Raw genomic sequence first — 72,089 nt, 5'->3', positions numbered from 1 at the left:
ATCGCCTTATGGTGCTTGTGAAGGTTTTCACCAAGAAGACTCTCTCATTTCATATCCCTCATCTTACATCGCCTCTCGGTGCCTGCGAAGGTTTTCACCGATGAGGCTCTCTCATTTTATTTCTTTCGAGGAATCGGGGCGTTGTAGATACGACCCTCTCTTCTGGAGATTCCTTTGACTATCAATTCATTCCTAGTCTTATGATCCTCTTCTTTGCTGGGGGTCAGTGTATTATTCTCGGTCTTATTCGCCGGACTTGACATCTCTCGAACATTGATCGGGAGGTCTTTTGGATGCTGATGTTGGTTTTGGTGTGGGTTTGAAGAAAGGCTATAAAAATGAAAACAATTTGAGTGGTGATGTGCTACAACTTTTGGAATCAAACCTTTGTTGGAACTTAAAACATAACCTCTGCCCCAGTTTTCTTGCTTGGGGCATTTATTTTGCTTATGTTGAGCTACGTGTGTTACGCACATTGTGCTATATTGTGCACACTATGTACATTATGCATCCTATATTCACTATGATGCATACTATGACCGAGCCGTGAGGCGCCTACGTATCCTCTTTGAGGAATTAGGTCAAACGTAGTTCCCACGGTTTTGTATTTGTGATTTTATCTTCTTCCTTTTTCTTTCTTTCTTTTCATTTTTTTCATGTCTTTTTCTTTTCTTTTCTTTTTCTTTTCTTTTCTTTTTTCATATCTTTCCCATTAGTGATTCCAAAAGAGGGGTATTGAAAAAATTGCTTAAGGCTCAAAGGGGGAAGCGAGGGTTAAAAGTGTTTGGATAGAAGAAAGAATTGTCTCCGTCATCTCATTATTCAACAAATGCCAAATACAAACAAATAAACCAAAAATTGCCATAATTGAAGAAGTTACGCATAATATCTCTTGACTGCATCTGAATTGATAGCCATGTCGACGCATCTACCTTCGACATCTGTCAAACACAAAGCACTGTTGGACAATATTCTGGTCACGATATAAGGCCCTTGCCAATTTGGGGCGAATTTGCCTTTTGCCTCGACCTGATGTGGGAGGATCTTCTTTAATACCTGCTGCCCTACTTCAAATTTCCTAGGGCGCACCTTCTTATTATACGCTCTTGCCATTCTCTTCTGGTACAGCTGACCATGGCACACTGCTGCCAATCTTTTCTCATCTATCAGGCTCAACTGTTCCAAGCGAGCTTTGATCCATTCATCATCATCAATTCCGGCTTCAGCGACAATTCGGAGGGACGGAATTTCGACCTCCGCTGGTATCACGGCCTCAGTTCCATACACCAACAAATAAGGAGTTGTGCCTATGGAAGTCCGGACGGTAGTGCGGTAACCCAACAAGGCAAAGGGTAATTTCTCGTGCCATTGTCTGGACCCTTCCACCATTTTTCGCAGTATCTTCTTGATATTCTTATTGGCTGCTTCGACTGCTCCATTTGCCTTAGGACGATATGGGGTGGAATTGCGGTGTGTAATCTTGAATTGTTGGCATACCTCTCTCATCAAGCTGCTATTAAGATTCGCACCGTTATCCGTGATGATCACTTTTGGGATCCCAAATCTGCAGATGATATGGGAGTGAACAAAGTCCACCACTGCCTTCTTGGTTACTGATTTGAAGGTTTTAGCCTCAACCCATTTGGTGAAGTAATCAATGGTCACTAGAATGAACCTATGACCGTTGGACGCTGCTGGCTCGATGGGCCCAATGACATCCATGCCCCATGCTACAAACGGCCAGGGTGCTGACATCGTATGTAACTCTGTTGGCGGAGAATGAATCAAATCTCCATGTATCTGGCACTGATGGCATTTCCTTACGAAAGTGATACAGTCGTGTTCCATGGTTAGCCAATAACACCCTGTTCGAAGGATCTTTCTTGCCAATACATATCCGCTCATGTGCGGCCCACAAACTCCGGCATGTACTTCCGCCATAACCGTCGTTGCCTGCCCGGCATCTATGCATCTCAACAATCCCAAATCCGGGGTTCTTTTGTACAATACTCCTCCACTGAGGAAGAAACCATTCGACAAACGCCGAAGGGCTCTTTTTTGGTCTCCAGAGGCATGTTCTGGATATATCCCCATCCTGAGGTATTCCTTGATATCATGAAACCAGGGTTCGCCATCTGCTTCTTCTTCTATGGCATTGCAGTAGGCGTGCTGATCACGGACCTGGATGTGTAGAGGATCAACATACATTTTGTCAGGGTGGTGCAGCATTGATGCCAAGGTGGCCAAGGCATCCGCAACCTCATTGTGAACTCTCGGGATGTGTTTGAACTTTACCGATCGAAATTGCTTGCTCAGATCATGCAAGCATTGTCGGTATGGTATGAGCTTTAGATCTCGTGTTTCCCATTCACCCTGAATTTGATGTACCAAGAGGTCCGAGTCTCCCAAGACCAAGACGTCTTGGACATCCATGTCAGCAGCCAAGCGCAGACCCAGAATGCAAGCCTCATACTCGGCCATATTGTTGGTGCAATAGAAGCGTAGTTGAGCCGTAACAGGATAATGCCGTCCTGTTTCAGAAATGAGTACTGCTCCTATTCCAACCCCTTTTGCGTTTGCAGCTCCATCGAAGAAAAGCTTCCAACCTGGTTCCTCAGGTAATTCCAACTCATTCGTATGCATCACCTCTTCGTCAGGAAAATACGTTCTTAAGGGCTCGTATTTTTCATCAACGGGATTCTCTGCCAAATGGTCTGCCAGTGCCTGGGCTTTCATGGCCGTCCTCGTTACGTAGATGATATCAAACTCTGTGAGCAGAATTTGCCACTTTGCCAACCTTCCCGTGGGCATAGGTTTCTGAAAGATATACTTCAATGGGTCCAAGCGGGATATGAGATAAGTAGTATATGAAGACAGGTAGTGCTTCAACTTCTGAGCTACCCAAGTTAGGGCGCAGCACGTTTTCTCGAGTTGAGTGTACTTGACCTCATGCACTGTGAATTTCTTGCTAAGATAGTAGATGGCTTGCTCCTTCCTTCCCTGTGTCGTCATGTTGCCCCAACACACAACCAAATGAATTTTCCAAGACCGTCAGGTAAAGGATTAGGGGTTTCCCGGGCTTAGGTGGGACCAATACGGGTGGATTAGACAGATACCCTTTGATTTGGTCGAAAGCTTCCTGACACTCTGTTGTCCAACCTACTGCAGCGTCCTTTCTCAGCAGCCAAAATATGGGCTCACAAGTTGCTGTGAGTTGAGCGATGAACCTGCTGATATAATTGAGTCTACACAGCAAACTCATTACCTCTGTTTTGTTCCTTGGCGGTGGAAATCTCGGATGGATCCAATTTTGGATGGGTCTAACTCAATCCCCCGTCGACTGACGATGAATCCTAGCAACTTTCCTGATGGAACCCCGAATGCGCATTTGGCCGGATTAATCTTGATATCATACCTTCGGAGTCTTTGGAAAAATCTCCTTAGGTCTGCTACATGGTCCTCCTGATGCCAAGATTTGATGATCACATCATCGACGTACACCTCAATTTCCTTGTGTATCATGTCATGAAACACGGCAGTCATTGCCCGCATGTACGTTGCCCTGGCGTTCTTTAATCCGAATGGCATTACCCGATAGCAGTAGGTTCCCCATGGCATGATAAACGCTGTCTTCTCAGCATCCTCCTCGTCCATTAGGATCTGATGATAACCCGCATAGCAATCCACAAAGGATCCGATCTCGCGCCCTGCGCAATTGTCGATCAAGATATGAATGTTGGGTAGAGGAAAATTGTCCTTGGGACTTGCTTTGTTGAGGTTGCGGTAGTCAACGCACACCCTGATTTTTCCATCCTTCTTTGGGACTGGTACCACATTGGCCAACCACTCGGGATATCGAGTGACCCGAATGACCTTCGCTTGTAACTGCTTAATCACTTCTTCCTTGATCTTTACACTCATTTCTGTTTTAAATTTCCTTAGTTTTTGCTTGACCGGAGGGTATGCCGGGTCAGTGGGTAATTTGTGAACCACTAAATTGGTGCTTAATCCAGGCATATCATCATATGACCAGGCAAAAACGTCTTTGAATTCCCTGAGAGTTTTGATCAATTCTGCTCTGACATTCGGCTCAATGTGGATGCTAATTTTGGTCTCTTGGACGTTATCAGCGTCTCCTAGATTCACAGCCTCGGTGTCATTTAAGTTAGGCTTGGGTTTCTCTTCAAATTGGCACAGTTCTCTGTTTATTTCTTCGAAGGCTTCACCTTCGTCACATTCAGATTCATCGTCACAAACGACCTTTTGCATCATTGAGTCGGTTTCAGATTGATTTATTAGACTAGGTCGCAGATCCGCTGTGCATGCCATGTCATTAGAACCAGTAAAAAGAGAACTGTTCAGAAAGAAAAAGAACAAGACAAAAATTAAAATGAGACAAAAGAGGAGAACTTTATTAAATTTGCGGGATAAAAAGGGTTCACACTTTTACAAAAACGAAAGTAAAATTTGGATTACACCCTTGAATAATCCGATCAAACAAACAAACAAACAAAACATTAATCAAAGCCTACTACCAAGACTCCCCTCGGACAGGAAGAGGAGTAACCGTCCAATTGTTGGTCTTGGCCTCAGGCCCCACAAATTGTATCTCTGCTCTGCTGGAACCTTCTCCAGCTTCCACCATACTGACATCCGTGAATAGCCTCTCAAAACTCTGATTCAGGTCTTCATTTATACCGATCAAAGGTCCTCGAATCTTTGGGATCGCTGACCCCTTGGCACTTGCTTTAACAAAAGACCTTGAGAGGCGTGGCACTGGTTTAGGCAGAAACCAGACCCTCTTCTTCATTCTTCGCGCCTCCTTCCTGTCTGCTGCGGTTGGTTTGAACCCCAACCCGAAGGTTTCCAGATTCTTAGGAAGGGAAACAGGTTGGACTATCCCTTGAAGTTCAACTCCCAGGCCTTTTCCCGGCACAAATCCATTACCCAGCATTTCTGATACCATCATGACTGTTGCGGCAGCTACCCTAGGGTGCGGGATGATTTCTCCTTCAGAAATTTTGTTGGCCGACCCTGTATCGAGAATCTGGTAGACCCAGGGACCCTTGTCATCAGTGGTCTCTATGAAAGGCACAATGGTTCCGCTCATGGTGCATGTTGTATCCTCGCCGTGCAACACGACCTCTTGTCTTTCCCACTCGAACTTCACTGTCTGATGTAGGGTGGAAGGCACCGCTTTAGCTGCATGAATCCAGGGTCGTCCTAACAGCAAGTTGTAAGATACCGTGGCGTCCAATACCTGGAATTCCATGGTAAACAGGACCGGACCAATGGTCAGTTCAAGTACAACATCCCCCACAGTGGCTGTTCCGTTTCCGTCAAACCCCCGGACACAGATGCTATTCTCCCGGATTCTTCCACGGTCAATCTTTAACTGGTCCAGGGTGGATAATGGACAAATATTGGCGCTTGAGCCGTTATCCACCAATACTCGGGTTACCACCGAGTCTTCACATTTGACAGCTAGGTATAGAGCTTTATTGTGCTCCGTTCCTTCCACCGGCAGGTCATCATCTGAGAATGTCACTCTGTTCACCTCGAAAATCTTGCTGGCAATGGTTTCCAGGTGGTTTACAGAAATCTCACTGGGTACATGGGCCTCGTTCAATATCTTTAACAGGGCCCGACGATGTTCCTCGGAATGGAGGAGTAATGACAATAGTGAGATCTGGGCAGGTGTTTTTCTCAGCTGCTCAACCACAGAATAGTCTTGTACTTTCATCTTCCTCAGGAATTCTTCAGCCTCTTCTTCTGACACTGGCTTCTTGGTTGCCACTGGGTTGGTTTTTCTTAACTCCACCGGAGCAAAACATCGACCTGATCGAGTCAGCCCTTGCGCTTCACAACTGACTTCTTCCACCTGTTTTCCTTGGTACGTCACCACTGCCTTTTCATATTTCCAGGGCACAGCCCTGCTGTCAATCATCGGCAGTTGGACCACCGGCTTTATGGTCACCCGTTCTCTACATACCCCTTTCAACCTGACTGCCGGTGTGGGCAGGATCCCTGGTATTACCGACTTGCTTGGCTCGGGTTTGCTTGCTATGACGGACGGGCTCTTCCCCAATATTACTACCGGCTTGACGCCTTCACCCTGCGGCTGTATACTCGTTCCTCCACTGGTTAAGACTTCTCTCGGGGCGGCTTGGATCATCATCACTGTTTGTGAGGGTTTTCTTAATTCTCCTCCCTCACACACCAACTCAATCATGTGAGTTTCGTGGTGCGCTGGCAGTGGGTTTTGGTTGATGTTAGGAGCCTCCGGTGTCTGGACCTCGATCTTATTGGTGTCAATAAGATCCTGTATGGCATGCCTTAACTTCCAGCACTTCTCGGTATCGTGCCCGAGCATCCCTGAACAGTATTCACAACTGATTGAACGATCCAAATTCTGAGGCGGGGGATTTGGTTCCCGAGTATGGACAGGACTAACCAAACCCAATTGCCGCAGCTTGTGGAACACAGCGGTGTAGGTTTCTCCCAGTTCGGTGAAGGTTCTTTGCTTCCGCAACCTGTCATTCCTAGCATCTGGATTTCCCCGGAAACCTGCCCCTGAAGGGTTTCTATATGCCCTTGGTGGAGGGTAGGTGTTTTGTGGTGGTGCATATATGTTCTGGGGAGCCGGTGCGCGCCATTGTGGGCGAACCGGAGGCTGAGTGTATACCTGGGCTTGGTGTACGGAACAATGTGGTTCTCGAGGTGGATAGAAATTTTGTGGTGGGTTGTATGGGTAGTTTGACCTGTGAGGCCTGGGTTGGTTGTAGTGCGGCCTGCCAGCCCTGGACCAACTGCCTGCCTCGATCGTGGCAACCTCTTCTTTCTTTCTTCTTAGCGCACCTCCCGTGCCGCTTTGAATAGCCTGGGTTGTGGCCTTAAGTGCCGAATAGTTTAAGATCTTGTCCGACCTCAAACCTTCTTCTATCATGACCCCTATTTTGACCACCTCGTTGAAAGATTTTCCAACCGTTGTCACCAAGTGACCAAAGTAGGTTGGATCCAATGTCTGCAAAAAATAGTCTACCATCTCTCCCTCTCTCATGGGAGGATCGACCCTAGCTGCTTGTTCTCTCCAGCGGAACCCGAACTCGCGAAAACTTTCCCCGGGTTTCTTCCCAGTTCTCAATAACGTGAGACGGTCAGGGACTATCTCTAGATTGTACTGGAAATGACCTGCAAAAGCCTGTGCCAGATCATCCCACGTGTACCACCTGCTGAAATCCTGCCTGGTATACCATTCCAGTGCAGATCCGCTCAGACTTTGGCCGAAATAAGCTATCAAAAGCTCATCCTTGCCTCCTGCCCCTCTCATTTTGCTACAGAATCCCCGCAAATGTGCCATGGGATCACCGTGCCCTTCATATAAATCAAACTTGGGCATCTTGAACCCAGCCGGGAGTTGGACATCTGGGAAAGGGCACAGATCTTTGTATGCCACGCTGACTTGATTGCCCAGCCCGTGCAAGTTCCTGAAGGATTGCTCCAGGCTTTTGAACTTTCTCAACACTTCATCCTGTTCAGGGGCCTTAACCGGCTTCTCAACCTCTGCCGGTACTTCCAAATGGGGATTGTAAGCCTGTGGTTCGGGTGCATGGAATGTAGGCTCAGGGGGATAGTATTGGGTATCGTGAGCCTGAAACAATGGCTCACTAGTCGTTCGCTGCAAAGGGGCTGATGTAGGTCCCACAAAAATGGGAATGTTGGGTGTTGGGAGAGGTTGATGGGGTGGTGGAGCTTGGGAATCGTGAGGGCTTCTTTCTTGATGATAGAGGGGATTTGGGCGGCTTGTGGAAGGGCCAGAGTGAGGGTATTCCGGCATGTGTCCCAGTGTCTCAGGGCTCTTTTGTGTTTTGGCCAGGGCTAGCTGCATTGCATGCATCTCTAGTCCCATCCTTTCAATCTTTTCCATTGCCTCTTTTAGCAACTGGCTCATCGGCCTTTCTTCCTCATTACTATTCTCTGAAGTAGTCATGCTTGTTGCTACCGGTCCTTTGGATCTGGTTTGGTATGAATGTGTTGCCAGAATTCTTTAACAACTAACTGTCTGGTATCAGACAACAACAAACTTTGTTAGTGTTAGAGCTTAACAGATTTGATCATAACACATAGAGGATGCAATGCACCTAGGCAGTTAACCGTTTCTACATGCTTTGCTTCAAACCACATGCGTCATCCCGGCTTGTTCATTCGTCTCTTTTAAAGTATTTTGCGAAACCCTACGTTTTATTTTATTTACATTTTCTTTTCTTTATTTATTAAAAGCGGTCGAATCTTATGGGGATTGCCTACGTATCACGTCCCCGCGTGAATCAGACCAGGCGTAGTTCTGCCTTAAAGTAAAGAAACACACAATTCTTGTGAAATCATTAAATTCATTCTCAAAATTTTGCTATTACAAATTACTTCAAGCAAGGAATAGCAATAGTACAGACTCCACAGTTCTTAACCCGTTTTGAAGAAAGGAAAACAACATATGGAAAAGCGACAAAGCCAAATAAACAGGACTCAACCAAAGATTAATTTTCCAACTTATGGACCCGCGAGGCATCATTCGGCCTTTCCGCGGCCCTTGGTGTGAGGTCCCTCTGCAGGTTTTTCAGCTCATTCATGATTCGGTGGACGCAACCCATGATGGAAACAAGGAGGGTCTTTCGAGGCTTTTGCTCGCATGCCAGGCATCTCATGTAGATGTAATGCCCAATCTCGTCGATCTTTCCCCGAATGTTGTCCCTTTCCGCGAACAACTGCCTTATCTGTCGGTTCTTCAATCCTAGTGTTTGTGCATTGCTGGCAAGCTGGTCCTGGAACATCTCCATCTGCCTTTCCATTCTGGTCATTGCCTCGTAACATCGCCTTCTGTCGGCTTGGGCATCTCGTGTTTGCTTGAAGATCCTCTCTTGAAGAGAGGCATTCGTTTCCCTTAATGTCCCGATGCTCAGTTCATAATCCCTTATGACTCGTTGCAGGCGCTGCCTCCGAGCTATCGTACCCTTTGCCCACTTGGTCCGCAATCTTGCTGTGCTGGCCTTGGCTCTTTCCAAATTTTCCTGGCATTCCGCAACCTGATCCTTTAACCCTGCTATCAATCTTTTATCTGCCCGGCTTCTCAGCTGGCTATTGGCCTCCTTTTTCATTCTCCGGATCGGAGCTTTGAGGATTTCGCCTTCTCTGATTAATCTGTTCTTTTCTCCCTTGTGGGCGGCAGACTGTAATTGGCACTCAAACCTCATATGCTGAAGTTGTTGCTTCAGTTTGCCTGCTTCGGCAAGGTATTCCCGCTCTTTGGCTAGCCAGCCCCATTGCTCTTGTGAAGATTTGGCAAATTCTTGCAGGTGAGGTCTTTTGGTCGGTCTTCCAGATGATGTCTCTCCTTTGTACCAGGCCTGATACCCGGGCGAAACTTCCCCCTTTGCCCGATTCATTACACAAGTATTTGCTTCTAAGTATTAACATTGGCTCCAAATTTGACGCACCCTTGCTTCGGGAAACTGGCCGTCGGGACTGATCTCGATCACCTGGGTGCTTAGATCCTCATCCTTCGGCACTATCTGATACCTTCCCAGTTGCCTTAAAACCCGATGCGGCGCGTATGGTTGAATGCTCTTGAGTCCCATTAAGAGAAAATGGGGTCTGGCTGCTGGCATGTATATGACTTCGTCGATCGGTAACCATCCTAGCGCCCACTGTATTTGACTGGAGTTGAGGGTACGGAAATATGAGGTCCATGCTACGACTCCTTCTGGTAGGTATGTCTTATTAACTCTGGTATAGAATTCCTCTATGCAGGTTTTTCCAGCGGATCCATGGCTCAGAAACTGGGCTCGGTGACATAGGTGCTCGGTCATCCACATTTGCAACAACAAATTGCAACCCTCAAAAAAGCTTCCTCCGGCTTTGCAAGATGTGAGAGCCCGGAACATATCAGACACTATCATAGGCACCAACATACTATCACTCTGTGTGAGAAATGTACTGACGACCCCTGCTATCTTTATGTCAATATTCTCGTCTTTTCTTGGGAATACTAGTAGTCCTAAAAAAAGTCATCATGAAAGCAATCCGTCTATGTTCTTCCCACTTTTGGCGATTACCTTTGCTGCACAACTGGTTTTCTGGCTTGTCGAATCCTCCTATGTGACCATATCTTTGATATATGAAACTCATGCTGCAAAAACCTTTTGCCAAGTCAGGGTTATGAATTGTTCTGACTATCTTTAAGGAGTCCAGAAACCGGTGTATTGCTACAGCTCTTGGAGCAATCAGATATTTGTGCCTCAAAGGAGTCTCAGCGCTGCCGATATACCCTGCTATTTCTTCTAAAGTTGGGGTAAGTTCAAAATCTGAGAAACGGAAGACATTGTGCGCAGGATCCCAGTGGGGAACTAGTGCCCTTATGATATCTCCTCGTGGCCTGATATCCAACAAACTCGTGAGGCCTTTCAGATACTTCTTGATTTCGTCATGCCCTTCTTTGCCTAAATCATTCCACCAGAGCCGCAATTGGAGGGGGATTTTACTCATGATTGAAAAGGGTTCATTCGGAGTCATGCTCATTCTGCACATTTATTAATAAGATTTTAACAAACGACACTTATTCTGATAAAACAAAAGTATATGCGATTTTTTGAATTTTGAATTCTCGTATATATAAAAAAAACTTTCTAAAGAAGTCAATAACGGAAAATATTTTTGATTTTTGTTTCGAAAACTGGGAGCCTAAAAGAACTCTCTAGACCCTTGGCAAGACAAATACTTTTGCAACAAATAAAGATATATACACATTTTTTGAAGTAAAGAAAGACTTTTTTTTTTGAATTTTTCATATATATATACATATATTTGCAACAAATAATAGAAGTAAAGGCAAAATAAGACTCTCCTTTTTTCTCTTTTTTTTTATTTATTATTATTTTCGAATTTTCATAAAAACCATTTTAATTTTTTAAATTTTTATGGCAAGACAAACTATATATTTCTATTTATATTTTAAAAAAAAACAAAACAGAATAATGGCTTTTCGAAATTTCGGCAGGGTTTTGACAAACTATAAATTCCGTGCATTTATTTTTTTCAAAAATAATCAATCAATTCCCTAACCGTTATTTCTTTTTTTCCACAATTTTCCCAAATATTCAAACACCGGTCAGCATGCGGGCATGAGACAAATAAATGCACGGAAAACAATAGGATGCATCAGAATGGTCTTTTCATATCAGGTTGCTAGTCCTAGACGGACCCAACCCCTGTGTTGAGTCCCCTAAGTCATATGCAACATGATGCAAATAAGCGTTCCTACTAGGGATCCGGCATGAAGTCACGTTATTCTATGTTCAAAACCTGGGTCGGTGTTCTAGACAGTGTACCCGAGCGGACAACTCGAGTTGAGGAAGGAGCTCCTTTCCGGGAACCAAAAGGCCAACCGGCTTAGAAACTTTCCGAGCCTCTTTTATTTAGGGTATGACACTAACAGAATAAGGAGTCTCAACCAGTGAGCACATCCCCGGAGGTAAGAAGAGAAAGGTTTCGGCACAGTTTATATACAGTTCAAATAATATCAAAACGGTAAAAGCAGCATTTAGCACATTAGGCTCAGAACATAATAATCGGATAACAAATAAAGCCAAATAATAACAATTATTCTAAGCTCGAACTCTTAACCCTGAACCAGTGGTTCTGGGTTAGCCGTCCCCAGCAGAGTCGCCAAAGCTGTCACACCTCCTTTTTACGCGCCCGAGGGGCGCAGGGGGAGTTTTTCCCAATTAAAGGACAATCGAAATGGGATTGGTTTAATTATTTCAGAGTCGCCACTTGGGAGATTTAGGGTGTCCCAAGTCACCAATTTTAATCCCGAATCGAGGGAATGAATGACTCTATATTACAGTCTGCGTACCAGAAATCCGGATAAGGAATTCTGTTAACCCGGGAGAAGGTGTTAGGCATTCTCGAGTCCCGTTGTTCTAGCACGGTCGCTCAATTGTTATACTTGGCTTGATTATCTGATTTTATACAAACGTGCACTTTTATCTTTTAACCGCTTTTATCATTCACTGTTATTTTATAGGACTTGCAACGTCGTGAAAACATGTCTCGAACCCCGTTACATCAATGCACCCGTGGTTATTGACATATCTCGACTCGGTTGAGATTTGGATTTGGGTCATATAAATGTGCACCCGAATTAAGAAAAATAAATTATTAAGACGCGCCTAAAGAGACTATCGTGTTATTATTTTGGGAAGGCCGCGAAATTCGCTAAACGGCCCTCCTGAAGTCTAAGTAATTTTAAACAAATATTTACTGAGGGCCCCGCAATTTGTATTTTTATTCGGCGAGGCTCATCTCATCCTTATTTTAAAATGAATTTGCAACGTCATGGACACGCATCTCGAACCACGTCACAATCAATGTACCCGTGATTAGAAACACATTTCGATTCCGTTGAGATTTGGATTTGGGTCACATCAATGTGCACCCGAGTTTACGAAGGTAAGATTTATTAAGGCGCGTCCTAAGAGTCTAACGTATTGTTATTTTAGGGAGGTTGTGAGATTGGCTAAACAACCCGTCCTGGAAACTAAATGCTTCACTAATATGCATTTAACAAGGGCCCCGTATCTGCGTTTTGTTTATTTTTATCGAGGCTCATCTCGTTGTTATTTTTAAGGGATATCCTATAGCAACTATGTTTCTCGTCGTGTTTGTCTCTATCAATTGAAAGCAGTAAATAGCCTTAGTTGATTATAAAACCGGATTTAAAGTGCTACTACAGAATAATAAAACGTGACTGCATTTATGGACAACTAGTCGCAAATTATGGGCCCAAACCCAGCTCATGCGAGATGGCCCGACTTGGGCCCTGTTTTTCCGATACAGGCCTAGCTGATTTTCGATTTGGGCTCGGCCTTCCTGGGGTGGAGGCCTAGAACTGATTCTTTGTTCTTTATCAATTTATATGTGACAAACTAGCAAAAGGGGAAAGAACTATACTAGTAGTGGATAGTTTACATGCCTGGCCTACATTAAAGAGTATGTTACACAATTTAAACCTAAGTCTGGGATACAACCTACTGCATTAGGAATATTCATCTAACAGCCTACATATACAACTAACATTCAATCCCCATACATTGATATTTACTAGGCGTGCAAGTTGCCTTCAGTATCCAAACAAAATGTAAACTATCATGCATTACATGATATTCAATACAACAGCCTATGCTTAAAGTAAACAATCTTCAATTCTTCTCTTTTTGCATTCATACTCAACTTCAAGTTACATTGACAGTATTAGTCGTGTACCTGGATGTTTGCACAATAAGAAGAGGAAGAGAAAGAGTATCAGCAGTAAGTAATCAACAGCAACAACAGATAGCAACAACACAGCAACACAACCAGCAGCAACTATGTAGCCCACAGGTGCTTGAGCATCAGACAGACAAATCCCAGAAAAAGAGCAATGAACCAACCGAAAACCCAAGATACCAAATGTAACAGCAACAGAAGACCCAATAACCACAAAACTCAGCAAATACCCAGTACAGTTCCAACAATCAAGAAGGCTAAAACTCAATCCACAGCACACAGAAAAACTCAGTATAGTAACAATCACAGCAGAAAACACACAGCCTTCTCTTAACGGAACAGTAATGACCCTAGTTAGAATAACTGACTTGGCCAGAACAGCTCAACCAACTTAGTTCCTTGTGCAGTTTTGGGCAGTGTTTAGTTAAAGTATTCTGAAAATTTTCACTTTGTTTTCTCTTTTCTGAAGACTAAAATGTCCAGCCCTATTTAAGTTCTCAAATGGCCTCTTTATAGGCCAAATGCACTAGTGCAGCTGAGCTGCCTGCCCTGCCAATTGGCAGAATACCCATACCCTTTAAGCCCATGCCTAAGCATCTTTGGTGCCAGCCCCTTTGTTCCCCACGCCTGGTCTTTTGTTTAATCAAGAGTTATGGGCATCATTTTATTATTCATTTCAAGCCTCATACTTTTATGTCTTGCTCCCCATTGGTATTAGTTTAATCCTAAATTAGTACCCTACTTGTCAGCTCATTTAAACTAATCTTCTGCCCCTTTTAACACCCCAGAATGCCCTTGTTAACCCTGGACTATTACTGCCCTGCCTATTGCAGCATCAGGGCATTTTTGAACTGATGAAAGTTCAAATTCAAGACTGCCTGGACTGAACCTTTTCAGTCAGTTTCACAATGCAAACAAACCATTTCAAACAATGCTGGGGCATTCAGTCAGTGGCAAGGTTCAATTAGTCATGCGACATTATTAGCTCATTCGATTCATTAGTTATAGAAAACTGATCGACGACATTTATCGAGTCGACTATACTAATTATAACAGGTAATAATCAGTCGTTCAAATAAACAACACATACAGGGACCTAAAGGGCTTCGGACAACTTGGTCAGTCACTAGGAACCTATATAAGTTTATTCATGCGACGACTATACTAATCGGACATGCTTATCATAGGATACATTTAAATCATACACAGAAACCAATCGACCAAATAAAAGGTCTTTACAGAGATGAAAGAAATTAAGAAGCTATCAGAAAACAACAAACAATTAACACGAAGCATGCTAATGACTTAATCAGCAGTTGATATAAACGAAAAAGGGAAAGAAAAACTTACCGACAAAGTTTGAAATCAAAAATGGACCCCAAATCAGACTCAACTTCGAACTCTTGAGGCCGAACAAATTTTAATCAGGGTGTTCTCACATGAGAACACCTTGATTAAGGTCTATTAGACCTCAAACCCTTGTCAAGGCCGGCCGGATTCCCCAGGTGCATGTGTTCTAAGGTCTGGATTTCCAGATCCGATATTTAGGGAGTTGTGGGTAGATTCAGACCAAACCAAGCTTGGTTTGGTCACGAGGAAGGTCAGGGGAGTGGCTGATACAAAGATGGTGAGGTTTGGTGTAGATCGAGTTTTGTCTCGAATCTTCAAATCCAGATTCGAGACGATAGGAGATGATTCGAGGTTCGTGGTTAGTGGATTCGTGTTCAGGGGAGTGAGGGGGTCTTAGGGTGTTCGGGAGGTGGCCACCGGCGTTCATGCCGCCGGGTTTTGGTGGAAGGGAAGCTAGGGCGGCTTGCTAGGGTTTGGGGTTTCAGCTCGGGGAAGGAGACGAGTGAGGGGTGGGGTTCGGATAGGGGGCGTGGGGTGAAGGGTTGAGTTTATATATGGGGAGGCTGATTGGATCTGAGCCGTTAGATCAGATGATCTCAACGGCTTAGATCTGAAGCTGAGAAATGAGACGGGGTCGTTTGGTAGTTAAACAGGGTCGTTTGGTTTAAGTGAGGGGGTCGGTTAAAATGGTTATTTGGGTCGGGTTTTGAAACGGGTTACTGATAGAGGTCCTGAGCCGTTGGATTGGCCTGGACGGATGGCTCAGATCGAACGCCCTCATACGGCGTCGTTTGAATTGCTGCTTAGGCAGCCGATTTTGGACTGGATCAGTGCTGGTTGGGCCAGTTTTTGTTTCATTTCTTTTGGGCCCAACCGATTTCCTTCCCTCTTTGTTTTCTAATTTCATTTTTCTTTTAAAACAAAAAAAATAACGAAATTAAAACTAAACAATAATGCAACATTTTAACACAATTATCACAAAATATTTAAGTAAGTGAACTAAAAGCCTAGAACGAACGATGCACATATACATATGTATTTTTTGAATTTTCTTTTAACGACAGGCATTTTTGTATTTTTGTTTGATAATGTCTAGATGCAAAATGGACAGACCCACAAATGACCAACAACACATGTTACGGAAAGATCGAAAAATTGTATAGCGAATCCATTTGCCACTATTTTTATTTTCTTTTGGAGCGATTGTCCGTGAAGCAAAAATCACGTGCTTACAACTGCCAACAGACCTGACATAGTTTTTAGTGTAGGGATTTGTGCTCGCTTTCAGGCTAATCCAAAGAAATATCACTTGACTGCTGTCAAGAGGATACTGAGATATTTGAAAGGCACTGCTGATTTGTGTATTTGGTACCCTAAAAGTAGTAATTTCAATCTAGTAGGGTATGTTGATGCTGATTATGCAGGTTTCCTTGTGGATAGGAAAAGTACCTCAGGTATGGCTCATTTTCTTGGTTCATGTCTTGTATCATGGGCCACTAAAAAGCAAAATTCATTGGCCTTATCCACTGCTGAGGCTGAATATGTTACTGCTGCCTCTTGTTGTGCTCAATTGTTGTGGATCAAACAGCAGTTGGTAGATTTTGGCATTGAAGTTGGTTGCATTCCTATCCTCTGTGATAACACTAGTGCTATAAGTATGACAAATAACCCTGTTCATCATAACAGGACTAAGCACATAGATGTTAGACACCACTTCTTAAGAGATAACTATGAGAAAGGATTAATCTCCATAGAATTCTGTGCTACTGATAAACAAATTGCTGACATCTTCACTAAAGCACTGAGTAGAGAAAACTTTGAGAGGAACGGATTGGAATTAGGGATGATTAAGATCACCTAATAGGACCAGCTCAGAATGCAAAATGAAAAATAAATGAAAAAAATTGAAAAAAAAATAATTTTTTGGCTAGGAAATCTGAACTTGTGTAAATATCTAGATTAATTTTTACTCAGGCTTCATACTGTAATTAGTATACTCCTATGACATATGTTAATATGACTCACTGATATCTTACAAAATTTTATCTATTATGGCAAATTGAGCCATGTTCAAGAGAATTCTAAATGAAGAACCTGGTTCATCAGTATGAGTTCATCTGAAAGCTAAGGTATGTTTTCTATACTCTGCACAATTAGAAATATAAATATTTAAATCATGAGCAGAAGTCCTACAAATGATTCAATTCCTTATAAAATACTATCTGTTAGCTTTGAACCAGTTCCGACTGCCTTAGAACTTTAAACCACAAAAATTGCCTAAAATCTAGGGAAGCTTAACCGATCATTCAAGCCTGCAATTTCAGGTTGATTCGACCTCTAATTGACCACTGCTAAAGCTGTCATTATACATTAAATGTTTATTTCTCTTTAAATACATATTATTACCTTCTGCCATCTCCATAATTCTAAACCGTCAAAAATCCCTCTTCAATTTCATTTGCCTTCTTCTCCAAAATTCTAACTCGTCAATTCTCTCAAGAAAACAGCGATCATGACAAACCCACAACACAATCCTGGAACTCCACCATAACCCACACCCTCTGATTCATCTACCCCTCCTCCACCCAGTACATCTCCCAAATCTAAGCTGAGAAGGGTGAAAATGCTTGCTCGAAAAATAGTAGCGTCTAGGGCTCTCAAAAAGAAATTAAATGAGAAATTAAAGGAAATCCAGGTCCAAGACTCTAACTCCAACTCTAATTATGAGTCATACAAATCCTCCAGTGAGGGGGAAGGACCTGGGTCTTCTGACTCTGAAAAGGATCAAGAATCCCTTCTAAGGTAAGTTCTTCTTTGTCTAAAAATCTAGAAACTAGGTTTGTTCTGGTTGGCCTGTTAAGGATGTAGAATTACCTAAGTTACGAAGGAGTGGAGGTAAAAAAAATCAGAAAAAGAAAAAAAAAGGATGCATATGGTGAAGAGAGAGAAAATGGGAAAAGAGTGGTTGATCATTCACCCACTGCTGATTTGCCTATGCCTGCTATCTATGGGGTTGAACAAGAAAAGGTAGAAGAGAGTGGCCAGAAGTCAGGGGGGAAGTGGTTCTGGTGAAGTTGCTGAAGAGTTATTTCATCTAAGCACACAAAGAGATGAACCTGGTTTATCTACTGAAGAGACCCTATTTGACCTGTTGAAAAAGGTTAGGGCGAGTTATGATCCTAAGAAACGAAGAACTCTCACACCAAATTCCTCTATTGCTCCTAAACCCTCCAAGAAAAGAAAGGCTTCATCCCCAACAACTACTGAAATTTCATTGCCAAAGGGAAGAGCTACAAGAAGCAGGGTGAAGCAGAGTGAGAGTGATCTTCAAAAGGCTCTAGCTGAGAGTAAAAAGAAAAAGCTGGCTAAAGGAAAAGGGAAGGTTGCAGAGTCCTCATAGTCTGTGGAGGTTGAGGAGATGTATCAGGTCCATCAGGAGGAAGTTCAAACAGTGGAGGTTCAGACCCCTAAGCCCAAAAAGCCCAAGACTTCTTCCAAGAAGTCTTCCTGTGTCTGAGGCTACTGAACCTTCATTACCCTAGAGGACAAGGTCTGCAGTGAAAAGTAAACAAGTAAGAATTTCCGAAGATGAGGTATGAAGTGGAGAAGAAGTAGAAGATGATTCTGATGGTGAACAAGACAAGCTTGCCATGTTTGGTAAAAGAAATATTTTGAAGGGTATACTGCTGAAAGACCTGGTGGAACCGGGAATGATGAGAATGGTGGATGCCTTAGCTGCTCAGGGGTGGAAGGACATGGTCCTTCAGATGGATGGTAGGCTAGCCAGGAATGAGATCATTGAGTTTATGACAAATGTAGAGGTTAAGGATGGCAAGGTTAGCAGCCTGGTAAAAGGAGTTCAAGTGTCCTTTGATGCAGAAAAACTGGGAGAGATCCTTGATATACCCTCTGAAGGGTTTGATGACTATACAAGGCAAAGGTGGCCTTGTCTGGACTCCCTTCCTACTGCACTTGACATTACCAGGAGGTTCTGTGATGCTGAAGATGTGAATGAGGCTAGGGCTGTTCAGAAAATTGGAATGAGGCATTAGCACAAGGTCTTGTTTGAATTTGTCAATAAGTGCCTATTGTCCAGACAAGAGAGAAGGCATATTGTAAATTATATGGACCTAGTTCTTATGGAGTGCCTAGAAAGTGGAAGGCAAATTAATTGGACTGCCTTTATCATCAAGCTATTGGACAGGGTCATCAATGGATCAAAGGCTCATGCTACCCCCTATGGCTTTATTCTGACTACAATTTTGGATAGGTGCAATGTGCCTTTGAAGAAATGGGAAATGGCTTCAAGCAAGGATCACTTTGGCATTACACTCTGATTGCTTGTGACTATTTGGTCAATGCCATCCCAAATGAACCTGGTTCATCCAAGAAGACTCCTATTAACAGTAAAGTCAGGGCTCTTGTTCAGGAATGTGAAGCCAAGGATGCTGAGATAGCTAGGCTCAAGACTCGTGTGGCAGAGGTGGAATCTGAGAGGGACACTCTCAGAACTGAGCTTGCCAAGGAAAATGAGACGAATGATGAAATTCTTCATAATATTTTGAATCTTCTCCAAGCCCAAAACCAATCCTCTAGCTCCCCAAGCCTTAGGAATTCTAGCTTTCTAGTATCTTCAGTGATCCAGATTAGGGGTTTTTCTATCTTTTTGCTCATGGTTTAAATTTTTTTTGTTTTTCTGGTTATGGATTATGATAACAACATATCCTCTATCAATGATATCTACTGTTTTTGCTCTTGTTCTATGTTAATCTTTCCTTGATAGTTTAAATATGTTTGCTTGATTACTGATGATTAAACCATGATTGCACTTGCAGTTGCCCCAGTAGCCATGAGTACTTATTAAAATCTGGGAATCACACTTTATATGCAACTTTGCGATGATGCCAAAAGGGGGAAGAGATATTGTGCTTTACATATTCTGAATTAAGTGATATTTATAACCTAATTAACTTGGTCCTTGATAATAAGTGAATTTTCTAAACTTTGAATTGATGGTTCAGCTGAGTTCTTACAGGATCCAAGTAAGTAAAAAGCACAGAGTTTGTCATCATAAAAAAGGGAGAATTTGTTGGCCCAAGAACAGGTGAAGTTTTGAATATTTACAAAAGAACTCAGACATGGACCAGGTCCATCTTGTGAAGCACAGTCATGATCAATCTATACATGTGGGATGCACGTGAAGGAGATAAATCTAACTGATCAAGAAGCAATATCTCCTGATCTGATCGAAAAGATTGCATATTGGATAAGGAGGAAAAGACTCCTTACATAAAGAGAACACAATTTAGGAATTAGATAGTGTTAGAGTTTGAGATCATCATGAACTCTTCTATGATAGAAGAGTAGCAATTGAATCCCAGTCAAACTCTGATTACTAACTTATTAAATGTCAATGTTGTTCTCTTTTACAGGTAATGCACATAAGCAGAAGTTAAACTTAAATTGAGAGCAAAAGAGCAAGGCAATTTTACAAGCAATTTATGTGTGATTTGAGTGTGCAATCTTGAAGCTACTCGAACGAGATAGAAGAACTAGTTCCATGTGTCTATCTTTTATTCTAGTTCAATTGTAGTAGGTGATTTTACATTGTACCTTTCAGCTTTCATAGAAACAATTGTATTAGGTACCTAGAGTGTTCAAGTTAGAGTTAATCTGAAGTTGTCGCAACAGTTGAGGTTGTGTTCCACAACGGGATTAGAGTTAATCCTTAGGTTTACAAAGAGTTTTGTAAATGCTGTTTTGGCTCAGTGATTTTAGTGGAAGTTTGGGAAAATCCTACTGAGTAGTAGGTCGTGGTTTTTTCACCTTTTGAGCAAGGTGTTTTCCACGTAAAAATCTTTGTGTTCTTTATTTTCTATATTTATTATTCCGCAAATAGTAGTAGTTGGAACACCTAGAAGAACCAGGTCCTTCTATAGTTTAGTTAAGCAAAAATTGAGTACCACACAAATCACCCCCCCCCTCTTGTGTGGTATTGACACTTAAAACATCACTTATCAACATAGTAGGTTGGCCCTAAACCTGTATGTTGTTTTCTTGGGGAAAATGGAACTTCAAAAATGTTTCGCTCGTTGCAATACTATAAAAATGAATGCCAATATGCTCGCCTCCTGTATTTCTCAAATCTTTTCATTGGATTTGGCATAAATTTAACACCCCTCTCCATCAATTTTGATGCACCTCTATGCCTTTCAATAAACATCTCCGCCATCTGTTTGAATGACATATGCACTATGGCAGTGACAGACAATCCACGTGCAGACTTCAATAACCCATTGAAAGACTCTAACATATTTGTAGTCAGGGATCTCCATCGTCTGCCACCATCCGCAGCAATGTCCACTTATCAAGGTCATGTTGCATCAACCAATGATAGGCTCTTTCATTTTACCGCCTGATCGATTCCATGCGCCTCCTGAATTTGCACTCCTAATGATCATTTGCAGCCATCCACATTAAATTATGCAAGTCCTTGTTGAGATATTTCTTCCGGAAATTGGCCTTAAGGTGCCTCACACAGTAATGGTGGTATGCATACGATTCCTGCCATTCAGGCAAATGTTGTACATAACTTAATATACCACCATGCCGATTAGATATTAGACAAATACCACCATAAAATACCACCATACCGATTAGATATTAGACAAATACCTTAACGTTGTTTGACAACGTGCTCCTTCAAGTGGTTCAAAAATAGCGTCCACGACTCTTGGCTTTCATTGGCACAGATGGCAAAAGCTAGGGGAAATATTTGTCCATTAGCATCTACTGCAATGGCGATCATCACCTTAATATCATATTTTCCATATACATGAGTACTGTCTATGGATATTACTGGCCGACAATGCACAGAACCATCAATTGCTGGTTTAAATGCCCAGAACACGTATCTGAATATATATTCTGGTATTCACACACTCCGCTCAAGCTTCCATTCAACAACAGTCCCGGAGTTAAAGTGTTGCAATGCGGCCATGTACCTGGGTAGAGATGCAAATGATTTATCCCAATCACCATAAACAATTTCAAACGCACGTTTGTGCCCTAGATATGTCTTTCTTTTGGTAATGGTACACTCATATTCCTAGTGGACAGGTGTAATACACTTTTTGATCTTGTACCTTATGGACACTTCAATGTGTGGAATCAAGACAAGAGAAATCAAGTCAACATCTACGTTGAAGTAATTCACACTGAATGTGTCCATTTCACAATTATAGGTGTCAATGTATTTACCCACTTTCCACATATTTATTTTCTTCTTTATCGCACGGAGCATCCAATTACAACCCGTAAACCATACACAGCAAACAGCCTTGTATACATCCGAAGATGACTCTCATACCATTATCTCACGGCACTCTTTTACGCAGTACATTTTCACTACCCTGATTAGGTGCCCCTTATAAGGAAAAAGCATGCCCTTTGACACCACCGTTGGTCTAGATTCATCCCATATTGTTGTCCGAATTTCGTCAATATCCCTTGTGAGGGCATCCACATCTGGCATACTTGGCAAATGATCAATGTCGGGAATATGCCTTGAATGAAACGGCACATGGGACTCGCATATTCTTGGTCTAACGGGAGGTGGAGCATGCTCCCTCGTCAAATCAGGTTGGACATTCTCTTCCTCCTCCTTATCACCCTCGTCAGGGAAGGTTGTGTCATCTCTAAACTCATTGGCATAGTTTTCACAATCACTATTCTCTTCCTGAATCTGCGCATCTGCCAGATCCTGAGTAAATACGCCGTCTTCGAGCAATTGAGTAAGGACAGGACCATCAAGTTGCTCATTTTCACTGCACAACCAAAAGAAATAATGAGTTACTAAAATTGGTCAAAATAATACATATAACTTTATATATTCACTTACAAATCATAATGTGTTGATATCCCATGATGCACATTATCTTGTTGATGCTCACTCCCGAATGGACTACCATGACCCAACACACCAAAACTAGGCATATTCCAACTGGCCGTTGGTTCATAACTTGTAAAATTCATATATGGTCGGTACCCCCTGTGGAATATATGAGTGTTAATACAAATACAATACACAAAAATATACATTGTAACACAAAAAAAAATTGAAGTTTACTACTCGGTTTGTGGATTATGTATACTAGAGGAGAAATTATTTCCTCGCTCCTCATTCGCTCGTGGAGATAAGTTTAGATCCGGCCAAAATCTTTCAGTCGGAACCTGTTCGGCTAAAACTGCTCCAAAATAACCACCCGATGATTGAGGGATTTTCCTACTTTGCGCAACCTCATTATTGCAAACGTCTTCAGCCTTGACGTACATTTCCAACAGTTTTATCACAATAAATTCCCAGTATTCATCCGGAGTCCCCAAAAAATCTCTTAGAGTTTCATCTTCAATGTTAAACTCACCATAACAAGCAACCCCTTGCGGAGTCACAGAATACGAATATCTTTCGGTTATTTTAAGATTCACCGAACGTTTGTTATCGTATTCCATTGTAAGTGGCAACTTAACATGAGACTGTGGAGATAAACTATAGCTTACTAAGTTATTCGCCACCACAACCTCCCCCCCCCCCCATATAATAAAACTTTAATTCTTCGCTCTTAGACATTATGACAAAATGCAAAACAACTTATCAAAGAAAAATTTCAGAAGACTTGAAAATATTTATGAATGGATTGTTACAAAATCCTTCACCTCTATAAATAAGGCAAATATTAGTCCGGGGATTCACTTATTTGAGTTATAGCGTCCTAGCTTATTCGCTATACCCAGTTGAATTATTGTTATGTCAATTAAGCAAAGAAGAATTATTTGTGGGCCCACTTAATATGAATAGTGTTTTAGTAAAGAACGCTATAAATATAGCTTCTTCTTTTTTTTGAAAAACACTATATTTAACTGACCAAACGGCCGTTAAAGTATAGCGTTTTTTAAAAAAATACTATATATATTTTGGTCACTAAGTTTTTTTTTCATATATTTTTATTGTTTGAGTCCAAAAGAATCACGTTTTGGTTCCGGACACTATAAGTTATAATTATGATATCATACTGTTTTCTCTATCATGTTAACTTATATTTATTATTTTACAATTGTTAGAATACTGTAACTTATAGAAGTAATTATTTATATTTAGAGAAATGGTTAGATAAAGTGATACTCAGTCCCTAACAAATGAAGAAAAAAATGCTGGAATAATAACACATTGCAGCTCTTTTTAATGTCTCCCTAAAGGAAAGAAGAAAAAGATAAAATAAAGTGTATGCTTTATGTCAGAAAAGTTCAAAAAGGCTTACACATATAGCCAATAATAACTCTTTCAGTCCTGTGATGGGAAAGGGAAAGTCCAACCTTTCCATCACCTACAGCCTTTCACAAAGACTGACACCAATAATAGCACATAAATGGCCATTTTGCGATGCTAGTCAAGACCATACCAGAGATCATTGACTGGAACGTACCTTTGACCAGTCCTTTTGCCATGCCCTACACATGTTTGCTCAGAACTTTTTTAGTCAGTCTTTCCCAGTGCTCTATTTTTTTTCTCACATTTCTGAGAGGTGTAGAAAATAACACAACTTGTGTACAAAAACCAGTAAGCACAGTAGCTCTTGGGACAATTCATCTCAATTAGTAGTAGTATATTTATTCACCCCTTTTGCAATTTGTCGTGTCCTACGACAAATACATACATAATATATCTAGTTTGGCTAAAAGAATGAGTTTATGTGCCCCCATAAACTACCCTATAAATCTATTCATGGCTCTCACTAAACTGGTGGCTTCACCTATTTATTTTTCTATCAGTTTGATTGTACACATTTCGACTATTCGAGTGGATATATGCTACCTCCCACACTCTTGATTAGTGAACCAAAGATAAATTATTTTTTAAACCAAAAAAAGTAATTGTCTTGCAAAAATTAGAGATTGTGAGAACCAAAGGGAAGTGTGCAAAGGAAATGGCTTAAATTGCATTCAATGAATTTATTATGTTACAATCAGCCCTTCAACCTGGAATTATATGAGAGAATATATAGTATGAAACGACAAGCATAATTTAGGTGGAATACTATCCACAAGATTGGCAAAAATACAATAATAACAACAATAAAATTAGTGAATTCCCACAAGTGAAGTACGAGAAAGGTAGTGCGTATGCGGACCTTACTCCTATACCTTAGGAAGGCAGGGAGGTTGATTCCAAAACCCTCGCTAAGATACATGATGACAATCAAATATTCATCAGCACTGTACAATAAATTGGAATTTAATAATTATAGTCTCTCCTGTTATACCTTTAATATTTTCCTAAAGTACTTGTTCACCAAATGAGTAAGAAGAATTAATGACAATATAGCAACATAATTTAGGGAGCTGATTGGTTCTTGTTACCAGCCAAAGCAAGGATGGAATTAGCAAGTTTGTTGATAGAATCCACAAGTCCATTGATTCCTTCTCTATTGATCTCAGCTTTTGACTCCTCAATTTGCAGCCTTCTCTCATGCAAAGTTAAGAGTTCTCTGTGCCTTCTCTCTTCTCTCTCTTCACAAGACTGAATTGCTTCTGCTATAATAGCAGCACTTTTGGAGATAGCAGAGCCAACTTCTTGTGATGAGTTGTTAATGTTACCTTTTGCTGTGCCACTACTGGTTCCTTCACCACTCATTCTTCTTTTCTTGGCTGGTGAATCTGAACGCTGATCACTTGTATCAGGATCTGAGCTATCACACATCTCCAATACATAAACATATCATAAATGAAACTCCATTAATATACTAGTAAATATTGGATAAATGAAATATCACTATAAGAATCTTGAGTGATTGAAACAGTCAAAACTGTCAATGTCTTCCTAGATTGATGTGTTAGATTGAAATAAATTAAATGCAAATATATAAGATCCATATCTAGCAAGCATTAAAACGTCCCTATCCTCCCCTCCTACCAAAAGGGAACATACAAAGAGGAGAGAGAGAGAAGAAAAAAAAAGATAAAAACTTTAAAGAGGCATTCAAGAATGGTTTTGTATAGGCAGTGCAAGAACAGCTGAAATGGATGAAATTAATCTTGAAAACACTCTTGATTAATAAGCTACTCTATATTTCAAGAAAAAAAAAATAGTTTGTTCTTGGAAAGTGCTAAGAAATTTTGCTCAATAGCATGAAAGTATGTTGTCAAAGTAGGAAAAAGGATTTAAAAAAAGGTCAGAATAATTATGGGAAAACCTAGAAGGATATCAAGCAAATTAAAATCAAGATTCAAAATGTAACGGGGCAAAAGAACTTTTATTTCTCTCAACCAAAGTCAAATAATATAGTTTACTACTTTATATCCAAGTCATGGGGTTCAGAAAGCAACAAACAAAGCAAATGAGAGTGGACGGACTTTAAAACAGTATAGTATAGTAGCTAGTTAAATAGGACCATTTACAGTGTATTGTAATGAATAAGAAAAGTTGGAGATAAGAGTAGCTACTGTGGGAAAAGGATATTGATCAGTGTAAGCAACATCAGAAAGTTGATGGGCTGCTGTTTGTGCTACTACTGTTGTTGGTGGTAATGGTAATGGTAGTGGAGGAAGTGGCAAAGCTGCAATTTGAGGTTGAGTAGATTGTTGTTGCAATGTAGGAGGCAAAGAAGCAGGCAACATTCTTTGACCTTTTCTGTCCACAACTTCAACTAATGCCTCATAAATCTCAGGCAACATATTAGTAGGCAAACTTTTTTCTTTCCTTTCATTCTTCTCAATCTTCCAATAAGATCTTATAATTTCTTCTCCACCTTCTGCTGCTTTTTCAGCCTCTCTTCTTTCATATTCTCTAACTTTCTTGAAATCTCTCATGAGATTATCCCATTTGTCATTACACTGATTTTGGCTCCTCAAACAAGAATTTCTCCAACAATAGTCCTCTACCCATTTCCATCTTAGCTCTGTTGGTTTTCCCCTTTCATTAATATACCCTTGCCTTTTGTTTCTCCTTTCATCGTCCATTTTCTTCGCTTCTATAAGTACCATAGTTTCTTGTACTGTCCAATTCCCTTTCCTATAGTCTCTCAACATACTACTCCCGCCTTGATCACCCACCAAGATGTTATCCATGCAAAAATATATAACAGCAAAAAGAAGAAAAGGGTGTTTTTTGTTTAGCTTGTTTTTGCAATATATTTGAAAAGAAGAAGTATGGTATTTTGGGGTATATGATGGTTTATGTATGGTTTTGAAATTTGGAAATGGAAATGATGAGAAGTAGTGAAGAGCAATCTCTTTCTTCTTTTCTTACTGCATATTTAACTATCTTTATTATAGCTAGCTCCCCCTAGCTCAAAAACTTAATCTTGAAAAGTGTAAGTTTCAAACCCAAGACTAAGTGATTCAAGCAAATATGTATGGCCATAAAGATATGAGAAAAGAGGTGATAGAGAGGAGTTAATCTAAGAGATTGGGAGGGGCTTGGAAGGAAAGACTACTTAATGGAGAAAGAGAGAAGAAAACTACTACTCCGTAATGAAGAAAGTGTGTCCATTATAAGAAAAGGCCAAAGAAATCCATTCAAACTGACATATCCACAACCCCCAAAAAGAATTCACTCAGCGAGAGGGAGGGAGGGGTGGACTGTGAAGTGGGGTATAGGGGGTTCGGTGTGGGTCGGGGGTGGGGACTAGGAAGAAGGCTTCTGGGGCTAACTAGTCATTTGCTGCATGTAATTTGATGAGCATAAACACATACGTCACCACGTGGTTAATAGCTTGTTTGGCCAAGTTTTTTTTGAGGCAAAAGCACTTTTTTGGGGTCAAAAATACTTTTTTTCTAAAATTAAGGTGTTTGGCCAAGCTTTTGAAAGGAAAAAAATGCTTTTAGAGAGAAGCAGAAGCAGTTTTGGAGAAGCAGAAAAAAGTAGCTTCTCTTTAAAAGCATTTTTTTGAAAAGCACTTTTGATAAAAATACACTTAGAAGCAGTTTTTTAAAGATTGATCAAACACTAATTGCTGCTCAGAAGTGTTTTTCAAATTAATTAGCCAAACATAAACTGCTTCTCACCAAAAGTACTTTTGAGAAAAGCACTTTTGAAAAAAACACTTCTCAAAATAAGCTGATTTTTGCAACTTGGTCAAACGGGCTATAAGCCAACAACTAGCCATAATAACACCAAGACTATTTTGCACATTTTTTATAGGAGTAATTCATAAAAAGGAAAAAAGGCTAAAAGTACTCATTCGTTTCGTTTCATGTAAAGGCGGATGCAGAACCCCCAATTTTATTTGTAAAGGTGCATTCATATATATATAGGGACAGGAGCATGAGTTCGCATGCCTCGTGCTCCACATAGATACACCACTAATTTCATGGAACACTATTACTAATTGGAAGGTTAGAATTTTTTGTTTGACTATCATTTTTCAAGTACTATATTTTAAATTATTAATTATTGAAATATATTATTTTAAAAATATTATTATTATTTCAAAAAATAAAATATTTTTGTCTAAATACACATCAAAATTTATTTAATTTGCATTTCATACTCGAACATGCCACACAAAGTGAAATAAAGAAAGTATTATTCATTAAAAGGTTAAATGTGTGAGTAATTTCATAAGTCTATATGTTGGAAAAATAAAACGTAAATCGAAGTTTCGAAATCTTTGTTCTTAGTTACATCACTCTGTATGGTTGGAAATATACTCTAAGAGTCAATTGCAAGGTATATGATAGAGACATTTTTCTAATTAACAATCATGATATTATAAATTGGAATAAGCTTTCAAGCCAATTACAAAAGAGATATGATTGGATATATTTTGTAAACAATCCTATTTGTAGTTTAACAAATCAATAAAGGCATCCTTCATCCCATAATGTGACATGTCTTTCTATACTTCTTTATTGGATCAACCAACTGGATCATGGCAGAGGCGGCCCAAAAGGTCCTGGAGGCCCGTAAAAGCCCATTGGGCCCTTAAAACAGTCTTGTAATAGCCAGCAACAGCAGAAGAAGCTCAGGCTGTACAAATTTAAACATTTCAAAACATTAAGTTAAGTTCAATAACAATAAGCTTAAGCATCAATAATTTGATGGTGAATAATATTTAAATATTCAAGAAACACAAGCTTATAGAAGAATAGCCAAATAAAAACAAAGCAAAACCAAATTGTTTTCTAGTCCAAAGATTTTATTTTTATTTTTTCTCCTCAAAGATTCAAAAACAATTCGAAACACATCAAAATTTTTGAAATATAGAAGAAAACTATTGGTTCCAAATGACTTACCAAGAACCTATAAAATCACATAAACCACCAAAGAAGCCACAAGGTCCTGGCATTGGGGGTCCTCCGAGACCTAGAGGAGGACCCCATCCGGGTCCTGGTCCTAGCCCCGGTCCTCCTGGTCTCATAATTTCACTTAGGCTAGATTAACCAAACCTAACCAAATCCCTTATACTAACAATCACAATGTTGGAACAGCTTTAGTTTACTTTCAATCTTGAGCTGGAACTATATATATATATATATATAGGTATTAAGTTACTAAATATATAATGCTCTCATCTACCATTCTCTATTCTACTAGTCAAAAGGTAATGCTTGACCTAATCTTCCTTTCATCTAAGTATGCACACTTCTAGTGCATGCAAGTATCTTAACCTGAATATGGTTTTGCTTTTATTATTATAGATTATGTAAAACGAGACTAGCAAGTAAAAGAGTGTTAAGGAGTTTCCTACAAAAAATTCGTATTGACTAATCAGTCACAGACCAAAGAGAGAGTTGTGAAGTCGACTTGTTTACGCATGAACAACAATTCTACTACTTTTTTTTTCCCATGTTTCTTTTAGCATCCTATATAAATTTCTTTAACAAAAAGAATGGTGAGAAACATTTTGCATTAAATGTGAAATAACTCATATATAATTATGCGAGAACTTGACTAAGAAAGTAAGGACATTAAAATAAATAAATAAAAGAATGTTAAAAATCTGAGGGACATGTTGGCCTTTTTTCTATTGACATTGGTGAAATCAGAGATAGTCATAGAGCTTACTTTTTTGTTTTTTTTTCCATTCGGTATTCGGTATCTGCATCGAACCCGATTAGCTTTAAATTCGCACTGAAAAATTTCACATTGAGGTAAAATGCTCCCTAACAAACACGACTTCATATCCAGAGCTCAAACCCAAAAACGATAGAGCTTACTAGGTGCTACTAATGTAGGGGTAAAATTGTCTTTCTTCTATTTCCTCGCCTCTCCATTCATGACATTAATTTAACCAAGTGTTACATTCTGTGTTCACACTTGGGTAGCAACTCTTGAATGGTTGACACAAGTCCACTAACATAAGAATAACTTGATAACATAAGAATAAATTCGTCAAGAATAAAAACTACTAGAAAAAAACAATATTCCAAATGTGAATAATTGTATATTTATCATATATATTTTTCTTTCTTTTTTAAAGGAAAAGAACATGATGAAGTTATCCTCCATGCCTCAATGTAAAAGACAGATATTTTATTAAGTGAGCTAGCTATCAACCTCGTATTTATTGTGCATAATTTTGTAGTTATCATGTTATTGTTAATGATTCTATCACGTTATTTAATATTTCTAACATCGTCTTACACTTTGCTCCTAAAATGATAAAAAAGAAAATCATATTCTTTGATGGTTTTGAATAATTATATACGAGATTAATATTATAAGACATATATTAAAGTAATTCGTAGGTTTTTTGAATAGAATTATGGCCATGTAAATTGAGGAATTAGTTAACTTATTCCCACGCGTTGTTGACAAGAGCTGAAATTAGAAACCCAGTTTTCATGTGAAGCTGCTCTCCAATGGTGTCCTTGTAAGCCCATCAGCACTATTAATTATACTTATAGTCTTCAGTAAATTATTCTAATTGATTAGATCTCCATCTTCAATTCCAGGTATAGCACTGGATTGGAATTGGGCAATCTATTGGTAGGATCAGACCTATTAAATCATTCATGGGATGCAATTTCAAAGCTTCAAAAAGATGTGGATCAGAACCCATCTCTTCCCTTTTCTGTTAAATACCAAGTTCATGAATATCCACCAGCAAAGGGTTCTATTATCGCTTTTGTATGCTCACCCAATTGTGATGTAAATCAGTTGCAAGAAGAAGAGTTTAGAGAGCTTGTTTCTTCTGATGCAATTACGTCTTTTGATTTTCTCTGCACTAAAAGTAACAGTTCCGTTTCCCTTCATAAAGCTGCTTTTACCCTTTTTGCTTCTCTTGAGAATGAGCTCTCTCTTCTCAAACAGCAGGTACGCTGCCTTAAATTGTTATAATTTCCCTTTTTTCTTTCATGTATATTGAGCCTTAGCGCATTCGCATACTTGAAATTTTGAATATATATTCTCTGTGTTTCCGAAATGGAACAATTTGTTTGTCAGCTGGAGTCAATTGAAAATGTAATCTTGACTTGATCATTTAATTTGTGTTAATGTAGAGAATATACAGATTAAAGTTATTAAGGAATCATTTAAAAGGTATGATTTTTATAAGGTTTGAATTTTTATGAGAAGGTTTATGAGGAGACAGTTTAATGAGATTAGAAACGATGGATAACCAGAGAACTGTTAGATAGGAAATAAAAAAAAATTATCTCGTGTTTTGGGTCCACGTTGAGACCATAATGCAGATCAATTGTTTGAGTTTATACCCATATTAGCGTGTGGCTACATGCGCTTCAGCTTGCTAATGGGGTCGCTAATGTATTCAATAGACAAGTAGCTAAAGTTTAATTATCCCTCTTTAGTAGGGAGGACCAACAATAATAGTAACGAAACACCAGTTATGGAGGAAAGATAATAATGATTCCTCTTCAGTTTGTATTTTCAAATGAAGTGTAATACTGTCGGCTGGATTGTCTCTTAAATGTGTAACTGATTTTGGCGTTTTTGCTTTGTTTGCTTCGATGTAGTTCACCAGCCACCAGCCTCTAATTGTAACTGGACATTCTGTGGGAGGATCTGTTGCGTCTCTATTCACTTTGTGGCTGCTTGATAGCCTTCCCAGATATGGCGTGCAGCGTCTCCTCTGCATTACTTTTGGCTCTCCACTTCTTGGTAACAATGGCTTTCAAAAAGCCATATCAGAGCGTTCCGCCTGGAGTTCGTGCTTCTTGCACGTGGTCTCAGACAAAGATCCAATTCCAGGTTTTCTGATCCCAGAGTCAGACCATAATGCCTCCGCTGCTACCTTGACTACTCCGACCTGTTACATGCCATTCGGTATCTATCTCTTCTGCTCCGAATCAGGTTTCTCTTGCTTCGAGGAACCACAATCGATTCTGGAGTTGTTGATGATAATGAGCTCAAGATGTGCTGAAAGTCAAAACCCAAGCAACTGCTCTCAGGTTATTGATTATGGACATATCTTGGAACATCTAAGGAGCAAAGCTATTTGCAGGGGAATCGTAGAACTGCCTGACTCAATAGGCAATCCACTTCAAGCAGGAACCTACCTATTGCTAGAAGCAGCTGGAGTTGGAAAGTTACAGGTAAATACACTCAATTGCTAATTGTTCAAATTGTGTTGTTCCACTTTGATGGATCACGAGCATGAGTATTAACATCCTACTGAAGTACAGTATGAATTGGGGAAAGATAAAAACAGTTAGTCATTCAGGTGCATATACAAGTTGTGAAGAAAGAATTCTGTTGAAGCATTGATGGGAGTATAAGGCTATGTTTGTTGGTGGGCTAGGAAAGCTGTGGACATGAAATTAACTCAAGGCAAAAAATTGTGTTTCTTGATTAAATGGGCTATATTACTCCAGAATAGTTTATTCCTTTTGTAGTGTCCTCTTTTTTTTTTTTCCTGGTCTCCATACTTCATATTTTTGCCTCTAACTGCAACTGCAGCAGGAAGATGTTGACATGAGCTATCTTGCAACGGATATTGCGAAAAGGGCAGAGGTTCAGGCTAAACACAGGCAAAATATTTTTGATCCTTCCAAGAAACTAAGTACACTTAAAAAGTCCATGTCTTACCTGGAATGGTACATGAAGAACTCTTTGGAAGAGGCTGGGTATTATGACAAATATAAGCTCAGACGTTCTAGAAGCAGAGACGAGATTGAAAGCACAGAACAGCTTATCAAGCATCACAGAACTTTGAAACTGTTCTGGAAAAGAATGGTAGTTGAAGTAGAAACGATGCCTTGGAAAGAGGGGAGAAATCTCCGAAAGCGTTGGCTTTATGCAGGAACAAACTACCGAAGGATGGTTGAACCACTCGACATAGCAGAGTATTACTGTAGGGGGAAGAAAGATTATACAAGTCATGGAAGATCGGAACACTATAAACTATTGGAGGAATGGTTAACTGATGAAAATCTTCATGCATACCAGAGAAGTCAAGCCTCTAGTCTTACGGTTGATTCTTGCTTTTGGGCTTATGTTGAGGAAGCTGTGATTTCTTGTGAAGTGTTGAGGGATGGACCAAGTAGCTCACAAGACCAAGAATCAGCTAGAGAAAACCTGATCAAATTTGAGCAGTATGTAGTGGACATGATTAATAACTTCTTGGTATCTCCTGAGATTTTCTTGCCTCAAAGCAGCTTCATGCGGTGGTGGAAAGAGTATTGCAGAGTAGTAGGAGATTCATATACTTCAACCTTGAGTAATTTCATGAAGGATGACTTTCGTAGATATGCTTAGCAAATTATATCTGTATAGGAGATTTGTTCAGAAAGCATATCCTAGTTGTAAGAGCACCTTTTTCCCCCCTCGTTGATTGTGTGAATAGTTGAGTAACAAGCAATAACTCATAAGTCTCGACTTAGAACTAGCTAAGTACTTTTCCTTTGGTTTTCTTTAACCTGTAACTGTATAATTAAGTTGCCAAAATGCTTAATTGCACTGCAAAGTAAAATTGTATCATGTAATCAAAATGATTTGGCTTTTCCTCCCTTTATTTATTAACAAAGCTCTCTTATAGAATGATTTGAGCTAACAATTCACCCAACCTTTTTTATGGGTTGATTTGAGTTGTGCCCATTTTAAGCCATCGATAGACGCATTACACTTTTTATAGGTCAAAATTTAAACTCATAACTTCATTGCTACCTATGGATAAGCACCCAATGATGTGGCCTAGTGGTCAATGAAGTCGGCTTAGAAAACCATAAGGTCTCAAATTCAGATTAAGAATAACACCCGAGTGTTTGAAAAAACTCTAGAGGTAAAATGAAGCTCAAAATTGCGAAGTATTTCAATAAATGGTACACTATAGAAAGTAAATGGCCGCTAGAGCAATGCATTTTACTTATAGTACATATCTCATATACCTAATTTTACAGCATCACAATTACACTCGCTTGAAAATTTTGAAGCAATTAGCTTTTGAATCAAACATCAAGACCCTGTATTTGCCGTAGCCTAGAAATCGATAGATCTCCACCACCAAATCCATCCATTATTGCTTTAGCTCCAGGAAACTCAGCTCGGGCGGTCGAACTTTTACACATCAACAAAAAGGATGTTATTTTTCAAAAAAGATGTCCATCAACGTTCATGCTAATATAACATTTAAACAGCACATTTAGAAAGCAAATTATCAGAAAGTAAATGAGCTAACATGGAATTAAGTACTATTTGTTGTTGTTAACTTATGTTAGGTCCACTGTTTTTCTTAAGAGTCCTTTTATTCTGGGTAGAGACTTGTATGTTTGTGTTGGATAAGGGCAAAATTTAGAGAAACTCTAGTACTAGGAACCCTTAATTTCCCTTAAAAGAACAAATTAATTAGTCCTGATATGAAATGAACCGATAAAGAGCATAATGGTTACATAGGATTTATATAGCCGATCCCAACTTGTTTGGGATAGAGGGAGTTAATTGCCTACTGCTAAAGACAGAACGTATTTCTACTGCATTCAAGATTTTGGTATTTAAATTTTTGATTGAAATATCTACCTGCTCCGGACCACAACGCAAGGCATGCCAATTCGCTCTGCTCCAGCAACCCCAGATTGACTTCCGGCAACAAGCACACAATTATCCACAGGTACATTGGCATATTCTGCCCCTGCCCGTAGTGCAGCCACGACATTCTTCATTCTACATTAGATGAAGATAAAGTATTAGACTTGACCACATTTACCAGCCACTAAATAGCTAAACTGTTGCAGACTTGCTGTGTGCCAAATTGCACGATGCACTCAATACAAATATGCATGAATTTGCAGATTAATTGTCCCCAAATATTTCTGAATACTCTGGCTTGAACTACATATAGCTCCAAACGCGAGCAATATGATCCAGTATGTTGCATGGACTCTTATTTTTCCTTTGATATACAGGTGTCCAACAGGTACAACATCGGTATATGGCTATTTCACAACAGATTCTTTTTTTTTTTTTTGGAAAATCGTGGTGTCCGGGCCAGCTTATGCGCACCTCGACTAATTTCACATGATACCTGCTACGTCCCACCAGCAGTAGGTACCCCGTCAGTATATGAATTCCCGATACACTGAAAGGAGGTCAGCATGTGAATTCATGATACACTGAAAGGAGGTCAGCATATGAATCCACAATAATATCTAGTAGTTGCATTCAATTCCGTGTAACCCCAATGATTCAGCAGTTGTTCTTATGATTTAAAGATGCTCTTTAACAAATAGAAAGATCACCTACTAGTTTGGCCAATGTGATTTCGAAACCAACGATTTGGCATGATCCTTCAGAATACACTGTAAAAACTTGCATAAAACTGATCTTACATCTATCAGATAAAAACCTTCAGCCAATATTTGTATCTTAGTCCATGTAACAAGGTTGTAATAGCACAAATGTTATCAATAAGAAGCTAACCTGTTACGTGTTTAAAATGATCTACCAGTAAAAAAGGAGAAGAATCTCTTTACACCAGAGGTTTTTTTTTTCCTGACAACTCTGATTAGATGAGTTAATTCATAGAAAATAATTTGTTTTCTCCCTTTGGCATATCTCAAACTACGTCAAAGATTTAAATGTGGTTGATTTATTGATTTTTGATAAGTTCCATCAAGCATCTTCATCCAGGTAATATGATGTCATATGGTGTAAAACTGAAGATGTATCCATCAAAACAACCCAAAAAAAGAAAAACCAACAATGAAGAGAATGATAGGACTAACTCTTCACTTGAAGTAGTATCAATGTCCACACTCAACTTTAGCATGGAAGCAACCTCCTTAGCAATTCTTTGCTCCTCTGCAGAAACTGGGCCAAAACAATATAGAGGTATGTACTTTCTTATAATGAGATATGGTAAAATAGAGACAACCAGCTTATGCAATGAAAATTCACCAGATTGTCCGAGGCAATTTACCTGCTTTTCTTGCTTCTTTAGCCAGTTGCTCGCCTAGGTCAGATGCCACTCCTTCACCAAATACAAGTTGGCCATAGAAACTTTGCTTTACCTCCTCCATTCCAAGTATTTTTATCCTTGCCATTTTATCATTTCCAAGCTTCTCAATGATGGATCTGTAGTGAATCAACCAACTGGTTACTCTTTTCATTAATTGTAAGAAAGAATGCAGTAGGAACACTGTTATGGAATTACTACACATGCCAACTACAGTCATTTCAATTATCTGTTACAAAACTAGCTTCACCTAGGAAAAGGCCAGATGCTAAGGTGATAGCACTTCTCAAGTTATTCCTAGTGTCTGCCAGAGGTTAGAGGTCTTTAGCAACAAATGATTCAAACTTGAAACTTCATTCATCTTCTACCATTCAGACGAATGCTAATGCAGTTACAATTCTCGCTTCCCTGCCACATTTTTAACTATTTGGATGAACGAAATTCAGTTTATGCACAAAGAACATGCTATAGGTTATTTCTTTATTACAACAACAACAACAACAACGACCCAGTGAAATCCCATTAGTCGGGTCTGGGGAGGGTAACGTGTATGCAGACCTTACCCCTACCCCGAGGGGTAGAGAGGCTGTTTCCGAAAGACCCTCGGCTCAAAAAGACGAAAAGAAGCAATATATCAGTACCATCAATAGAAACCATAGAACAAATAACAGCATTACTAGAACCAGAAAATAGATGAAAAGTAAAACAATAACCGGTAGATAAAGCCCGACACTAAGAGCCCGTTTGGATTGGCTGATTTGAAGTAGCTGATAAGCATTGTGCTGAAAAGCACTTTCAAGTGCTGAAACTAATTTAATAAATAAGCAATTAAGTGTTTGGATACAGGTGCTGAAATTGATAATAAGTTGCTGCAACATTTGATAAAAAAGTGCTGAGAAACTCTTTTTCTCTTAAAATGACTTAAATAACCTTAGAACTGTTTACACTTATAAGGGCGTAATTTCTTCAAAATTTTAGATTCTAAATCGATCCGAATACAAAATATTCTATTTGTCAGTTTATTTTAAATACAACTGTGCTTAGATAAGATAACTTTTATGATAAATATAATTTATTTTATGATAAGCATATAATCATAAGTTATTGTAATAATTAATAAATTGACAAAAGTTTCTCAGCAAAAAATAAACCTAAATAGGACAAAATATTTGAAAAGAAACAAACATTGTCTTCATCACCTCAACACTTAGAAAGCAATACACAAAAAAAATTAATATGTCCTTATTACAACAGTTCAAAGATTAATACACAATCACATAGATACAAATATGCAAAGGAATAGAGATTTGCCTATCTTAAAGAGCCAATGAGCATTGCAGACTTAAAGAGAGGGGGGGATTGGTTGAAACAACACTTGAGGCAAAAATCTTGATCAAACTTAAAGTGCTTATAAGCTAAAAATTCATAAGCTGGGGGTGACCAACTTATGGCTTTTGGCTTATTTTTGACTTATAAGCACTTTCAACTTTGCCAAATGCGTAGATAAGCCGAAAAGTGCTTATAAGCTAATTTGACCAACTTATAAGCTTAGCCAAACACCCTCTAAGAGGGACAAAAGAGTAGTGTGAACCCAACATTAACCACTAATTGTAAAGATCCGACTAGTCGTTTTGAGCATTTGCACTTCGCTTGGTGGTTTGAGGTCATGAGTAGCTCTATACGATGAATTATGACTTATGTGTATCGTCGGTTTTGGTTTTCGGGTGATTCGGAATTAGTTTGGAAGAATGAATTTCATGCTTGAAGCTTTAAGTTGGAATAGTTGACCAAGTTTGACTTTTATGTACTTGACCCCAGAATGGAGTTTTGACGGTTCCGTTAGGTCCAGATGGCTATTTTGGACTTGGGCGTATGGCCGAATTTTATTTCGGGTGTTTCTAGAAGGTTTCGGCACTATTTGGCGAAAGTTGAAAATTTAAAGGTTTGAAATGTTCATAACTTTGACCGGGAGTTGACTTCGATGTTATCGGGTTTGGATTGTTGTTCCGGGAGTTGGAATAGGTTCGTTATGTCATTTGGAACTTGTATGCAAAATTTGGATTCATTCTGGATTGGTTAGGCTTGAATCGGACGCTTGGTTCGAAATTTGAAGTTTATGAACTTAAGAGAATGATATTGATTGACGATTCGTGGTTTTGATGTTAATATATGTGATTTGAGGCCTCGAGTAGGTCCGTAATATGTTTTGAGACTTACTGGTATGTTCGGACGGGGTCCCGAGGGACTCGGGTAAATTTCGGGGTGGTTTCGGACCATTTCTAGGCCACTTTTAGTTGTTAGTTTTTGGTCACAGGGGTGTGCATCGCGATCACTGACTATGGGTCGCGTTCGTGAAGAGCAATTTGCTTTTTTGGGTATTGTGAATCGCGATCGCGGAAGCATTTTCGCGATCGCGTAGAAGAAAATCTTGTTGCCACTGACCCGACTTTGGAAGCTTATATCTTGCAATCTATATGGAATTTGGAGATGATCCAAAAATAAAAGTTATAGTCCTTTGTGTCTAGTTTTCAGAAAATCAAACCGTTTGTCATTTGGAGTTTTGTACAACAAGTTATGGCTGATACACTACAAGCTGTTTGAGAAGAGTTTGGGAAGGTGTGGAAATTTGTTCATCGCGGTCGGGGGCAAATGGCCATGATCGCGAAGGGTAAAATGTGTGCTAGAAAATTTTTGAATCGCGATCGTGAGGTTGGTGACCGCGATCATGAATAGTACCTCTGGAACAGTGTTTAAACTACTCTATTTCGAAGGTCTTGGTCATTGTATCATATTTTGAGCTATGGAATTCGGTTTGAGAGATTTTGGAAGCAAATTTCACCACATGGATTGGAGTAAGGGGTCGTTTGGTAGGGTGCATAAGAATAATGATGAATAGGGTGTATTAGTAATGCTGGTATTAGTTATGCTTGCATTAGTTATGCTGGTATTAGTTATGCTGACATATTTCTTATTCATTGTTTGGTTTGATGTATTAAAGTATTGCACAATTTCTAAAAGAATTGTTTGTTTATAAAAATTCCCTCAAAACTAGTACTTTTTAAAAGAAACATATGTTGAGAAATATTTTTATATGAAAAGTTTACAAAAAATCATTTGATTTGTCTACCTATATTGTAAAATAAAATTAAATATTTATTTATAAAAAAGAAAATATGCTAAGTATTTCTTTATTTACTAGGGATATAATTTTATTTCTCACTATTTGGATTATTTTGGACTTGCATTAATATACTAACTAGCATATTTTAATCAAGCATAAATTTTGAAGGACAATTTTGTCTTTAACTAAGCTAATGCATGCATTAAAACTCATTGCATTGCTAATACCATTGTTTTCTATGCATTAGTTATGCATAGGATAATACCAAATAGGATGTATAACTAATGCTTGCATAACTAATGCATATGTTCAAGATGTGTACCAAACAATGTATTATTAATACACAAAGCTAATGCATGCATTATTTTATCTAATGCATCCTACCAAATGACCCCTAAGTGTTTTATACTCGGTTTTGTGTATATTTCATGAATCTATATTCGATTGTGGCATTTGGATTACGAATTTTAAAGAGAAATTGGGAGATTTTGTCTAAACTTTCCCAAAGTGAATTTTTGAGGTTTGAACATCGATTCAGAGTCGTATTTGAGTGAAATTAGTATGGTTGGACTCGTAATTGAATGGGTTGTCGGATTTTGTGAGTTTTATTGGGTTTCGAGGTGCTGGCCCGGGTTTGACTTTTTGGTTGACTTTGAGTAAATGTGTAAAGATTCAACCTTTATCATTTGGGATTATTTCCTTACGCATTATTTGATGTATTTGAGTTGCTTTTGGCTAGTTTCGAGCCGCTTGGAGGTTGATACGCGCGGGATGGCATTTCTAAACTTTTGTTTGGCTTGCTCGGTGTTGGATTTGGCTCGTTCAAGGTAAGTAACAAATCTAAACTTGGATTTGAGGGTATTTAATCCTCGGAACTATGTTACAAGAGATGTATTAAGGTGACGCACATGCTAGGTAACGAGCGTGTGGCGTGCACCGGGAAAATCATGATTCTAGATGACTATTAGACTATGACCGGATTTGTTTTGCTGTCATATCTTGTTACATCCATGTTCTCCCTACTTGTTTGATTATATGAGCTGTGAACCATGTTAGAAATCATGTTTAGGCCATGTGCTTATTCGGTTGAGACCTAATGAGGTCATTTCTGTTGTTTTGAGTTATCTGCACAAACTGTATTTATATACTAAGTCATGATTCCTCATTTGCATATCATATCTCAGTTTCTGTTCATCATTCATTGTAACATCATTCAGTATTTGAGTGGTATGAGATATGTGAGCCCGTGAGACTAGAGAGATTTGTAACTGAGTTAGGGCCTGAGGGTCGTGCTATGAGTGATATTGTGGATTGGGCTGCACGCCGCAGCATGCCATATTGACTTTATATATATTGTTATAATATGGATCGGGTTGCACGTCGCAACAGGCCTTATACTTTATTATTATGGAATCGGACTGCACGCCACAGCTGGCCATATTGGCTTTACATTAGCGCTTGGGCAGGATCCGCCCCTCCGGAGTGTGACATACCAGCAATGAGCGCAGGTACCGAGTGCGGAGTGACTAAGTGCCTAGTGATTGAGTGTGATGGGTGAGAGTGTGAGACAGTGAGATTGAGTACTCTGAGAGTGTGAGTACATGGGTTTATCAATGTGATGCATTACATTTGACATGCATACTTGGCATGTAGGTATAAAGATGTATTTCCTCATGCTATGAGGTATTGTGACATTCATGACTTGACATGCAGGCATAGAGATGTACTTTCCTCATGCTATCTGATAAGCAGTGGCCAGGCCCAGGCGACTGTTTACCAAAAACACAGGTCTCCGCAAAGTCGTATGACCATGTATGGGGGCTGACGCCTACCCTGTGCTGGAAGGTCAAGGAAGTTGGTGACCTAATGACAGGGGAGCCGACGATCGAAGCCCCGGTGAACGACGGTCGTAACTATAACGGTCCTAAGGCAGCGAAATTCTTTGTCGGGTAAGTTCCGACCCGCACGAAAGGCGTTTTTGTTTTGTTATTTTTTTTCTTTCTTCTCTATGATCCCAAAACTTCACATAATACGTATCATTACTTTCTCGTCTCAATTTTTTTTTCAATTTCTAAACAACTAAATCGGTTGTTGAAAGTTTTGGGGAAAATTAGAGTTTCCTGATATACTCATATTTTGGTAATTTCGGTAAAAGATTTGGGTTTTACTGTTATACCTAAAAAGCATGCCTGCTTTCTGTAATTGTGAACGAGCTGAACATAATATCTTTGAGTTATTACTTGCATTATTTTTATTATATTGTTAGAAGTTGTTCTTGGCCTTTGGTGTTGAACTCTGACTTTCTCCTGAGCTCGTCGCTACTTTCAACCTAAGGTTAGGTTTGTTACTTATTGAGTATATGGGTTGGTTGTACTCATACTACACTTCCGCATCTTGCATGCAAATTTAGGAGGTGATGTTGGTGTGTATGGCGAAGCTGGCATTGAAGATGTACCTACGTTTCAGCTATGGCTGCCTCTTGTTCTTGGTAGCTTTAGATTTATAAATCTGTTTATGTATACTTCGAACAGATGATCTATTTCTTTCATACTAGCTTTGTAAACTCTAAATCTTAGAAGCTCATGATTTGTACTGCCAGTCTTTTGGGAGTTGTATAAAATTCAGTTATTTCATTTTTTGCTCTTATCATTATCATTATATTATGGTTTATTGTTATTTGGCTTATCTAGCGGGTTGGGTTAGGTGTCATCACGATTTACGACTAGTGAATTTCGGGTCGTGACACTAACAGTTTAAGACTAAGTCCTAATAGACTAGCCCCACTCAGGTGCGCCATAGAAATATGCACAACTACCTCCTAACCTACAACCTTAATGCTCGACCTCCACAACTTCCTGTCTAGGGTCATGTCCTCGGTAATCTCAAGTCACACCATGTCCTGCCTGATCACCTTTCCCCAATACTTCTTAGGCCGCCCTCTACCTCTCTTCGTACCCACCAAACGCAACCGCTCACACGTCCTCACCGGTGCATCTGGGCTTCTCCTCTGAACGTGCCCGAACCATTTGAGCATTGCTTCCCGCAGCTTGTCATCCATGGGGGTCATGCTCACCTTCTTCCGAATATCTGCATTCCTAATCTTATCCATCTTAGTGTGCCTGCACCTCCACCTCAACATCCTTATTTCAGCTACTTTCATCTTCTGGATATGTGGGTTCTTAATTGGCCAACACTCAGCCTCCATACAACATGACCGGTCTAACCACCACTCTATAAAATTTACCTTAGAGAATCGGTGGCACTTTCTTGTCACACAGGACTCCAGACGCTAACCTCCACTTCATCCACCCCACCCCTATACGGTGTGCGACATCCTTGTCGATCTCTCCACCCCCTGTATAACCGACCCAAGGTGCTTGAAATTTTCCCTCTTGGGGATTACCTGTGATTCAGGCCTCACGTCCAATCCCGCTTCCGTCAGCTCGACGATGAGCTTTCACCCAAAATTATCTAAAGCTAATGGTTGATATAGACGTGTTGGCCAAAAGAAGATTAGTAAGCATAGTAGCATAATAAGAACTGACTAAATATTGAAAACTAAAGCATGTTCAACAATCAAACACTTATATAATTTTGTTACTTATTTTGGAGACTTAATTATTTTCTTATATTTCATAACATTACATAAAAAATAATTTTCCCATAACCAACATTATGTAAAAATTGTTTAAGTTTCTATAACACATACAAACAACAACGTCCATAATAAGACCACATAATTGTTATGTACCAGATTCAAGAATGGAAATTTTTCTTTTGGGATAAGGTTCAAATATACCCCTAAACGTTTGCGATTTGTCTTACATTTTCCCTCCGTTCACCTATCCATCCATGAAAGCCCCCACCATTATTTTTTGTCTCAAATATGCCTCCTACGACTGACGATTTTCGATCGTGGAAAACTTGGTCTGATTTGGCTAATACAATGGAAGTGTACCTCTCCGTAAATTCGGATTAAGTGTGGATGTGTTATGAGTATTGATATGACATTTTAGACATGTGAAGTCCTATCGGGATGAGTATGGGTAAAAATAGTTGTTATGGAATCAGAACGGAGAGTGAGGTGCATAAGATTCGATAAAAGCGACTAAGTTTATGGAATGTCTGTTTTCCAACCTGATTTAGAGAAATACGTTAGGAATTTGAGAAAACTTAAAATATGAAAGTTGTAGTCCTTTGAAATACCTTTCCAATGATATATTGTGGAGTCGATCTCTGCGCAAAGAGTTATGTGCGTTTTACTGGACAATGCGCAATCTGCGCGCTCAACCATAATGTGCGCTTCTTGGCAGTGCCATTGCCCTTGCTGCGCATTCAGGTGCGCGGTTGGGCCTTCAGCTGCGTAGAGGCGCACCTGGGAAGTCAATTTTAAAAGCCTTACCTCGTTCCCTACACCCTAAACACGTAAATTTGCTCTAGAAAGGGAAGCTCTCAAGAACCCAACTTCCTCCAAGGTCGATCCATCATCCCAGGGAAGTTCTAATGATGATTTTAAGTTAATTTCAATTCTCCAACACCTTATTAACATGGGTGAACCCTTCAAATCATTAGATATTCGATTGGGGCATCATTGCTGAGAAAAGAAACCCTAGACTTCGAAATCAAGAGGATTGAACTTCAAAAAGGTAATGCTTCTAATCCCAAATCATTTACAGTCATGAATTGATGAGTTCTTGCGAGAATAGTATATATGTTTGATAAAGAGAAACATACGAACTATGCTAGGGTTTTGGGTTGATTGACTTAAGATTGTTGTAATCATCTGGGTGACGAGAAATTGGGTTAGTTACATCTATTTGGGATTGTAGAAGCACCTAGAAGTAGTAGAATGAGAATTGGATGAAAAAAACACCATTAATAAGGGCTATGAAGCTTTATGCCCATAAGGTGTTAGATAAAATGCATAAATGACTAAAACATGAGCATAGTGCTAATATTGGTTCCTCTTGATATACATTGCCATAGATTATCGTTGAAAGAGGCGACGAACATTGTGATATGCTTAAAAGGCCAGAGTTAAGGTATCTGCGGCTAACTCTCTATATTTAGGAATGTTGATGATTCTCCCTACACTACATTTCTTTTACAATGTTACTAACTGCCTCAGAAATAGTTAAGCCTAGTTCTTTGAATAGTTACAGAGCTTCTATTCTCTAGCTTCGTAACTCGTTCATGACTTTCATTATGAATGTTGTGAGCTCAGTGCGTAATCAATATAGACTTGGGTTTGATGCTCATAAGTCTCGGTCTAGATTAATCAACATGTCATAAACAGTTAAAGCTTCAGTTATAATAAATCAGTTTATCATGAATACATGTCTTAGTCTAGCCCTATTCAGCGTTCCAGTGTCATGTAACTCAATATGATTCAATATTTCAACATCATGTATTGCAGTATGATTCTCAGTTCCTGAATTTAAATCCATGAATGTTGAACACCTATATTTGGGCTTGAGGTTGTAGTTTACGCTTTATGCATCTTTGGGCCTGAGGCCGTAGTTCTGTATATGTATACTTGGGCTCGAGGGCGTAGTTTGTGCACATATATATTGGGTCTAAGACTGTAGATTATTCATTCAGATAAACGGATGGTTCATCATTCAAGACAGGGAGTATTCATATCTTTGCTCCATTATTCAGTTATCAGTTCTCAGTTTTGAGTTATCAGTTATCAGTTCAGTTTCAGTATTTACAATTCTTTCTTTCAGTTGTTTACATACCAGTGCAATTCAAATGTACTGACGTCCCTTTCGCCCGTGGCCTGCATCTCATGATGTAGGTAATGATTTACAGGTTGATGATTCAGAGCGCTAAGATTCTCGTACCAGCTAATTGGTTAGCCCCAGTTCTTTCGGAGCATTATCATTACTTTGCAGTCTTTCAGTATTTACAAACAGTTGTGTATTCAATACTTCATTAGAGGCTTTATAGACTAGAGTAACAGTAACACAAAGTCACATGCTTTTCATGTTAAGCAATGTTAGCTACATATATGTTTCAAACTTATATTAGTATTTTCGCACTTTGATTTATATCATTCAGACTTTCAGTATATCAACATGTGTTAGTTTATCTTCCTCATTCAGTATGTTATGATATCACATGTTGGTTCAGCCAGCCAGTTGGTTCGCTCGGTCCCACATAGTCAAGCATCGGGTGTCGTGTTACGTCCAGGCCCAGGTTCAAAGCGTGACATGAAGCCACATATGGGTATCATTTGGACATTTATCTATTGCTTGGGGGTATATTTGGACCTTATGTTGTTCAGGGGCATGCTTAAATTATATAAGAGGATATGTATAAACATATTTGATAGTTTAGGGATAAAACTGGATCTTTTGTTTGTCCATATGGCTTCATCACTTCATCGTGACAAATGTCAGAGCCAAACTGGACAAATGCTAGTTGGAGGAGCATAGTTGAGATGAACGATAACAGTGAGAGCTTTCATGGACTGATAGTCTGGAAAATGTACGGTAAATTGGATGCTTCAGGGGTAAATATGAACTCCCCCTCCCCCCTTTTTGTTTTAAAGGTGGTATCAAAGCCAACTTGCGAGCACCTTCCACTGGGGATCCACTACTTCTCACTAGCACATGTATCAGGTAACTCTATCTACCAAGGCTTAGCTAAATGAGAATCACCTAGTGTTTTTTTGTCTTGCTGAGGTTTGAACCTTGGTCTCCCATTGTTTTCATCTACTAGGGGTGACTACTAAGCCACACCCTTGGGTGCTTCAAGGAAAGGAAATTTGACACTGGCATCTTCGGAAATCCAACAATTTTAAGTGTTCAGCAAGAGTAATTTCAGTCTTTAGATGTTAGACTTCACTTTTTCAGTTTTATTCGTAAAGGAACTTAAGAGTTAAAATAAAGGCGCAATACATAGGCGGCTACTTAAACTTGTCAAATATTTTCATCTAGATACCTCAACTGAGACTTGTTTCTATTAGATACCCTAATATTATTGAATATGTGCCTATTAAACACAACAAGCTGACATGGCCAAAAAACTATTTCTCACTAATTCTAGGCGTGTGAGAAGTTCAAAATTCTCATTTTTTTTCTTTTCTTTTCTTTTTGAAAAGAACTAATTTTTCAGAAATCATTGCTCCGCCATAGCCACCACTACAAAAAATTTAGCCACCAACAAAATTCGACCATCACAAAAACCCAACCACCACAAACACTTCTAGCCAGCATTCTATTTTAAACACCACTACTTTGTTACCACTGCCACCACAAGAAATTCAGCCGTCAATTAATGAAATCCGACCATCACAGTACCTCTAGCCATCGTCCATTTTCTCTTCTCTTTAAATCACCACCATGAGCGCACCATCGGATCTCCTCCTTAAAACACTACCAGAATCCTTTAAAGGGAGTGAGAGTGGGAGGGGAGGGGGAAGAAAGGAATTTTCTGAAAATAAAAGAAGAAAGGGAGGGAACTGGGTGTCAGGAAGAAGAAAGGAAAGGTAGGAGGAAGAAGAAAGGTAGGACGGGGAGGGGGATTTGGTGCGACCGTAAAAGGGCTTGCGGCGCGCCGGCGACCATAGAGGGGTTGGCAGGGATTTCTTTTTCTCTTTTAAATAGATTTTTTCTTTTTCTTTTTTAGCTAAGAAGTTATTTTAAGTTTTATTAATGTCAAAAGCCATGTGGCTTTTTTTCATTGATAATTTTTGTCAAGTCAATGCGTTTGAAAATCACGCACCATATTTTATTTACTGATTAACTTTTTGTGTTAAATAGACACATATTCTATAAGGTTAAAGTATCTAATAGGAACAAGCCTCAGTTGAGGTAGCTAGATAAAAATATTGGACAAGTTTAAGTAGACGCTTATGTATTCCGCCTAAAATAATATGTTTCTTACAGATTCAAATTTGAAATGCAAAACTGAGTTGTAATTAGCATTAAACCTGGCTGGTTTTTCCCCACATTTACAGTATGATGTCAGCATCACTACTGGGACTCCTTCTTCATAAGCCTCATCAATAAATCTGCAAATTGCATAGGAGAATTATTATGAGAAATATAACAAAAATAAGGAAGATCAACCTAACAAATTAATAAAAATAGACCATGGCATAAAACCATCTTTTACACTGGTAATCGAGGAGGTAAGCTAGAGAGTTATCCTGATAACGTAACGCCAAATATTCTTACCTTAAACTCCTCCTTCGGAAAATAATGAGAATTATCTTTGAAAAGTAAACTCTTATGGCATTTGAAAATGATACAACTAAATCTATGAATCAATAATGTGATAAACTTTATTTCACTCATGAACTACATCATATTGAGGAATAGTCGAATGCATTGGCGTACAACCAGATACATAGAGGCAAGACACACATGCTTGTATACACTAAATCTCTTCTGATTTCTTAAGTTCACTATTGTTATAAATTTAATAATTGTAGTTGGAGTGCAACCACTTCCAATAATTCAAATGATGCTACACTCATTTTTAAATAAACTCCGCGTCCATTAAATCTATGAATGGAAAAAATAAATAAAAACACTATCTTGCATGAAGGTGGATGAGTATATCTGTATATGGCACCTAACATTCCTAGGACATGATAAGGATGCTTAGCTACTATACCAGCATAGCGTATGACAAATACTGTTGAACTTTGGAAATATAAAAAGCTAGGTAACAAAGATAAGAAAAGAGAAAACACATGTACACCTTAATCATATAGTTGAAGAATTAGATACTCTTAACAGAGGCTCCGAATTCCAAAGTTTATTGAATGAGAAATGGAAAAGATGAAGGTCAAAGAATTGTTATGAGGGCTTCTTTGGCTACAGATATGGGGTTGTTCATGGTACACATAGCAAGTGAAAAATGCAATATACTTGTCACGAAAGGAGGAGGACCTTAGGAATAACCTACTATGGAAGGCTACAAAAAGCACCAACGGAGCAACACATAATTACGAAAATATCAAAAACTTATGACAAATTCCTAGAAATTTACTCACAAATCTCCGCAATTGATTGAAAGAATAACTGAGTATTTTGCAAGATGCATGCCACGACTCCATTCTGATACAGACTACCACCAAACATTGAGGACAGCAACTTGAAATTTTAAGATGAGTAGGACACCAACTCAAATTGAATAACATTAAATAACCTATGCTTTTGAGTGGGTTCTCTCTAACAGTTTCTGAAAATAATAGGAGAAAAACCCCAATAGCCTCAATTTTTAATGAAAATAAACTTAAAACCTGACAGCAATATTAAAATCAACATATAAATCTTTAAACAAAATATGGAACATGATTCAGAGCTTCAACCGCATGGATGGAAATATTTCTCATTTTTTTACACTTACCGCGCACAGCATTACCCAAAAACTGCTTATAGAAAAGAATGGAATAACCATAAGAAACCTCACTCTGATACAAGGTAAAAGGAGAAATCATCAGCATGTCTCATAAATCACTGATCTTCAGAATAAGATTTTTTTTTTTTTTTTGATATGTATCCAGACTAAGATATTACTTCATCATGTAATAGAAGATCGTCTGAGGAGAATACATTATACATGTAACACATGGACAAATGACTTTTGTCTAGAAAGACTACTCACTCTTCAACACCAGGTCTTAAAGGTAAAGATTTTGACATGACCAGTTCATCCAATGCAATTTTCTGCAAGCAATGAACCCATCGTTCAGATTATTCAACCAACGAAGATCAAGTGAGCAATATTATGTTAAGTTAAAAAAATATCAAACTACTGCATAACAAGTTCCAATAAAGTAAAAAATAAAGGAGCCGGAAGATAACAAGTACCACACTGGATATAACAGTTAGTACAAGTGAGAAAACACAATAGCAAATTGATTTGAGTAAAAGCGGAAACTATTAAACCAGTGCAAAAGAAAACAAAAGAAAGGCGCAGGAAACAAGAACTATCAGATTGGATATAACAGTCCATATATGTACATGAAAACAAAAAAGCAATTTGATTTTAGTCAATGGAGCAGAGCTACGCGTGTCAACAGCTATATGAAATTACCTTTTCCTGAATGTCTTTTTGGGTTCTTATTCCGATAATGAGCCTACTGTCTTGTGTTTGGCTTACATTCAATTTGAAGCTCTAGGTTAGCCCTTTATAACTAGAGATGTGGGGCAGGAGCCGCAGGACTAGAGTTTGCAGATAACATGTTGGCAGCTGTGTATTACTACTGATATTCTGAATATATCTAACAAGGGGCACGATATCATATCATCATATGTTAAAAAAACTATTAAAATTTACTTTTGAATGCATACCTTTTCACGCAGAACACTTTTCATAAATGTCTCCTTCTCACTTGTGGGCAGTGATGTGGGCCAACCAATCTGAACAAAAAACAAGCTTATTTTAACTGGAGGGGGGGGGTGTACTTGAAAAATTTTTTAGAATGTATACAAGAACACATCTATGAACTTTTCCATGTGAGCTTACTCCGTTAAAAAACAAGACCAACATCCTTTCTTCATCACCCATGCTCTTCCTGGGGAAAGCAAGCACCGTATGTTTATGTCAATGCTCATTTAGTCAGAAGGACAATCTAAGATATCGTGGACTGAGGTCAAATATGAAACTAAGAAGGTTACAAATTCCGGAAAAGTTAAAATTTATTTAAGAGAAGAAATCAACTATGTAATAATACTCTTATTCAGAAACGATATATGCATGCCTCAGCTAAATCACGAAATCACCTCGACAACACACCTTACAAGATCCTGATAAACTGGCTGGCTCCAATTTGCACAGTCCAATCCAAGCTTCCGGAATGCTGACATTAGTAGAAGGAAAAAGACCTTTGGATTATCCAAGGTAGACTTGTTTTTATTTGTTATACATTAGCTTGTGCACTATACTGGTGCATTCAGTCATTAAGATTGACTTTCTTAATCATCAAGGAATAAAGATCATATCAGGAAAAACTTTCCCCTTAAGACATCTAGAATTTATTTGATAAAATAACAAAGAAATTTTCCCAACCTGCATTGAAGGCTTGACGGTTGCCCAAGCGATACACATCCATTAATACCCTAAGCAAATAAAAGTTGTCAAGGAAAGAAAGTAAAAAGGAAATAGTTACCATTAGAAGATGAAAGCAGAAAATGTTGCTGAAAATAAAATACAAAGAAATAAGCAGACAAAAACCTTGAACATAAAACCTCTGGGATTTGGAAACTCTAAAACTGAACCTTTCTACAATTCTGGTTTTCACCCCTCCAATTTGCCATAATATTCTGGATAATTCTAGCTTCCAGATTAAGAAAACCTTTGTGATTCGAAACTCTAAATGAACTTTCTTATAATGCAGTTTTTCTCATTTAAATGACCTTGCTTAAACATTAAGGAATCCGCAACATACAGAAACCAGTTCATAGGCAATAAAAAGGACTAGCAAAATGTGGAATACAACAACTAAGCCTCAACCCCATAAACCAGTTGTGTCGGCTATATGAATCCTCACATATCATGTTCCTATGTAAAAAAAATGATCCATGAGGATTCATCATGAATTGGCTAGTTTTACTGTGGCTGGCTGTCAGCCTACCACAACCCCCCTCCTTTTTTCGGATGTGGGATCGGCAATGTAAGCAAGCTTACACTGGAATACAATAGTGAAATGCGCGCACACACATTCTCTCCTACGCTTATTTCCTATGTGGTTCTACCAAAGTCAAGAACAGCAACAAGTTGATGATAAACCTCAAAATAGATCATATAAACCTTCCAGATTCAGCATAATTTCAATTAAATATTTGTTGGATTCTTCTTTTCTTTTTTCTTGGGGGGAGGGATTTGAGCATATTTTTCATTTCAGTCAATTTATATAATTCAGAAACTAAATTATGCAATAATCAGGCATACTTAATAGAAAACTTAACTATCCAGTTCAGCTTTTCCGTACACTTAAAATCTGTCCCTTAACTCTTCTTTTTCTTCTCACATTTGACTTCCAAATGTCAAACTTTCAACTTTTGTCACAATTAAATTTCAAAACTTCACACGACAGACAGGCAAAATGACAGTAATTACTTTAAATTACATAAAGAATGTGTACCCTTCAACTTCAAGGAGAAGAGCGAGTTGCTGAGGCGGTGTATCTTGGGTACTGCTGGAGAATGAGCTTGAGGAATTGACAGAACACCCATCACTGTACAACTTGCCAATGCTAGAAGTAGTGCTCAAGTAGTTTTTTGGAGGCAAAAAGGAGAGGGATTTTGTTGGAATGTTGTACAGTTTGGAAGAGTTGTTGGTGCTGAAACGGAAAGTGTTGAGAATGGGACATGAAGCTGTTTCCATAGCCACATTCACCACTACACTACACTACACTGAGATCGCATGTGCAAGTTTTTTCTAATAAACCGGCCCAACAGTCCAACTAGATTTTTCTCCTCCTTCACTTTCTCTATCCTTTTTTTTTTTTTTTTAGGAAACTACAGAAATAGCTCCAAATAGAAGATATATTAACAATTAGTCATTGAAAATAGTTATAAAAAATTATCAATGATAGTAAAAGATATTTTTGATACAATTAGTGAATAACAAAAAGAAATAAAAGCAAGCAATTTGATACAATTTTTTTTGGGTGCATTAAAAGTACAATAACACTTGTAAAGACGGGGTATTAAAAAAAAACTTTCCTAAATTTGGTTGAATTTTCCACTTTTATACTTCAATAACAGTCACACCACTCTATAAGAGCATCCCTATATAACAACACTTCACTATAAAAGCCAAGCTTTTTCGAAACCAATTTTCATATTATGTTATAATATATATTCTCTATAACAGCACTTCGTTGTAACATCCAAAAATATTCGAAACAAATAACGTTGTTACTAAGAGGTTTGACTATATACTATTATTTTTGTATTATTCTCGATTTTTTACATCTATTATCACTCTCGTGTCAAGTGGTGGCAAGGAGAGTGGTTTCAGCTCCTTGTTGTTACGTGAGAACAAATAAAAAGTGAAAATTGTTATAAATATATTATATTATGGATGTTCATTTAATACTTCGTTGTAAATAAGCTTCCTGAAGAAGCTTATCCATATGGGAATTCACCGTAAATATGTTTATCTATTTAGTACTCTATTGGAAATAAGCTTCCTGAAGAAGCTTATCACTTCGGTACCCGGTTATAGATAAACATTACCCCCGATAGAAGATTATTCATACCGGGTACAATGAACTTATCCTTTCAGTACTCCGTTATGGATAATCATTACCCCTAGTAGAAGATTATCTATATTGGGTACAATGAGCTTATCCATTTAGTACTCCGTTATGGATAAACATTGCTCTCAGTAGAAGATTATCCATATCTGGTATAGTAGCATCTTACACAGCAGCTTGCAGTAGCATCTTACACAGCAGCTTGCAGTAGCAACTTACACAACAACTACCTTTCTTATATAAATAGAAGAGATTTCAGTTCATTATGTACATCAGTTTGAAATCAAATAATATATCAGTTTCTCTCTATACTTGTCTTTACCTTACAGTCTTTATTTCATAACACGTTATTAGTACGAGACTCTGTCATCTCGAGCAAATACTTTGAAAGTATTAGAGGTACGAACTTTCTTTTCCTAAATAATGTCAAATCTTTCTAAACTTGAATTTGTAGCCCTGGATATATCGGGCAAAAGCTACATATCTTGGGTGCTTGATGCTGAAATTCATCTTGATGCGATGGGTCTAGCAGACACCTTCAAAGACAAAAATCAGGCATCAAACCAAGACTGTGCCAAAGCAATGATATTCCTACGTCATCACCTTGATAAAGGCCTGAAAATGGAATATCTTACTGTTAAAGATCCAGTCATACTGTGGAATAATTTAAGGATAGATATGACCACCTTAAGATGATCGTTCTTCCACATGCACGATATGATTGGACTCATCTAAGGCTACAAGATTTTAAATCTATCAGTGAGTATAATTCTACTATGTTCAGAATTATTTCCCAATTAAAATTATGTGTTGATAATATTATTGATCATGATATGTTGGAGAAAACGTTCGCTACTTTTCATGCCTCGAATATGCTCTTGCAACAGCTATATCGAGAGATGGGATTTAAAAAGTATTCTGAATTTATCTCACATCTTCTTGTAGTCAAGCAACATAATGGGTTATTAATGAAAAACCATGAAAGCCGACCTACTGGTTCTTGTCCATTCCCTGAAGTGAATGAGACGAACTTCCACCAAGTTAAACGTGGAAGAATTCGTGGCCCCAGTCGTGGTCATGACCATGGTCGGGGAAGAAACTCTAATCATGGTAATAATAATGCACCAAAGAACTCTCCTCACCACCAGCAGTGGAAAAGGAAGGAACAAAAGCATGAAGCGTTGCAAGCACCAAATGCAGAAAATGCATGCTATAAATGTGGAGAAAAAGGGCACTGGTCACGTACCTGTCGTACGCCAAAGCACCTGGTTGAGCTTTATCAAGCCTCCCTGAAGAAGACAGAGGAAAATGCTGAAGCAAATTTTATTTCTGAAGATATTTAGACTTCATGCATTTGGATGTAGTTGATTACTTTGCACTCCCAGAAGGAGAAACAAGTCATATAATTGGTAGTGAATCTGTAGAAATGTAAATATTTTAATTTTTGTTGTTTGTAATAGATAGTATGGTTATGTAATTGTTGTACATAAATAAAAGTTATGCTTTGATAATGATGTTTACTATAATATATTTTATTTATGTCATTTTGAAGAATATGGATAATCCTCAAATTATGTTTGGATCAAAGACAAATCATGAAGATATTTGTGTTATTGATAGTGGAACAACTCATGCCATATTCAAGGATCAGAAATACTTTTCTTATTTGCATAAGGAAAAATTCAAATACTCTTATGCTTTGTCATGGCCGTTTGGTCCATCCTGGATCAATAATGATGAGACGAATTACTGAAAATTTGAGTGGGCATCCATTAAAGAACCTGAAGATTCTTATAAATGACGAATTTTCTTGTGATGCTTCTTATCAAGGCAAAATGATCACTAGACCATCACCAATGAAGGTTGGCATTGAATCCCCTGCCTTTTTAGAGCGTATACATGGGGATATATGTAGACTTATTCACCCACCAAGTGGGTTGTTTAGATATTTTATGGTCCTAATAGATGCATCTTCAAGATGGTCTTATGTGTGTCTACTATCATCTCGCAACCTAGTATTTGCAAAGCTATTAGCCCAAATAATTCGATTAAGGGCACAATTCCCACATTATCCTATGAAGGCTATTCGCCTTGATAATGTTGGAGAATTCTCATCTCAAGCTTTTGATAATTATTGTCTATCAGTTGGGATAAAAGTTGAACATCCTGTAGCTTATGTTCATACTCAAAATGTTCTTGCAGAGTCATTTATTAAACGCCTGTAATTGATAGCAAGACCACTTCTTATGGAAACAACATTGCCCACTACTGTTTGGGGCCATACTATCTTGCATGCAGCATCACTTATCCATCTCAGACCGACACATTATAATAAATATTCTCCGCCGTAAATAATTTTTGGTCATGAACCAAATATTGCTCATCTATGAATTTTCGGATGTGTTGTATATGTGCCAGTAGCACCACCACAGCGCAGTAAAACGGGACCACAAAGAAGGATATGAATATATGTTGGGTTTGAATCACCCTCTATTATTCGCTATCTTGAACCATCGACAAGAGATTTATTTACTGCTCGATTTGCAGATTGTCGGTTTGATGAAACAAATTTTCCACAATTAGGGGGAGAGAGAAAGGAAATCAAAAGAGAAATTGTGTGAAAAGTTTCATCATTATCTCACTTTGATCCTCGTACCCCTATATGTAATCAGGAGGTCCAGAAGATCATCCATTTACAGAATATAACAAATCAAATACCAGATGCATTTACTGATTTGAAAAGGATAACTAAGTCACATATCCCAACAGAGAATGTGCCTATCCGAATTGATGTCCCAGTAGGACCTTTTACTAGCATGAGAGCTAGTGAACCTAAAGCACTCCGGAAGCGTGGTAGGCATTTGGGTTCTAAGGATCGAAATCCTCGAAAAAGAAAATCGACAAATGATCAAAATGCTACTATGAAGAGATCTCCTAAGGAGACCCAAGATCTAACTAGTTCTGAGATTTCTGAAGAAATCAATGAACCTGAAGCTCATGTGAGTGAAGAACTTTTAATAAGTTCGACCGATGATGGGATTAATTTAAATCGATCTGAAATAGTGGTGGATAATATTTTTGCATATAATGTTGCACTTAATATTATGCAAGATAGTGAGGATCTTGAACCTCGATCTATCGAAAAATGTCGACAAAGATCTGATTGGCCAAAATGGCAAAAGGCAATTCAATCGGAATTAAAGTCACTTGCTAAAAGAGAGGTCTTTGGACTAGTAGTCCAAACACCTGCTGGTATAAAATCAGTTGGTCATAAATGGGTTTTTGTGCGAAAAAGAAATGATAAAAATGAAGTTAAAAGATACAAAGCTCGCCTTGTCGCACAAGGATTCTCACAACGACCTGGAGTCGATTTTGATGAAACATATTCACCTGTTATGGATGCCATAACATTTCGATATCTCATCAGTTTAGCACTGCATGAAAAGCTTGAAATACATCTAATGGATGTAGTTACAACTTATCTATATGGTTCACTTGATAATGAAATTTATATGAAAATCCCTAAAGGATTTAAAATGCCTGAAGCAAATTCAAAATCTCAGGAAATTTATTCAATAAGATTACAAAGATCTTTGTACGGTTTAAAGCAATCTGGGTGCATGTGGTATAATCGCCTTAGTGAATATTTGCTGAAAGAAGGTTACATAAATGATGTTATTTGTCCATGTATTTTTATAAAGAAAATGACATAAGAGTTTGTTATACTTGTTGTTTATGTTGATGACATAAATCTGGTTGGAACTTCAGAAGAGCTCCAAAAGGCAATTGAATATCTTAAGAAAGAATTTGAGATGAAAGATCTTGGAAAGACAAAACTTTGTCTTGGTCTGCAAATTGAACATTTAGCAAACGAGATCTTTATCCATCAATCTATCTATATAGAAAGGGTCTTAAAACGCTTTTACATGGACAAAGCGCACCCATTGAGTACACCAATGGTTATTCGATCACTTGAAGTGAATAAGGATTTGTTTCGACCTCCAGAAGAGGACGAGGAACTCCTTGGTCCCGAAGTACCCTATCTCAATGCAATTGGTGCACTAATGTATCTTCCTAATGCTATAAGGCCTGACATAGCATTTTCTGTTAATTTACTAGCAAGATATAGTTCTTCTCCTATACGGAGACATTGGAACGGGATTAAGCATATATTGCAATATTTAAAGGGAACTCTTGATATGGGTTTGTTTTATGCTAACAAAGATATTGCAGATCTTGTTGGCTATGCAGATGTAGGTTATTTATCTGATCCCCATAAAGCTCAATCTCAAGCCAGGTACGTATTTACATATAGAGGTACTGTCATATCATGGCGCTCCACAAAACAATCTATTACTTCTTCAAATCATGCCGAGATAATAGCTATTCATGAAGCAAGTAGGGAATGCGTATGGTTGAGATCAATAATTCATTTTATTCGAGAAAAATGTGGTTTGGAATGTGAGAAAAACCCCACAATTTTATACGAAGACAATGCTGCATGCATAGCCCAATTGAAGGGAGGATTTATAAAAAGAGATAGAACGAAGCACATTTCACCAAAATTATTCTACACACACGATCTTCAGAAAAGTGGTGACATTGATGTGTAACAAATCCGTTCAAGTGATAATCCAGCAGATTTATTCACTAAATCCTTGCCAACTTCAACTTTTGAGAAGATGGTATACAAGATTGGAATGCGGAGACTCAAATATTTAAAACAAGGTTTTCATCAGGGGGAGTAAAATACGCGATGCACTCTTTTTTTTCCTTACTAAGGTTTTTTCCCATGAGGTTTTCTTTATAAGATTTTTAATGAGGCACATAGCAATGTGTATTACTAAATATGTGTACTCTTTTTCCTTCACTAGAATTTTTTCCCACGTGATTTTTTCCAGTAAGATTTTAGTGAGGCACATTATCTTTTAATGAACATCCAAGGGAGAGTGTTATAAATATATTATATTATGGATGTTCATTTAATACTCCATTGTAAATAAGCTTCCTGAAGAAGCTTATCCATATGGGAATCCACCGTAAATATATTTACCTATTTAGTACCCTATTGGAAATACGTTTCCTGAAGAAGCTTATCACTTCGATACCCGGTTATGGCTAAACATTACCCCCGATAGAAGATTATCCATACCGGGTACAATGAGCTTATCCTTTCAGTACTCTATTATAGATAATCATTACCCCTAGTAGAAGATTATCCATACTGGGTACAATGAGCTTATCCATTCAGTACTCCGTTATGGATAAACGTTGCTTTCAGTAGAAGATTATCCATATCTGGTATAGTAGCAGCTTACACAACAACTTGTAGTAGCAGCTTGCAGTAGCAGCTTACACAACAGCTTCCTTTCTTCTATAAATAGAAGAGATTTCAGTTCATTATGTACATCAGTTTGAATTCGAATAATATATCGGTTTCTCTCTATACTTGTCTTTACTTTACAGTCTTTATTTCATAACAAAAATAAGCTTACACGTAACTTTTTGTTCCAACAACTAAGGTCCCGTTTGGCCATAATTATTTTTTTACTTTTTTCGAAATCAATGTTTGACAATAAAATTTTTTAATTTCACTTGAAGTTGAATTACAGAATTTTTCGAGAATTGAAAAACTCCAAAAAACTATTTTCCAAAATTTTCACTCCAACTCACTCACAAAAATTCAAAAACAGCTCCAAATTGTATTCATGTCCCAACACAACTTTAATTTTCACTTGATATTTTTCACTTTTTCTAAAATTTCACAATTCTTATGTCCAAACACCCACTAATTGTAACATGATGTAAAAGTATTAGACATTTGCACTAAGGTGCCTTATAAGTTGTACTATTATTTTAACTTAACCCAGGTTGTTAGATTTGTAGTTGACCATAGTTAGGAAGTTAGTTATGTTACTGTATATAACCGACTTTTTCATCTCTATATTGAATAGAGTTCCTTTTCAATACAAAATGAAAGTGAGCCGAGCTCTCAATTCTCTCTCTCTCTCTCTCTATGCTTTGTGATTATAGTTGTTTTCTTTTTCTCATCAACTTAACATGGTATCAGAGCAGTAATTGAAAGGATCTAGGGATTTCGCTTCTGATAGTTGGTAAGGAAATCGAGAGATTCTTCTTCGAAGATCACATAATTTCTTCGTCAAATTGAAAACCTAATTTGGAGAGATGGTGAATTCTAACGCCGGAACTTCAATTTCAAGCACGATCGATCACAATTATCCACTTTACCTTCAGCCATCAGATTCGCCAGGTGTAATTCAAACTGGAATTATCCTTATAGGTAGGAAAATTATAGTGTTTGGAGCAGAGCAATGAAATTAGCCCTATAGTGTAAGAACAAATTAGATTTTATAGATGGCTTAGTTCGGAGGGCAGATGTGGATAAAGGACTTGAAAAACAGTGGGATCACTGTAATGCATTGGTCAAATCGTGGATTATGATTAACCTGAGCAAGGATTTGCTTAGTGGAGTACTGTTCCACACTTATGCACATGCTGTGTGGGATGATTTGAAATAGAGTTGATAAGGTGAATTTGTCTAGGGTTTATCATCTCCATAAGGAAATTGCAAACAATGACACACGTTGTTTCCTCTGTTTCGATCTACTATTCGAAAATGAAAGACTTATGGGATGAGGTCGACTATATTATGACTATACCTTCTTATTGTGATAAATCGAAGGATTTTGTAACTCATTTAAGGAGACAAAGACGGTTTCAGTTCCTCATGGGCTTGAACGATGGATACTGTCAGTCTCGAAGACAAATTCTCATGATATCACCTATACCCTCTGTCAAACAAGCTTATGCACTAGTTGTGCAAGGTGAAAGTCAAAAACTAGTTGCAGGTGGAGCTTACAATCCAAATGATCATATGGAGCCAACTGCTCTTTTCACTGGAAGGAATGGATTGTAGAAGCAGAGAAAGCCACCTATGTATTGTGAGTTTTGCAACATGAAAGGACATACGAAGGATAACTGTTTCAAGCTAATGCAATGTGAGTTCTATCATATGAAGGGGCACCTCAAAGAGAACTGCTACAAGATCATATGATATTTTAAGGGGAAAAAAAAGCTAATGCAGTAGGAGGAAACTGGAGAAGTGGTGAAATCACCATACCTCAGCACACTGAAAACAGACCATAGGCACAATCGCCAAACTTTACACATGAGCGGTATCAACAAATCCAAAATATGCTGAGCAAATCTCCAATGACTGAACATAGTGCAAATATGGCAAGTATGGTTCCTTCAATCAATGAGTCTGACTTAAAATGGATAGTGGATACATGGACAACAAATCACATGATTAGTGATAAAAATGCTTTATGTGATGGCTCGATGGTAGGAATTTCTGGAAATCTGCAACTTCCAAATGGAGAGGTTGCAGCCATAACTCAAATAGGTAATTATCATTTAACTAGAGGTGATCTACTTGAGAATGTGTTGTGTGTGCCAGCATTTAAGTTTAACCTCTTGTCTGTTTCAAAGTTGACAAAGAGCTTGAACTGTTATGCTACTTTTATTCCTAATTTCTTCATATTTCAAGATCTCTTCACTAGGAAGGTGAATGAGATTGGTAGGGCAAAAGAATGCTTGTATGTTCTAAATTTTCGGAGGAAAGGAAGTATACCAGTTGGTAAGAGGTCTATGGCCGTGACAAAGACAGTAGATGCAGATACCTGGCATAAAATGATGGGACATGTTCCTATTCTGTATTGGGGAAGATTACTGAGTTTAGGAATAAAGCTAGCTCCAGCATTAATCATTATGATGTATGTCCAATAGCTAGGCAAACTAGAATGCCATTTCCTACTAGTGATAATAAATCTGTTGAAACTTTCAACTTGTTATATATGGATGTTTGGGGTCCTTATAAAGTGCCTACATATAATAGAATGAGGTATTTCCTTACTGTGATTGATGATTTTTCTAGATGGACATGGATGTTCTTGATGCATTTAAAATCTGATGTAGTTACTATACTTAAAAATTTCCTTAGTTTAGTTCACACACAGGTTGGAAAATAGGTTAAAACTTTCAGGTCGGATAATGGAACTGAATTCTTTAACCAAAACTGCACAGAGTTATTCAAACAACATGGAATAATTCACCAAAGTTCATGTCCACATACACCCCAACAAAATGGGGTAGTGGAGAGGAGACATAGGCACATCCTTGAAACTGCTCGAGCACTTAGATTTCAAGGTCATCTACCAATTAGATTCTGGGGAGATTGTATTGAGACTGCAATTTACATCATCAATCGAGTGTCATCTTCATTACTTGGAAATAAGATGCCATATGTCCAGTTAGTAGGGAGTCCGTTACAGGTTATGTGATCAAATATGGAGACTCCCTTATTTCATGAAAATCCAAGAAGCAACCTACTGTGTCTCGCAGCTCTGCTGAGGCAAAGTACAAAAGTTTGGCCTCCACTGTTGCTGAGATTGTGTGGCTTGCTGGCCTGTCCAAAGAACTCAATGCCCCACTCTCCTTGCCAGTACCTTTGTACTGTGATAGTAAATAAGTCATACAAATTGCTGTTAACCCTATTTTTCATGAACGTACCAAACACATCGACATCGATTGCCACTTCATTCTTAAGAAGATTTTTCAAGGTCTCGTGAAAACTGTCTACTTAGCTTCTTCTGAGCAGCATGCTGATCTTCTAAACAAAGGTCTTAGCAGACTTCAACATCACTATTTGGTGTCCAAGCTAGGGATGAAAAACATATTCATTTCTCCTAGCTTCGGGGAGGGGTGTCACACCTCCTTTTTCACCCGTGCCCACAAAGGGGCGTAAAAGGGAGTTTTTTCAATTAAAGGACAATAAAAACGGGATTTATTATTTAATTCAGAGTCGCCACTTGAGAGATTTATGGTGTCCCAAGTCACCGGTTGAATCCCGAATCGAGAAAAAGATTGACTCTGTATTACAGTCCGCGAACCAAAAATCCGAGTAAGGAATTTTGTTAACCCGGGAGAAGGTGTTAGGCATTCCCGAGTTCCGTGGTTCTAGCACGGTCGCTCAACTGTCATATTCGGCTTATTTATCAGGTTTTAATACATGTTGAACCTATGTGCAAATTTTAACTGTTTACCACTTTTATTACTATTATTTTTAACGAGAATTGCAACGTCGTGAAAATACACCTCGAACCACGTCTCATCAATGCACCCGTGGTTATTGACACATTTCAACTCTGTTGAGATTTAGATTTGGGTTACATAAATGTGCACCCGAGTTTAAGAAAGTAATTTATTAAAGGCGCGCCTAAGCGACTAGCGTATCATTATTTTGGGTAGGGCCGTGAAATTTTGCTAAACGGCCCATCCGGAAGTCTAAGTAATTTTACCAACACGTATAGAGAGCCCCACAGCTTGTGTATTTTTTGTTTGTCGAGGCTCGTCTCATTAATATTTTTTTTTTAAAAAAGAATTTGCAACGTCGTGGAAATGCATCTCGAACCACGTCACAATCAATGTACTCGTGATTAGCGACACAATTCGACTTCGTGGAGATTTGGATTTGGGTCACATAAATGCGCACCCGAGTTTAAGAGAGTAAATTATTTAAAGCGCGTCGGAAGTGACTTGCGCGTTATTATCTTTTGGGGAAGGTCGTGAAATTCGCTAAACGGCCCGTCCCTAAATCTAAGTATTTTAAAACAAATATTTATTAAGGGCCCCGCAATTTTGTATTTTTTATTCGGCGAGGCTCATCTCATTTTTATTCAAGGATATCCTAAAGCGACTATGATTTTCTATTTATTTGTCTCTAAGAATAAAGAAAAATCCTAATCAATTGGCATTAAAAGTTTGGGTTTCAAGTTCAATTCCGGGTCCAAACAAAAGGAAACCCCTTCTAGTTTGAACCCGCTACCTAACTTAAGATCCGCCGCCTGCCGTTGTAAATATTAACAAACCAGCTACCATTTCGATCCAGTTCAACTTTAACTTTATTATATGAATTGGACTATTGGAATTAACTATGTGGAATACAAAGCCATTTTTGAGCTCTTTTTACGATTTGTTGAAAAATGCATCAATGCTTAAAAATTGACATCAAGCTAACATTAATCACTAACATTTGAGAACTAACATTAGTTACCAACATTATTTACATTGCTATTTAAAATGATGTTATTTACTCAAGTGAACTCGCAATTTCAGAATTAGACCTATTAAACCAACATGCTGATTTCCATAAACTATTTGAACCGGTTTTGTGACATAAACTATTTGAAACTATTTCGCGACCACTGAAAAAAAGAATTAAATACAGTATATTTCATAACTAGTAATCACAAACTAAGATTAAGTACAATTGATATTCCATGTTTGTAGAAATAGATTCAATTAGCCCAGCTTATGCATTCCAAAGTCATTCCAATACATACTATGAAATATCAAGTGAACTACTGCTTATACATCAAATTAAACACAAAGAAACAAGGGAAATTCAGAAATCTATTCCAACAACTCTTTACTTCCTTTCCATTAAATTTGAGAGCTTTAGAACGTGTACCTGGATAATGGAAATCACAAGAAGATGAAGGAGCAGTCAGCAACAGTAATAACACAGCAACGTAGTGACAGAACAACCCAGTGACAGATTAAAAAGGAAGGAACCAGCAGAGTTCCAGCAACACCCAATGAAAACAGTAGCCAATAACCAATAGCAAACTCAGGAAGAACCAATTGAAACCCCAGAAATACCAAACAACAACACCAATGAAACAGCGACAGTACTAGTTTTGATATTCAGCGGTCAAAGAAAAGACTCACTTTTCAGTTTCTTAGCTCTCCAAAGACTGAACCTTTTAGGATTAAAAACCAGCCTGTTTTTTACTCTCAAATTACTGAACTTTTAAATGTTAAAAATCCAGCCTAAACTCTCTGGAAAAAAAAACTGAAAGAGAACTCATTTTTTCCTTCCAAAAAAACCAACCCCTTTTCTGTTTTGAATGACCCTATTTATAACCCAAAAACAGGCCTCTTATCTCTGCCTTGAAAAACCATCAGATTCTAACCCCCCATCCCCCTTTGAATCCCATCACCTCATGTCTTCTTGTTTAAAGTTATTTTTTGTTTTTCACACTTGCATGCCTTGTTCCCTATTTAATTGTTCAAACAAGTATGGACAACATATTTTAATCAATCCCTTTTAAGCTTTTCATACCATTATGCTTTGTTCCCCACACTTGCATGCCTTGTTCCCCACTAGCAAATGTCTTGTTCCCCACTAGCAAATGTCTTGTCCCTCACTATGTATTAAACAATGCCTTATTTTAATATTATTAGTGCTTAGTGGACAGAGCACTCAAATTAATCATTTTTAAAACTTTAAATCCCAAAATACCTCTGAAACTATTGAAATTATCATTCTACCCCATCAGTTATATCCAATCCTCCTAATCAATTAACCAAACTATAGCAGCTATAACCAATCTTAATTGAGAAATCCTAACAATTGACTAATTAAACACATGAAACTAACTCCCAATCAACAACATTAGGACAATTCAACAAGGCCAGATTCATATCAGAACAAACTTAACAGAACAAACAAGTATATCCAAATCATTAAACACAATCATCAATTGAACTCAAAACAGTAGGAAAGTCGTCAAAACGCATACACATATAATTTCAACGAATATGCAGTAGGATACTTCATGCGAAAACTTTATCAAAATGAACCCACATTAAAACGAAACCACAAATAGATCCGTGAATAACATAGATTCGAGGTAAGAGATATGACCTTTACTACTGCACTTTCTTGCTCCGTTACGCACAGTGAAAACGAAACTCCAAAGAAAAAGCAAAAATCCATGAACGAGCTATGGCTGATCTTTATGCTAATGATCCGACGTCGAACAATGCTGAACTTCCGATGAAACACAGCTTCGTTCACAACACTATTTCGACTCTTGACTAACAAACACGGACTCGGACGGAACCTCGACGCACTACCTCGACGTACAACTGAGCACGACCTCGGATGGCTGGTCTCGTTTTGGACTAGATGGTGGTTATGGAGAAGGTGAGTCGATGGGCTGGGGGTTGTTTGGACGAAGCTGGTCGTTCGTCTGCTGGACGTGGTTGTGGTGGACGTGAGGCGGGCTGTTTCAGGTGGTCGACTAGTGACGACGTTGGGTCTGATGGAATTGGACGTTGATGGAGAAGGATGGAGCTCGCGACTGGCGGACTGGCTGGAGCTCGCGACTGGAGGGTCGCGGTGGACGTAAGGCGGGCTGTCGACGAGTTGATGGAGTCGCCGGTGGTCGTTGGTTCGAAGAAGAAGAAGGAAGGCAGCCATGGAGGTCGTTTGGAGCTGGAGGGGTTGTTTGGAACTGATGAAGAGAAGAGGGCATCCATGGGGGTCGAGGGAGAAGATGAAGCGAAGAGGGGCGGGTAGTTTAGGGTTTTTTGTTAAGGAAATGAAAAATGGAAAAAAGGGGGGTCGTTTGGGCTATGGGGCAGACCGGGTCGGGGATGGGGTATGGTCTAGGTATTTGGGCTGTCTTGGACGGGTTTCAATTTCAAGGGGAAGAAGATTGTTTGGGATGATGGACTTTAAATTGATTTGGCCCAAATATGACTTAACACTCTTTTATTTTGCTTTTCTTTTCTGAAACTAATAAAACTAAAAATTCTAAAAATCATAAATTAACTTATAGGACTAGATTAATTTATAAAAGTACTAATTAACTTTTAATAACAATTAACACACACGATTAAATAAAATCACACAACTTGGACATTAAATTCTAAAAACGCAAAATACATTATTTTTTGTGATTTTTTTATTTTTGTAAAACAAACTTAATTACTCCTAATTGTAGAATTAAATCCTAAATGCAAATGTGACATATTTTTGTATTTTCTTATTAATATAAAAAATAAACATGCACAGACAAAATAATTACGAAAAATTTCACCCAAAATGACATTTGTTTTATTTTTCGATTTCTTTTGGAGCAGTTTTCGTGAAGCAAAAATTACATGCTCACAGTTGCCCCTCTTTGTCCGAAAACACAAAGAGTTTTCGTGCAAAGATAAAGTGAGCGGATACGAGCGATTTTTGCCCGTGGGACTACTCCGTTTAAAGCATTTTTTGAAAGACTTAACCGAACCTTTGCTTCGAAGGTTTCCTACATATCCCTGGCTAAAAGGGAATCAGGTTAATGTAGTTCGGGAAGTTTTGGTAGCTGGGACTACCATGGGACTGCATTTTTGCTGTTACTGCTGTTGCATGCTGTTGCTACTACTTTTCGATCTCCTTATTACACCGTGCCAACAGAAAACAAGAAGCTAGACTTAAACTAGGAATTACAAAATCTTATCTATCTCCGACTTGTTCTTGTAGTCTTCTTTCTGACTTCTGCGATGGGATTCATGCTGGGGGTATTTTGTTGTAACCCTCCGCATTACTGACCTCTGATTTGATCTTGAAATGTATTCCTCTGTTCTGCAGGCGGTCTCCTGACTTTAACAACTTAAAAAGTAACGCCTCCGTTCTATGGGTGGGCTCCTGAATGCAACAACTTTAAATTTTAACAATCTCCATTCTACAGGCGGACTCCTGACTTCATCAACTTAAAATTTAACAACCTCCATTCTACAGGCGGGCTCCTGACTTCTTCGACTTAAAATTATAACAACTTCCGTTCTACAGGCGGGCTCCTGACCTCAATCTTGAAATTTATTCCTCTGTTCTACAAGCAGGCTCCTGACTCCAACTTGACTTTAAAAAAGATAATACGGCCTCCATTCTCCAGGCGGGTTCCTGACTTCTTCGACTTAAAATTATAACAACCTCCGTTCTACAGGCGGGCTCCTGACCTCAATCTTGAAATTTATTCCTCTGTTCTACAGGCGGGCTCCTGACTCCAACTTGACTTTAAAAAAGATAATACGGCCTCCATTCTCCAGGCGGGTTCCTGACTTCAATTATGACTTAAAAAATATAACACCTCCATTCTCTAGGCGGGCTCCTCACTTCAACAATGACTTAAAAATATAACACCTCCATTCTCCAAGCGGGCTCCTGACTTCAATTATGACTTAAAAAATATAACACCTCCATTCTCCAGGCGGGCTCCTGACTTCAATTATGACATAAAAAATATAACACCTCTATTCTCCAAGCGGGCTCCTGACTTCAACAATGATTTAAAAATATAACACCTCCATTCTCCAAGCGGGCTCCTGACTTTAATTATGACTTAAAAAATATAACACCTCCATTCTCCAGGCGGGCTCCTGACTTCAACAACTTCTTAAAGATATAACACCTCCATTCTCCAGGCGGGCTCCTGACTTCAACAACTTCTTAAAGATATAATACCTCCATTCTCCAGGCGGGCTCCTGACTTCAATAAACAATTTAGAGGTAATACCTCCATTTTCCAGGCGGGCTCCTAACTTCGACAATTTCTTAAAAACATAACACTTCCATTCTCCAAGCGGGCTCCTGACTTCAACCTTCTCAAGAAATATAATACCTCCATTTTACAGGCGTGCTCCTGACTTCAATAAACAATTTAGAGATAATACCTCCATTTTCCAGGCGGACTCCTGACTTCGACAATTTCTTAAAAACATAACACCTCCATTCTCCAGGCGGGCTTCTGACTTTACTACTTTTTAAAAATGCGTTTTATTGCTGTTGCTCCATCCTGCCTTCTGAACCATTTTCCTTCTAACTTGAAATTATCTTTTTTTAGAACTGTTTCCCTCTAAACTGGTGTTTCATTCCTCTGAAAACTGTTGGGGATAACACCAGTGTTTTATTCAAAAATATGTTATTTTCCTCCTTCAAAGACTACTTCCCTTAACGCTGGTGCTTTCCTTCCACTGGAACTACTTCCCTTAAGACTTGTTTGGCCTTCTTCTGAAAACTGCTGGGGATACCATTTTTCCCCAAACTTGTGTTATCTTGCTTCTTCCCCAAGTGGGTACCGGACTTCCAGAAAAAATTTCAAAATGAAAGAAAATTTTCTGCCCCAGCTTGACAATCTTTCTTGTATCATGATGTCTTTTCATCATCTATAACATTTCCTGTCCCTGCTTTAAATCAAAGAAAAATTTTGTTAGTTTAAAACGTGGTGAATGGTCGTGCCACTCCTGCCAGGGATGGTTTTCTCTTTCTCCTTTCCCAGCTTTGTGTTCCATTACATCACCAAAGCTTGCTGGGGATGCGATTATTTGTTAGGGATGATATTCATGCTGGCGATCATATTCCCGCTGGTGATGGTTTTCCCCCTCTTCTTTCCCTGCTTCGTGTTGTCCAACCCTCTTGGAACTTGGTCGATAATTTGCTAGGGATGCTCTTGTTTCTTGACGATTCTTTATTCACCAATGGTGCTTCCCACTTTTCTCCATACTCTCCCCGAAATCCTAGACCAATCCATCATTTGGTTTTGCAACGAACGTCTCTCTCGTTCCATTGCATTATCTTTGGCCCGTCCTATCCACATTGTGTTTTTGTACCATCTTGGCAACTGGTAATAAGCTCTGAAATCCTTTTCAAAAACAAACTGCTGGGGAGATAAAGTCTTTAAACCAAGGAATGAAAAAGTGATGATTTCAAAAGATAGAAAAAGAAGAAGTCTTTCTGAACAAATGCTGGGGAAAAGGAAAGAAAAGAACTTATCTGAATGATATAACCGATCCCAATGATCATGTCATGTATTCCAGATTAATCAACTCTATTTGTATCAATCAATCTTTCGGACGGCCTCATCTTGCTGGGGATAAACAGGCACTCAACTCTTTGCCAAATGCGGATCCTTTCCGCCAATCTTGTCTTGTCGCCTCATAGTGCCCTTCGAGGGGTTTTCACTAATAAGAATCTCTCATTTCTCTCAACTCCCGTCGCCTTATGGTGCCTGTGAAGGTTTTCACCGATAAGACTCTCTCGTTTTATTTCTCTCAACTTACGTCGCCTTATGGTGCTTGTGGAGGTTTTCACCGATAAGACTCTCTCATTTTATTTTATTTTTTCTAGTTGGGGATTGGAGTGTTACCTATATGACTCTCTCTGCTGGGGATTCTTTCGTCTATCAATTCATTTCCAGCTTATGATCCTCTTCTCTGCTGGGGATCAGAGTGTTATTCCCGACTTCCGTATGCATGACTTGGCACTTCTCGGATACTGATCGGGAGGTCTTTTTTGGACACCAATATGGGTTTTTGTGTATGGCTAAAAGAAAAAAGGGTATCAAAAGGTTCAAAATAATTTTGATAGGTAAAATATTACAACTCTTGGAATCAAACTTCCTTCTCAAAATTATAAACACAACTTCTGCCCCAGTTTTTCTTGCTTGGGGATTTTTTTTGTTTTTGTTACACTATGTTACACTATGACCGAGCCGTGAGGTGTCTACGTATCCTTCTTTGAGGAATCAGGTCAAACGTAGTTCCCAATTCCTTTGTTTTTCTTGTGACTTTTCTTTTGTCTTTATTATTTTTCTCTTCTCTTTTTCTTTCATTTTCATTACTGATTCCAAAAGAGGGGTATGAAAGAATAAATAAGGCTCAAAAGGGGAAGCAAAGGTTGAAGTGTTTGTATGGAAGAACAAATTGCCTCCGTCATTTCATTATCCGAAACCATGCCAAGTGCAAACAAACAACAATTACAATCAAAAGAAATCATACATAATATCTCTTAACTGCGTCAGAATTGATAGCCATGTCGACGCATTTCCTTTCGATATCTGTTAAACACAGAGCGCCATTGGACAACACTCTGGTTACAATGAATGGCCCTTGCCAATTCGGGGCGAACTTGCCTTTTGCTTCGGCCTGATGTGGCAGGATTCGTTTCAACACCTGCTGCCCCACTTCAAATTTTCTGGGGCGCACCTTCTTGTTGTAGGCTCTTGCCATTCTCCTTTGATACAATTGGCCATGGCATACTGCTGTCAATCTCTTTTCATCAATCAAGTTCAACTGCTCCAATCGGGTTTTGACCCATTCATCATCATTAATCCCAGCCTCAGCGATAATCCGAAGGGATGGAATTTCAACTTTTGCAGGTATTACTGCTTCAGTTTCGTATACCAACAAATAAGGAGTTACCCCTACTGAAGTACGGACAGTAGTGCGATAACCCAACAATGCAAATGGTAATTTTTCATGTCATTGCCTCGAACCTTCTACCATCTTCCGAAGTATTTTCTTTATGTTTTTGTTGGCTGCCTCAACTGCTCCATTCGCCTTGGGACGATATGGGGTGGAATTGCGGTGTGTAATCTTAAACTGTTGACATACCTCTTTCATCAAATTGCTGTTAAGATTAGCACCATTATCCGTGATGATCACCTTTGGGATTCCAAATCTATAGATGATATGGGAGTGAACAAAATCTACCACTGCCTTCTTGGTTACCGACTTGAAAGTCTTAGCTTCAACCCACTTAGTGAAATAATCGATGGTGACTAGAATGAACCTATGACCATTGGAAGCTGCCGGCTGAATCGGTCCAATGACATTCATGCCCCATGCAACAAATGGCCATGGTGGTGACATTGTATGCAATTCTGTTGGCGGAGAATGAATCATATCTCCGTGTATTTGACACTGATGACATTTCCGCACGAAACTGATACAATCACGCTCCATAGTGAGCCAATAGTACCCTGCTCTAAGAATCTTCTTCGCCAATACATATCTGTTCATATGTGGCCTACAAACTCCAGCATGTACCTCTGTCATAACTGTTGCGGCTTGACTAGCATCTATACATCTCAGCAATTCCAAATCTGGTGTTCTTTTGTACAACACTCCCCCACTAAGGAAAAATCCCTTTGCCAATCGCCGAATGGCTCTCTTTTGATCTCCGGTGGCCTACTCCGGGTATATCCCCATCCTGAGGTATTCCTTGACATCATAAAACCATGGCTCTCCATCCATTTCTTCCTCTATCATGTTGCAATAAGCATGCTGGTCACGATCCTGGATATGCAACGGGTCAACATGAATTTTGTCTGGGAGGTGCAACATCGATGCTAAGGTGGCCAAAGCATCAACAACCTCATTATGAACTCTTTGGATGTGTCTGAACTCTACTGATCGAAATCGCTTGCTCAGATCGTGTAAACATTGTCGATATGGTATGAGCTTCAAATCCCTTGTTTCCCATTCACCCTGAATCTGATGTACCAGGAGGTCTGAGTCTCCCAAGACCAAGACGTCCTGGACATCCATGTCTGCAGCTAGCCGTAGACCCAAAATGCATGCCTCATACTCAGCCATATTGTTGGTACAATAGAAACGCAATTGAGCGGTAACAGGATAATGATGTCCTATTTCAGAAATAAGTATCGCTCCTATTCCAACTCCCTTCGCATTTGCGGCTCCATCGAAAAAAAGCTTCCATCATGGTTCTTTGGTTATTTCCAACTCATCTATATACATCACTTCTTCATCAGGAAAATACGTCCTCAAGGGGTCGTATTCTTCATCAACAGGATTCTCAGCCAAGTGATCAGCCAATGCTTGGGCCTTCATGGCCGTCCTCGTCACATAGACGATGTCGAATTCTGTGAGTAATATCTGCCATTTCGCCAATCTCCCTGTGGGCATAGGCTTCTGGAAAATATACTTCAGTGGATCCAAGCGTGAAATGAGATAAGTAGTATATGATGACAGATAATGCTTCAATTTCTAGGCCACCCAAGTTAGGGCGCAACATATCTTCTCGAGTTGAGTGTACTTAACCTCATAGCCTGTAAACTTCTTGATGAGATAATAGATGGCTTGCTCCTTCCTTCCTGTAATGTCGTGTTGCCCCAGTATGCAGCCAAACGAATTCTCCAGGTAAAGAATTAACGGTCTTCCCGACTCAGGTGGAACCAACACAGGTGGATTTGATAAATATCCTTTGATTTGGTCAAATGCTTCCTGACATTCTACCGTCCATTCTACCGCAGCATCTTTCTTCGGTAGCCGAAAAATGGGTTCATAAGTTGCTGTGAGTTGAGCAATAAACCTGCTGATATAATTCAACCTTCCCAACAGACTCATTACTTCTATCTTGTTCTTCGGCGGTGGAAAATCTTGGATGGATTTGATCTTTGACGGGTCCAACTCAATGCCTCGCCGACTGACGATGAATCCCAACAGCTTTCCAGATGGAACACCAAATGCACATTTGGCCGGGTTGAGCTTAATATCGTACCTTCGAAGTCTTTGGAAAAACTTCCTTAGGTCTGCTACGTGGTCCTCCTGATGCTTAGATTTTATGATCACATCGTCCATGTTTACCTCAATATCTTTGTGTATCATGTCATGAAACACAGTAGTCATTGCCCTCATGTACGTTGCCCCAATATTCTTCAAACCAAATGGCATTACCCGGTAGCAATAAGTCCCCAACGGCGTAATGAAAGCCGTTTTTTCCGCATCTTCTTCATCCATCAAAATCTGATGATACCCAGCATAGCAATCCACAAAAGACCCGATCTCACGTCCGGCGCAATTATCGACCAAGATATGGATGTTGGGTAATGGAAAGTTATCCTTTGGGATTGCCCTGTTCAGATTGCGGTAATCGACACACACCCTGATCTTCCCATCTTTCTTCGGCACTGGCACCACGTTAGCCAACCAATCAGGATATCGAGTGACC

At 38.8% G+C, this 72,089-nt stretch overlaps 3 protein-coding genes and 1 long non-coding RNA gene across 5 annotated transcripts; 1 reads left to right on the top strand and 3 right to left on the bottom strand.

Annotated features, from left to right (window-relative positions):
* Positions 1-24,727: 24,727 nt before the first annotated feature.
* Positions 24,728-27,258, bottom strand: LOC104227066 (uncharacterized). Its single transcript, XM_009779198.2, has 2 exons — positions 26,170-27,258; positions 24,728-25,426 (listed from the first exon to the last, which is right to left on the bottom strand). The coding sequence occupies exons 1-2, from the start codon at positions 26,791-26,793 to the stop codon at positions 25,061-25,063; spliced, it is 990 nt and encodes a 329-aa protein (XP_009777500.1). The 5' UTR covers positions 26,794-27,258; the 3' UTR covers positions 24,728-25,060.
* A 1,154-nt stretch (positions 27,259-28,412) lies between these two features.
* Positions 28,413-29,179, bottom strand: LOC104227065 (uncharacterized). Its single transcript, XR_711017.2, has 2 exons — positions 28,963-29,179; positions 28,413-28,696 (listed from the first exon to the last, which is right to left on the bottom strand). It is a non-coding gene; the product is annotated as an uncharacterized lncRNA (long non-coding RNA).
* A 1,011-nt stretch (positions 29,180-30,190) lies between these two features.
* Positions 30,191-33,645, top strand: LOC104227064 (senescence-associated carboxylesterase 101). 2 transcript variants are annotated; one of them, XM_009779197.2, is made up of 4 exons: positions 30,191-30,542; positions 30,625-30,985; positions 31,645-32,223; positions 32,591-33,645. In XM_009779197.2, the coding sequence occupies exons 1-4, from the start codon at positions 30,532-30,534 to the stop codon at positions 33,383-33,385; spliced, it is 1,746 nt and encodes a 581-aa protein (XP_009777499.1). In that variant the 5' UTR covers positions 30,191-30,531; the 3' UTR covers positions 33,386-33,645. The 2 variants fall into 2 exon arrangements, with proteins under 2 accessions (XP_009777499.1, XP_009777498.1); XM_009779196.2 differs by having other exon boundaries at positions 30,195-30,542; positions 32,588-33,645.
* A 245-nt stretch (positions 33,646-33,890) lies between these two features.
* On the bottom strand, positions 33,891-51,604 carry LOC104227063 (CBBY-like protein). The gene is made up of 11 exons (XM_009779195.2): positions 51,305-51,604; positions 50,230-50,279; positions 49,957-50,020; positions 49,687-49,735; positions 49,512-49,580; positions 48,823-48,884; positions 47,138-47,218; positions 36,042-36,196; positions 35,848-35,932; positions 34,643-34,786; positions 33,891-34,183 (listed from the first exon to the last, which is right to left on the bottom strand). Exons 1-11 carry the CDS (start codon positions 51,544-51,546, stop codon positions 34,075-34,077), a joined length of 1,110 nt encoding a protein of 369 aa, XP_009777497.1. The 5' UTR covers positions 51,547-51,604; the 3' UTR covers positions 33,891-34,074.
* Between the last annotated feature and the right edge of the window lie 20,485 nt (positions 51,605-72,089).

Source organism: Nicotiana sylvestris, chromosome 2 (genome assembly GCF_000393655.2).
Source record: "Nicotiana sylvestris chromosome 2, ASM39365v2, whole genome shotgun sequence".
Taxonomy (NCBI): Eukaryota; Viridiplantae; Streptophyta; class Magnoliopsida; order Solanales; family Solanaceae; genus Nicotiana; species Nicotiana sylvestris.
This window is presented reverse-complemented; position numbering and strand designations above follow the sequence as displayed.

What these genes read in the sequence shown, in the direction of transcription:
- LOC104227066 (XM_009779198.2), bottom strand. Translation starts at nt 26,793, where the DNA reads ATGGATAACATCTTGGTGGGTGATCAAGGCGGGAGTAGTATGTTGAGA. An exon ending in ATCAATATCCTTTTCCCACA is followed by an intron (nt 25,427 to 26,169) that starts GTAGCTACTCTT and finishes TATGTATTGGAG; the next exon opens with ATGTGTGATAGCTCAGATCC.
- LOC104227064 (XM_009779196.2), top strand. An exon ending in TCTCTCTTCTCAAACAGCAG is followed by an intron (nt 30,986 to 31,644) that starts GTACGCTGCCTT and finishes GCTTCGATGTAG; the next exon opens with TTCACCAGCCACCAGCCTCT. An exon ending in CTGGAGTTGGAAAGTTACAG is followed by an intron (nt 32,224 to 32,587) that starts GTAAATACACTC and finishes CTGCAACTGCAG; the next exon opens with CAGGAAGATGTTGACATGAG.
- LOC104227063 (XM_009779195.2), bottom strand. Translation starts at nt 51,546, where the DNA reads ATGGAAACAGCTTCATGTCCCATTCTCAACACTTTCCGTTTCAGCACC. An exon ending in GATACTACTTCAAGTGAAGA is followed by an intron (nt 34,787 to 35,847) that starts GTTAGTCCTATC and finishes CATCTAATGTAG; the next exon opens with AATGAAGAATGTCGTGGCTG. An exon ending in TGCGTTGTGGTCCGGAGCAG is followed by an intron (nt 34,184 to 34,642) that starts GTAGATATTTCA and finishes GATGTGTAAAAG; the next exon opens with TTCGACCGCCCGAGCTGAGT.